The sequence below is a fragment of the Ambystoma mexicanum genome, chromosome 3q, assembly GCF_040938575.1.
Source record: "Ambystoma mexicanum isolate Mex_15411 chromosome 3q, UKY_AmexF1_1, whole genome shotgun sequence".
In the NCBI taxonomy this organism is placed as follows: Eukaryota; Metazoa; Chordata; class Amphibia; order Caudata; family Ambystomatidae; genus Ambystoma; species Ambystoma mexicanum.
In genome coordinates this window covers 1,114,628,194-1,114,700,282 of record NC_090926.1, presented here as the reverse complement: position 1 = coordinate 1,114,700,282, position 72,089 = coordinate 1,114,628,194, and positions in this window count along the sequence as shown.

Sequence of the window (72,089 nt, the reverse complement as noted above, 5' to 3'; positions counted from 1 at the left end):
CAAAAATAAACAAACAATAATAGAAATTAAAAAAAAAAAAAACAGCAGGTCCGTGAAATAATGCAAAACCACAAATCATAATGCAAAGGAAAGGTGTCCAAAGTCACAGTCCACAAAAGTAAATCCAATGGAAAATTAAAATCGAAAACCATTGCTCCATGGCGAAATCATAATAAAAATTGAAAATCCAAAAGTCAACTATGTACAGATAAACAATCCAGGGTCCATGATCCCAACCGAAGAAATGAAACCTATTTAATAACACTACCTAAAAAAATAACTATATACAAACATGTGGCCCATTGTCCAAAAGGTCCAAAAAAAATGCTAAACCAAAGGAAACCTAACACTAACTATAGAACTATTTACAAGGGCAGCGGGCTAGTCCGACGGCTCACTTCGGGATGTTCCGTGCCAGGGCATCATCGAACTCCTGCTCAATGTCCCGGAGGCGCTCCTCCTCCATGGCCAAGAGGGTCCGCAGGGCCGTCCACATGTTCCCCCCGAACTCCCTGCGGATTGCCGTGAGGCACTCGGCACGCCTTAGGGCCCTCCGCATGGAGTTCTCCGCCCTGACCATCGTGAGCCATGCCTCTTCCGCCCGCTGCCGCTCCGCATCTATGGCGTGGCCCAACCGCTGCCACACGGAAGACACTTGCCGTCCTGGGTCCTCCTGCCCTCCGGCCGATGCCTGCCCCTCCGATGTAGAAGGCCCCGAGCCATCATGGCTCCCACCACGTTGCTGCTGCTGCTGCTGCGCCTCTGCCCGTGCACTGCCTCCTGCTGCCTGCACATCCTCCGCTGGCTGCTGTGCTGTCGTTGATGTGGCCACCCCTGCTGGACGTCCGACTCCCGACTGTGGCAGGGATGCCTCCTCCACCAGCCTGGCCGCACCGTCAGAGGCAGCTCCACAGGGCACCCAGATGGGTGGGAAGATGGCACGGAGGACGACTGGCGCATAGGGGGATAAGTTGAGGAGGGGGTCGTAGCAAGCCCCATCAAACAGAGGAATCCGGCCTGGGTGACCTGTCCCAGTAGGCCGACGCGGTCAACGAGCCATTCGAGATGACGTGCAGTCTCCTCATAAAAAGACTGCAGGTCACCTCGCATGGCCCGTTGACGCAACGCCACACCAGTCAGGACAGGCTCAACCCCGACCCGGATAGCCACGTCCGCAGGCAGAGGAAGGCCAGTTGTCGTGAGCTCATCCCCTGCTGGTGCAAGATGATGCAGTGACAGGATCAGGGACAGGATTGCACACAGGCACCTCCGCGGTGACCTGTGCTGCCTCCTGTCCCTGGTCCTGCACTGCACACTAGCACCAGTGGAATCCCCACCTCCAGACCCCGTCTCTGTTGCTTGCATGGGTTCCTCCTCCACCAAACCCCCCACCAACCTGGATGACTCCATGCCATCTTCCCCCGTTGGGCCCTGTGGGGTCCCAGCTGCCCCTTCTGCTGCAGAGGAGTCCAACTCCGACCTCCGCCTCTTGGACCTCCCCCCGGCAGCTGCGGCCTGGGACACGGCACCGGACTCCTCACTCCCTGACGAGATCACAACCTGGGAGGGGAGCCGGGCCTTGCGTCTCTGGCTGGCGGTGCGATCCCCGCGGCTGTGCTCCACAGCACCTTCTCCGCCCTCTTCATCAGTTGACGCTGCAGACAGGGAGAAATAAAACACAGGCATCAGTTGCACATGAGTTGCATTGGCAAACCTCAGACATGGCATCACACATGTCATTTCAACTTGCACACATGAGCCATACCACAGCCACATCGCAACTGCCAGCACCATCCATACACATACAACAGCATGAGCAGGCAAAGGTGAGCCAGACATCACACGGGGTGCACTACACATGCATGCACACCACCACACTTGCATGCATGTGTACACCTCAGCCAACTGTCACAGTGTTCCGATGGGCACCCATGTCACATCTGCCAATCAGGCTTCCACATCCCGCTGTCACATGCATCTATGTTGCATCACTGTTGCACCCTTGTCAAATACACACACATGCACATGTACACAGTGCTGATACATGCAGCAGAAAACAACATACATGCGTGACATCACTAACATGCCCACTTACATACACATTCATCCAAACATGTGTGCCCACACAACTGCATTTGGCATGCAAGCCTACACACACAAGCACCATCCATGTATCACACATGACAGCCCTCGCATGTGTTAGCCTCATGGTCCTGTACACCCCCACCCATACTCGGCCCCATACAAACAGATGTGCATCCAGCACACTACTGGCACATCACCACACGCACAGCTTACAATCATGATGCATGTACACTTACCGCTCGACTCCAGACGGGTCTGCCTCTCAAGGACCTGGACGTGGAGCGCTGGGGATATGCGTTCCAGGACCCTCATCTGATCTTCCGACAAGTGGCCCCGGCGCCCCTTAGCATCCGCTGCCTTCAAGAGGTGCCGGGCCTTGTTCAGGGTCCTGGACCTGAAGTCCTCCCAGCGCTTCTTGACATGTTGGAAGTCGCGGACTGCCACCCCCTCTGCGTTGATGGCAGTCATGATGTCCGTCCAGATCCGAGTCCGTCCTTCCTTGTCGGCGCGCACACTTCCGTAGAGGGCATCATACTGCCCCAGGACTTGCTACACCAGGACACCAACTTCCCTGGCACTGAAGCTGGTGCCCCTCTGCCTCTCTGGCCGGGGGTTGTCAGTGGTGCCAGATGTTGCAGTGCCCGACATGACAACCCCAGAGGCAGGAGTGGGTGGGCAACTGGGTCGTGGGGCTGGGCTGTGTAGCGATGGAACCCCAGTCGGGAGTCTTCAGTTCCAGCAGGGGTGGTCACAGCAACAGCACCCCTGACTGATGTGCAGGCAGCAAATGGCAGGGCACGTGGGCAGCAGGCAGTCAGGCAGCAGCAGATTGCAGGTGGGAGCGTGCCCGGTGATCTGGGGGGCAGTAATTCGGCCTTGTGGGCAGGAGCGTGGTCTTCCGTGTGCTTACGCATGGCCGGCTTGATACGGAGACATTTGGCACGTGAAAATCCTGCACTTCTGCGTGTAAATCGAGGAAAGGCCATTAGCGCGTATGCACGTTAGCACGCATATGCGATTTCATTGGACCAAAGGCCCTTAGCGCGTAAGCGCGTCTGTGTCGTGACGCGCGCGGGTGTTTCTCTCATTACACGTGATGACAGAGCACATGTGGATTTCCACCAATCGCGTGTGAAACTTCCTGCGCTCCCCAGAAATACACGTACCCAGGCCAATCGCGTGTACGCTCACTTCCCTCCGATTACACGCGATGACACTCGGACGTGCAGTTTTACCACGTGTGCTCGCATATGCGATTTCATTGGCCCAAAGGCCACCATGCGCAGCTGTGACGTCACGCGCATGGCCGTAGAGAATGGCGCATGTAAAAAAAAAGAGATACACGTCCAAGTGTCAAAGCGCGTAATTGGTGGAAATGTCCTCATCGCGTATGCGCGTCTGTGACGTGTCTATAAAAGGTACGTGTAGAACGCCATTTTCTTGTACGTGCTTTTCGTGGAGAGCGAGTGGGTGAAATCTGTACTTCTTGTCGGCTCACACGCGATTTACTTCACAGCGTTTCCAGTTCGTACTCCCTGTTACCTCTGACAGCTTTTTCTCTTTTCCTCTTTTTCCTGGGCCTGTTTCCTCAAACAGCGTTCCCTTCTACTGTTGTCCTGTCTCCTCAGACAGCGTACAATTCTTCTTTTGGCGGGGGTGTTGCCAACGCGCACACGCGCATATTTTTCACGCCTTTTGTTCCTGGCAGACGGTGAGTCGCGCACGTATTCAACATCTGTGCTTGCCCCGTGTGTCGCGTACCCCTTCAGAGGTCATTCTAGGCTGCGTGTCACACACATACGTTCATTCTTGTGTTTCTGGGTGCCACAGTGTAGTGCAGGTTTATTTTTGCACGCACGTGGTCTAGGAGGGGTTGCGTGCACCTTACTTCCCTTTTTTGGGGTGCCTGTGCGTTGCGTGACCCGTCATCTTTCCCCAGGGGTGACATACAGCCTTGCTAGAGCACTAGGGTACGATTACCATCTGGTACCCAACCCCTTTGACCCCCAATTGCCCAGGACAATAGTTCACATCGACTCCCATACGCACAATAACATCACTGCCATGGCTGGGAGGCGACCAAGCCGTAAGGGTGGCAAAGGTGGCCGAGCCCCAAGTGGTGGCCGTGGTGGATCCGATAGGGGATGTGGCCGTGACTTGCAGTGCGCCCCTAGCCCCCCATGTGTGGAGGAGCAGTCAGGGACACCCATGCCCCCCCCCCTGGTTGAGGTTAACGTGGCTGACACCATCCATGCTCAGCCCTTGTTGGACCAGCCCACTGTGGAACCAGACCTGGCACAGGGTGACTCCATGGCTGACTTCCAGGTCAGCAGGTCTAGGCCACGTGCGCCGGTGAACGTTGGTGTCATCAGGCCACGTGGATCAGGGGCAGCTAGGCCATGTGTTGCCCCGCATAGGCAGGCTGGGGAGGCTGCAGGGGCAGCTGTGGCTCCATCCACCCCACCTCTCACACACCCAGCCAAGACAGTGTCGGTCCAAGTCCATCATGCTGACATTCCCCCTGACACCATCACACTTGAGCTAATGCCTGCACCAACTCCCATGCTGAGTGTGCAATCCCACGCTCCTGCCCCTAGTGTCCAGAGCGGCGTAGGACACTCAGGATCCCCACCACCTTCCAAGCGGAAGAGGAAGAGTGCTCGTCCAGTAGAGGCTGATGCCCCAGACACGGCTGCACAGTCCGGCCCGTCAAGGAAGCCCAGCTTCAATGAGGCCGAACTGAATGCACTTGTAGAGTATGTGTCCGCACATGACCGCAAAATGGTGATTGTTGCAGGATCCAAGACCACACCTGCACAACCTCAGGCACACTGGCAGACCATTGCGGACATCATAAGTGCCCTTGGAATCGTGAGGCGCACAGCTAATGAATGCTACAAGCGCTGGAATGACCTAAAGAGCAGGGCAAAGAATAAGCTGGCCTCAAGTCATGCCGCAACTCTAGTGACTGGAGGTGGGTCTCCAGCAGACAACATAGAACTCACTCCACATGAGCAAGTTGCTGGGACCTACGTCACGGAGGAACAGATCCAAGGCGTGGGAGAACTGGCAGATTACGAGGCATTGTCCGGTGAGTGCACATGCATGTGTGTGTCATCCATGTGCATGGTGTGTGTGTGGGAGGGCTTCTGTTTGGGTGCCAGGTGAGGGTGTGTGTGCCTGAGTGGTTTGGGTCACCCATGTGCCTCTTCCTATACATTCTTGGCACCAGCATTTGGGTATAGCAGCATCCCTTCTGCCAACATTAGACATCCAGCCCAACACCACGCCAGTTGCCCTTGGAGTGTCATCTTGCCACAACATTGTTGCTTATTTACCTCTGTTTATTCAGGCAGATTGTTTGCATACCACCACTTTTACTCTGGATTTGTCAGTCCTATTGTCACATGTCTGACCTGGCTATGGTACAGTGGACTGGCTTAGTTTCCTGAACATGATTAGTTTAGAATGTCCCTGTGCTATAGGACCATTTTGGACTGGCAGCTGCAGGTTAAACATTTGAACCATTTCAATTAAAAAATCAATTACATGAGCAAACTGGACTGAATGAACAATTGGTGACCTCCTCTCCCTCTTCACTTCATGGCTAGGGTACATGCCATCTGTTTGATGGGATGTGTATTTGACCTGCCAATCACTGGCCAATGTGTGATGCCACTGCTAGGCAGCATGCAGCAAATGTGTTCATCTTCCATCTTGGTGTCATCAATGTGTGCCATCTGCCTCCCCTTCACACGCAGTGATGGTGCATGCATGGGAGGGTTTTAGTCATGTGGGACATGTGTCAATCAAGTACTGTTTCTGTAGCCTCTCAGTCCTAATTTTGTGACATAGTGCTAATGCCTGTTTCCATTTGTTTCCTTGTATGTCTTTGCAGGGGATGACGCACTTGATACTGCTGGGGTTGTGGAGATGGTGCAGACCCAGGAGGGGTCTGAGGGCCGACCGACCACCAGTGAGGGACGTGGTGGGTGAGAACCCACAACTGCTGCAGGTCGTGCTCTCAAGGGGTGTCTCTGGCTGCACCTCCCCCGAGCTGTATTCAGGTTTCGATTCGGATGATGAGACCTATGTGCCGTCGCAGGTGAGTGTTCCTGGGAGGGATTCTGTTCTGTCCGACCCACCTGCACCAGGGTTAGAAACCTCAATGGGGATGTCAGTGTTGGCAGGTACGCCTTTGGTGGTTACGGATGCAGGGTCACACTCCGCGACATCTGATCCTGTTCCTGGGCCAGCAGATCAGAGGGGGACTGCAGTCCTGCAGCCTCAGGCAGTGCCGGCACAGCAAGGTGCAGTTCGCCTTGCCCCAGACGGGTGTGGTGCCCGCCGACGTGGTGGCCGTATGCCACCTGGCAATACCGCATGGGAGCAATCCATATACGGTATGGCAACCCAACAGGCAGCATCATCAGAGATGATGGCTCAGGCCATGGATAGGGTGGCCACTTCCATTGTCCCCCCCGAAAGGCTGATGGAGCGACTACAGCAGGCAACCGACTCCATCTGCCAGTCACACAGGGAGGACATGTTGGCATCCGACAGGGACAGGCGGGCGGCACTGGCGACTCTGCAGGAAGCCATTTCCATAGAGTCCCAGTGCCACAGGGAAGCCCTGAGGGTGGAACTCCTTCACCTCAGGACGACTCTTGTTGAGCTTGAGGCTTCAACAAACAGAAGGACAGAACAGCAGCTGGAGCGTCTCACACGTACGCTCTCAGCTGAGATGCAGGCCACTAGGGCGGAGGTCCGGGCATCCTGTGAGTTGTTGCATGGGGACCTCTGCACACTTATCCTCCAGAACGAGACCTACCACACCCGCATGCTTGCAGCCATGGAGGAACAGACTAGGGCTTTGCGTGGGCTGCCTCCCATAGTGCCACCACCTCCTGATGCAGCTGCAGAGGGTGAGGAGAGCGACAGCAGTGATACTCCCACAATAGGGTAGCCGTGTAGGCCATGAGCCCATGGAGGTGTTTTTTTTCTGCAAGATCCACACAGGTGGGTTTTGGTGTGCACCTTGTCCTCGGACCTCCTGGTTGGCCTCCCCCACCCCCCGGGCCCATTGATGGCCATTTTTGTATTTTTTTTGTTTTTATTTTTATTTTTATTTTTTTTATTTTTTTTGGGACAGTTTGTTGCCTTGTGTGGCTCCCGTGGGCATACGCTGCATTGTGGCTGGGCACATGCAGGCTTGTCATGAATTTGGTTCAGATGCTTGGGTTTTTGTGTCACACACCCCTCCTGCTTCCTGTTTCCATGGGCTTGCAAAGGGTGTGCCCAAGTGACATTGACGTACATGGTGACATTGGACTCCCATGAGTTGTGTGGGCAGCCTGTAGTCAATACTGTCAATACATACATAGTGCATATTGTTTTTGTATTGTACACTGCATGGTGTATTGATATGTGCCTCTGCATCCATCTCATCCTCCTAATTTGCAGGTCCATTCCTCATGTCTTCAGAATGCGGTCCACCTTGGAACTGGAGTCAATGTTGTAAGCAGTGCACCTACACTCTTGCGTGGCGCTAACACTGTATACTTGGAAGTGTTCGGAGGGCTGGCATCATCAGGTAGTGAGGCTAGCAAATTTTTAAGTCTGTAATGTCATGTTTAAGGTAGGTTGGAGGTTGTGTAGGTGATTGGTATTCTTGGTAAGTATTTGGTAATGTGTGTTGTAGGTCCTGCATTACTGTGAGCATTTCATGTGTGGACATGTTTCCATTAGGGACACTGTAGCTGGTGACACTTGGGGCATGTTGTGGGGATTAATTTCTTTCCTCTCACATTGCATGACATGCCATGGTGTGTTGTGTGGCCGTGCCGGGGAGGGGTTGGGTGACATGGCACTGTTTTCATGTAGTATTTTGCGAGTGGGTATTCATTTCTGCAGCATGGAAGTGTCTTTTGATGACACTGCATTGGTGGTGTTTGTGTAGGTAGGGATGCACACATTGTGACACTTCCACATGAACAATCTCAGGCTGCTATGGTTCTGACAGTTGACTGTCCCTTTGTTCGTCTTAATCGTCAGGTTGAGTCATCATTGCTTATCAGATGGTATGTGCCAGGGCTGTGTGCACTCCACTGGGGTGTGATTTCTATGTGAAGTAATTAGCCACCAGCTGCGTACGGGCTGCCTCACCCCGTGCCCTCTCCCCTCCCATGCGCAGCGGGCGTGCATGTGGTTGGGGATGTGGGGGCACCACCATGTCCACAGCCAGGCCCCGGCGTGTTGCAACATTGTGCAGGACACATGCTGCCACTATGATCCTGCACACTACTGGGGGCGCATATAACAGCTGCCTGCCAGAACGGTCAAGGGAGCGAAAGCGTGACTTGAGCACTCCGAATGTGCGCTCCACTATGCCCCGGGTTGCAATATGGGCTGTGTTATATCTTACCTCTGGAGGCGTAATGGGGTTCCGAATTGGCGTCATCATGTGGGTGCTCAGAGGGTAGGCACTGTCCCCTGGTGAGGAGGTGATGGGTATCATTAGTGGGGTAGTGACATAACTCTGCATCTGACATGCATGCATGTGCAGTGGCATTCATACTCACCAAGCAGCCATGTATCGCCATGCCGCCCACCTTCTAGGTCCCGGCTTAGGGTAGACATTCGGTAAATGAAGCTGTCGTGGGTGGACCCTGGATAGTTGGCATATAATGAGATGATGATTCCCTTAGCATTACATACTACCTGCACGTTGATGGAATGCCAGTGCTTGCGGTTCCTATAGATGTGCTCAGATGCCCTGGGGGGACGTAGTGCCACATGGGTGCAGTCAATGGCACCTAGCACTTTTGGGAATTGTGCCACACCGTAGAAATCGAGGGTGGCAGCCTGCCTTTCTGCAGGTGTCCTGGGCAGGTATATGTGCCTACGGACTGATGGGCGTGCAGTGATGATGTTCAAGACCTGGTGTAGGCAGCGTGACTGCGTGGCCTGTGACACCCCACCCACTATGGCACTTGTCCGCTGAAATGATCCTGTGGCCAAGAAGTGCAGTACATTGAGGACCTTCTCCAGGGGGCTGAGTGCTTGGGAGCACAGGGTGGGTGATGTGAGGTCATCCTCCTACTCACTGACCAGGTCCAGTATTATGTGTGGTGGAAACCTGTACCTCCCATACACCTGGTCATCAGGCATCCCAAAAAGGCTGGTTCTGGGAGTGAAAAATCTGGCCCTCACTATCCCCCTCCTCCTCCTTTGGTAACCCACGGCCACTGCTGCTAGGAACGCTATATTCATCCTGGCGTATGAGCTTGTTTGTTGTTTGAGCGCACTTTTATGCTGCGCGGGTCGACGTACGCCTGCTTCATGCTGGCGTACGTGTTTCAGGATTGGACCATTTATTTTTCGGCACGTCGTAGGCGAACGTGTGAATCTTCCCGCCCACCCCTGGAATACTCGTACCCCACTCTCACAGGCCCAGTCGCGTGTGGAAGTTCACATGCACCCCGAAGTACACGTACCCAGGCCAATCGCGTGTGGAACCTCCTGCGCACCCCGTAGTACACATACCCAGGCCAATCGCGTGTGGAACTTCCCGTGTACCCTGAGGTACACGTACCCAGGCCAATCGCGTGTGGAACCTCCCGTGCACCCCGTAGTACACGTACCCAGGCCAATCGCGTGTGGGACTTCCCGCGCACCCCGAAGTACACGTACCCAGGCCAAACGCGTGTGGAACCTCCCGCGCACCCCGTAGTACATGTACCCAGGCCAATCGCGTGTGGAACTTCCCGCGCTCCCCAAAGTACCCGTACCCAGGCAAATTGCACGGCTGGGGGGTGGGGGTGATGGGAGACATGAGTGGGGGCCTGGTGGAGGCTGCCCCTGCACTGCTGGGGGGTGGGGGTGATGGGAGACATGAGTGGGGGCCTGATGGAGGCTGCCCCTGCCCTGCTGGGGGGTGGGGCTAATGGGAGACATGAGTGGGGGCCTGGTGGAGGCTGCCCCTGGAGGCTGGGGGGTGGGGGTGCAGGGGGACATGTGTGGGAGCCTGGTGGAGGCTGCCCCTGGTGGCTGGGGGGTGGGGGTGATGGGAGACATGAGTGGGGGCCTGGAGGAGGCTGCCCCTGGTGGCTGGGAGGTGGGGGTGCAGGGGGACATGTGTGTGAGCCTGGTGGAGGCTGCCCCTGCACTGCTGGGGGGTGGGGGTGCAGGGAGACATGAGTTGGACATGAGTGGGGGCCTGGTGGAGGCTGCCCCTGCACTGCTGGGGGTGGGGTGATGGGAGACATGAGTGGGGGCCTGGTGGAGGCTGCCCCTGGTGGCTGGGGGGTGGGGGTGCAGGGGGACATGTGTGGGAGCCTGGTGGAGGCTGCCTCTGGTGGCTGGGGGGTGGGGTGATGGGAGACATGAGTGGGGGCCTGGTGGAGGCTGCCCCTGGTCGCTGGGGGGTGGGGGTGCAGGGGGACGTGTGTGAGCCTGGTGGAGGCTACCCCTGCACTGCTGGGGGTGCAGGGAGACATGAGTTGGACATGAGTGGGGGCCTGGTGGAGGCTGCCCCTGCACTGATGGGGGGTGGGGGTGATGGAAGACATGAGTGGGGGCCTGGTGGAGGCTGCCCCTGGTGGCTGGGGCGGGGGGGTGCAGGGGGACATGAGTTGGACATGAGTGGGGGCCTGGCGGAGGCTGCCCCTGCACTGCTGGTGGGTGGGGGTGATGGGAGACATAAGTGGGGGCCTGGTGGAGGCTGCCCCTGCACTGCTGGGGGGTGGGGGTGATGGGAGACATGAGTGGGGGCCTGGTGGAGGCTGCCCCTGGTGGCTGGAGGGTGGGGGTGCAGGGGGACATGTGTGGGAGCCTGGTGGAGGCTGCCCCTGCACTGCTGGGGGGTGGGGGTGATGGGAGACATGAGTGGGGGCCTGGTGGAGGCTGCCCCTGGTGGCTGGGGGGTGTGGGTGCAGGGGGACATGTGTGGGAGCCTGGTGGAGGCTGCCCCTGCACTGCTGGGGGGTGGGGGTGATGGGAGACATGAGTGGGGGCCTGGTGGAGGCTGCCCCTGGTGGCTGGGGGGGTGGGGGTGGTGGTAGACATGGGTGGGGGCCTGGTGGAGGCTGCCCCTGGTGGCTGGGGGGTGGGGTGGTGGTAGACATGGGTTGGGGGCCTGGTGGAGGCTGCCCCTGGTGGCTGGGGGGGTGGGGGTGGTGGTAGACATCAGGGACGTCAGTTCACCAAAAGGCCAGGGGTAGCGGAAGTGACATCACACGACCATTGACCCCTGATAACATCACAGGAAGTGATGTCATTAGACCCCACCCCGAAGAGATATCGCGGGAAGCGATGGAACACGACCTTTCACCCGTTGACAAAACAGGAAGTGACATCACAGCATTGTACACTACGAAAAATATGGTTACGTTATCACTATAATGTGATGTACATTTCATGCAAGAATGGATCGCCATATGTAGCGTTAAGATCAGTGTGTATAGGCCCATATTACCAAATTACTGTGAATGCAAGCAGACGTCCATGACCAAATGATAATGATGTGTTATTATATAGCACTTACGCTTCAGCGCTTCATATAGAAAAAATATACACCCAATATCACCCAACCTGTCTTGGTACTCATTTATCGACCTCAGAAGGATGAAAGGCTGAGTTGAGGCGTTTAAGAACAGACTAAATCAGTGACTCACCCCCTGAAGTGTGCCTGAAATAAACCTTTAATGAGTCTAGCAATTATTGTACAGAATTCCAGAAAGACACATTATTTGGTTTCCTATTCTTTCTTATTTAGGGTCAGTGCTGAAAGTGTTAAACTTGTGGCACTTCTGTTCTTATTTTTCTTATTTTTTTTTTTTTAAAGGGCCTGTACATGGGAGCCAGCCACTCCAGGACCTTGCATTACAAAAAACAGAAGAAAAAAAAACGAAATACGATTTTTTTTTTTTTTTTACAGAGGTCGCAAGTGAGACCACAGAGGTCGCAAGGGAGACCTCAGAGGTCGCAGTTGCGACCTCTGGCGACCCCCAAATGACGTCCCTGGTAGACATGGGGGGCCTGGTGGATGCTGCCCCTGCACTGCTGGGGGGTGGGGGTGATGGGAGACATGAGTGGGGGCCTGGTGGAGGCTGCCCCTGGTGGCTGGGGGGTGGGGGTGATGGGAGACATGAGTGGGGGCCTGGTGGAGGCTGCCCCTGGTGGCTGGGGGGTGGGGGTGCAGGGGGACATGAGTTGGACATGAGTGGGGGCCTGGTGGAGGCTGCCCCTGCACTGCTGGGTGTTGGGGGTGATGGGAGACATGAGTGGGGGCCTGGTGGAGGCTGCCCCTGCACTGCTGGGGGGTGGGGGTGCAGAGGGACATGTGTGGGAGCCTGGTGGAGGCTGCCCCTGCACTGCTGGGGGTGGGGGTGCAGGGAGACATGAGTTGGACATGAGTGGGGGCCTGGTGGAGGCTACCCCTGTACTGCTGGGGGGTGGGGGTGATGGGAGACATGAGTGGGGGCCTGGTGGAGGCTGCCCCTGCACTGCTGGGGGTGGGGTGATGGGAGACATGAGTGGGGGCCTGGTGGAGGCTGCCCCTGCACTGCTGGGGGGTGGGGGTGATGGGAGACATGAGAGGGGGCCTGGTGGAGGGTGCCCCTGCACTGCCGGGGTTTGGGGTGATGGGAGACATGAGTGGGGGCCTGGTGGAGGCTGCCCCTGCACTGCTGGGGGGTGGGGGTGATGGGAGACATGAGTGGCGCCTGGTGGAGGCTGCCCCTGGTGGCTGGGCGGTGGGGGTGCAAGGGGACATGTGTGGGAGCCTGGTGGAGGCTGCCCCTGGTGGCTGGGGGGTGGGGGTGCAGGGGGACATGAGTTGGACATGAGTGGGGCCCTGGTGGAGGCTGCCCCTGCACTGCTGGGGGGTGGGGGTGATGGGAGACATGAGTGGGGGCCTGGTGGAGGCTGCCCCTGCACTGCTGGGGGGTGGGGGTGATGGGAGACATGAGTGGGGGCCTGGTGGAGGCTGCCCCTGGTGGCTGGGGGTGCAGGGGGACATGTGTGGGAGCCTTGTGGAGGCTGCCCCTGCACTGCTGGGGGGTGGGGGTGATGGGAGACATGAGTAGGGGCCTGGTGGAGGCTGCCCCTGCACTGCTGGGGGGGGGGGTGATGGGAGACATGAGTGGGGGCCTGGTGGAGGATGCCTCTGCACTGCTGGGGTGTGGGGGTGATGGGAGACATGTGTTGGTGATCAGTAGTGCAAGGTGACATGTGCGTTGGCTGGTGGGCATGGCCATGGTGGATGGGTTGCCTGTGGGACATGAGCAGGGGTGCAGGGTAGTACCCTGTGGTGTGGGCTGGCTGCAGGGGCCGTGGAGGGTGTAGAGGGAACACCTGGGAGGACCCACATGGCCAAATTACGTGTAGCATTCCCCGGCACCACCGAAATACACGTACCCTGCTGAAATCATGTGTGAATCTTCCCGCGCACCTCGGAATACACGTACCCAGGCCAATCGTGTGTGGAACTTCCCGCGCACCCCGAAGTACACATACCCAGGCCAATCGTGTGTGGAACTTCCTGCGCCCCCCGAAGTACACCTACCCAGGCCAATCGTGTGTGGAACTTCCCGCGCACTCCGTAGTACACGTACCCAGGCTAATCGCGTGTGGAACTTCCCGCACACCCCGAAGTACACGTACCCAGGCCAATCGCGTGTGGAACTTCCCGCGCACCCAGGAACACGCGCACACGCTATTTTTCACACAGCGGGTGTCCGTGTTTGTTGGTGCCCCTTTGCACCTCATTTGTCCTAGAGGGCCACTGTATGGCCAATTCATCATGGCTGTATATGGGTGCTTTTTGTTAGCGCACATTTTGGCGCACATTTTTTTCAGTCGCAGAGGCACTATCGCCTGCATTCTTGTGGCGTACTTGTTTGGCCCTGTGCGCGTCTTTGACCGTGCGCTGGTTTGCCCTATTCGATTCCATGAATACGGGTTGCAGGCGAGCGTGTGGGCGTTCCGCGCACTTGCCTCCTGTACTTCCCCCGTGACGCCCATATTTTCACACGTTGTTCCCCATTCCGAGTGTTACGCCCCGTGTTCCGCCTACTTTTGTGATGTGCGCTGCGCTATGTGCGATTTCGCTGTGGCCGTGGCGCACGCTGTTGGATGACCTGTGCGTCGGCATGCGCGGTGCACATTTTTAGCGCACATCCAATGTTTTTCTCGCGCACAGACTTCCATGAATCGATGTGCGCTGGTTTCCCTGCATTTTTTGCACTTGCACTGCTATTTTCGCACTTTTACTGCGATTCTCACGTTTTGGCACCTCTGCGTGGGAATTTTTAGCGCACATTATTTCCATGAATCGACCCCAGAGTTTGTTTAATTATGTGCGATAATAACGCGTGTAATTTTCAATTTCATGAGATATTGAGGAGTTGGCAAGCATTACATGCCAATCTGTTAAATATAGACTTAAGGCAAGTGCAATGATGATGACATTACTTATTTTATATGCAATATACAAAGATTAGAGTATTATGTACTGGATTTTATAAATGGATGTTATTTAGTGAATTGATGTGAACATTTCGATTTGAACTAAGACACATTATATATAAATGAAATACATAAAAATATGCACAAAGAGACTGCTACTAACCCCACATTTGTGCAAATGGTTAGATCTATGTTCATTTATTCACAATTTTGCGGTTCTTATGCAACAGGCCAATAGAGGCTTCAGGGCGCTGTATATGCACTAGAGCCATATCAATGAGCTCTTACAAACTTAACTGAAGAGGGCAGGTGGATGGTGGGCCATCTAAATGAGGGTCAATTAGCGCTCATGAGACTGATTTGGAGAGTCATGTGTCCTGAAATTACTAAACTCAGTACAACAAAGTAAAAAAGATGCAGAACAATGGCATGAAATGTGTTATGGAAATATGTTGAGGCTGCATACATCCACGTGGACTTTCAAAGGTAAAGGCGCATTCACAAGGCATAAAGAAATCACAGTAAAGACAAACAGTAGTAGACATATACATTTTGCGCCTTGAAACACTTGTGTGTGGGGAGGCCCCAACTCCTCCAGCGTCCCAACAGAGTATGAGACACACACAAGAGCAAGAAGTTACTGCTGTTTAGTACATAAAAACATGCAGGGACGGGCTCACAGGTCATAGGCATCCGAGAGACCTCTCGGTCTTGGTGGGCTCGCAGGCCCTTTTTCTAGCTGTATGATGCGGTTACGTGCATCACCTGGGAGAACTAGCCCCCAAACCTAACGCCACCTCGGATTGGCTCCCCGAGTGGTGGGGTCAGTTTAGACACATATAGGAAAGGTAGTTAGTGGTGGAGAAAGGGTCAGGTGGTACGCTTGGGCCATCCCTAATAATCGCTACAAGTGAATTGTTACAAGGGGACGATTAGTGATTGGCTAAACTATAATTGCGTCAATGGTGTGCCCCTCGTATTCTGATTGGTTCACTCGCGAGCCCCCAAGCCTGGGACCATCGTTGTTCCCAGCTTGCGGTGTACCTGGTGCTGGCAACAAAGTATGACTATGTGTCAGTGGCAGACAATGGACAGGTCTGACTATTGGCTGGTGTGCATGTCTTTCCCATCGCTGTCGGTGTCCAATTTGTCACTTCATTGTTGCGGTCTTTGTCCCAGACGTTAAACCCCAGCGATTCTCTGGTCCCTGGAGCTTGGCACCGTATCAGGTTGGCCTGGTCACGTGTTGCGGGACCGTGGCTGGAGCAGAATTATGAGCATTTGATTTGTATTTCGGCTCGGGGAGCGTTTAGCAATGGCAGGTGTAACCTTGGTGCGGGGAGCGCGGCATGTAGATTGCAACATTGTGGCCTTGGCTGGGGGCTATTGTCGGGTCTCGTTCTGCGCAATCAGCACCTTGCAGATTTGTCTGAGCTGCTCCGGCCTGGACACTCTGGTTTTACGGCCTACCCCGGCCTGGCTTATGGGTGGCGGTACATCGTCCATAATATGGGGTCATGAGGGGCGACAGACATTCATATGCATTAGTCCATATATGGGGTTACATCTTCATGGTTTTAGTGGCGAGGAAGTGTCTGCAAGCATGTACACAAGCTCTTCTGGCGTCTTGCGTTTCTGCGATGCTGTAGCTGGCCTATGTGAAAAATAACAACGATGCATGTCTGAGTGTAAGTGGTCCTCTATGTCACAGCACTGAGCATGTTCTTCGTGTGGATTGGTGTGTGTATGACCATGTGCTTGGTGGCACATGTGTTCTTGTCCGCTGGCTATGTTGTCATGGCATCTCTAACAATGGCGGTATTTGTTATTGCTGTCTAATCGAGTTGATTCATACGATCGATGGCGGCTCCATCTGAGGTTCCAGCACGTGGTTTGATTGACGGGCAGCTTCCCTGGTTGTGTGGGGCATGACCACAGTGGATCTTGACGTCTGGGGTGGCCGTGAGTGGGTCAAATTCCTCTTGCGGTGGATGCTTGGGTCGTGACGTCCTAGGCCATGGTCTGGATGAGAATCGGGGGAAGTGATTGTCCCATTTTCCCTCTTCAGTCACCCCTCTGGTCGACTTGTCGACCACAAAATTATCCACTCTCTTATCTCCTCGTACTCGCCATACTTTTGTTATTCTGGCCAAGTGTCCCTACCGGTCCAAATGATCTTCAAATGACCAATACATATAAACACATCCGCCACCGGGTTTGCAATAAACCCATTTCCCAATGTAGCTTTTTGGGTTTCTTGGGTTCTCAACCTTTATAGATGGTGGGTACAGGCCTGCTTCTCCTATCTGCTGGTGCAGTCATTCACGTTCCTTAATAATGACATCTGTGTGCTGGTCATCTTCAGCTGGCATTAGGACGTGCATGCCAATCATTTCTTCACCAGTACGTTTTGTCCTTTCCTTCCATACCTTTATCCCCATCACAAAAGCCATTCCTAAAATCATGCATCCTGCCATAACCTTAAGACCATCTGAGAGCCAAGATGGCATCTATGACCATATGTAAGAGAACCAGCTACCGTCCTTCTTCACTCCCTTTGCTTCTTCTTCATCTTGGCATGCATCTTGGCCAGCTGTGACACTGCCTCAGGTAGCGTGCCGTTGTCCTCATCGTTGGCAGGAATAAACGTGCAACACAAGCTTCCAATTTTTGCACAAACACCTCCTTCCATTGCTGTTAGGATGTCCAGAACATATCTGTTCTGTAGGGCCACCATCCTGATTGCCCTTAGCTCTTCCTTTATTGCGTTGAATCCATTAACCATGGAATTCATTGTCATCATTAGCTCCAATCTCGTGATCTGAAGCCACTTCGCATTTGCATATGCCTGTACTCCTGGATGTATGATGGAGGAAAAGAACATAGCCACTCTGCTAAATAGTCTGTGTGCTGGTGGCATGTCGCTTAGGGCAGTTTCTGACTTTCCCCACAGGTAGTTCCCCGTCAGTGGTTCTCCTTGTCTTTTTACTCTTGATAGATGGCAGTGTCGTTCCGTTGTTTTCCTGCTCCCATCTTCATTGACCTTTTCTTCCTTTTATTTCCTTCATCCATGTTAGGGAAGCTCTCCGTGTTAATATGTTTCTGTGGTACTACCAGTGATGGTACGTTGATGTGTACCATGGTGCACACACCATTCCACAACTGTGGCAAACTGTTGTATGCCTTCGATCCATCAGAACTGCTGTTCCTGCATCCCCCTCAGGAATCTTTATTGTTCTCTTGCAACCTTCATTTACTCCAACGTCAACTTCTCCATCATGCTGGTAACACAGTGTGGGTGCAGTAAGTGGAAGTATTGTTATAGGTTCCTCCTCTTTATCTAAACATGTCACCAGTGCTGCACTCTTTGTCCATTCCTTGTAGCATTTGTCGTTTTCCACTTGCACCGTCATCACCGGAAACTTTGCCAAAGTCAATATTTTGCTTCCCACAACTCCGTCCACCGATCCATCTTTAGTGTATACCTTGCCATATATTAATATCAGTGGCCTTTCCCAGCATCCTGGTTCTCCAGCAACGTCTTTTGCTGACCACTCGCCTGGTAGGTAATTCAGTGTACCTTCTTCTGTCTCTCCTTTGTTGGGTCACTCTGTTATGTAACTGAGCCCTTTGGTCAGTTGCCACAATTCGTCATATATTGGTAGTGTTTTAATGAAGTTATCTTCATAGGGGTACGTTGACCTTGATTTCCATCTTAGTGTTGCTCTTTTCCATTGGAATCGCCCACATGTTTGGAACAATGCTAGATACAACAAGCATTCAGCAGTTGTTGCAGGTACTTCAGTTGCCACAAATATTCTGAGGCGCTCATGGCGTATGGGATCAACAAGCACACATAGCAGTTGTCCTTAGTCGTATCCTTACCAATTGTGGACATGTGCTTGTACCACATGTTGTTAGAGACGTGTGTAGATTCTGTAAGATATGTGTCCACCCCATGTACATCAATAGAGACACTACATTTATCCCTCTTTATTTTGGGCCCCATACTACTTGTACCACCTGACACCGTGCTCGTTGCAGCCATGGCAGGGGAGATGTTAGTAGAGGGAGATGCCATCACATAGAAAGCATAGTATGCCTGCCAGACAGCGGCAGTAATCAGACTGGTGGTAAAGAATTTCCCTAACATTTTTATTATAGTTGCTAATACCACCGGCATATCTCTCTTACATTTGCTGCAGTCCTGCAGTTCCTTTACTTTAGATGATATAGATGCCCACCTGAAAATCTCTCAAAATATGCGTTATTATTGTTAGTATTTTTATTCAAGCCCTGCTTATCAAATAATCGTTCAATGCCCAGGCGAAAAGCTGCTCCCACGCTTTGTTTACCGTCCTATCTCTTAGGGCGGGTAGTGCTGCGTGGAGATGTGGAAATGATTGAGCTATTATCATAAGGAACATGTTATGATATACAAGTATTCTTCTTCTTCTTAAGTATTTTGGCCTTCTTATAATATATACAAACTGGTGTGACAGTTCTTCTGGGGTGTTATCGCCCGCGGGTAGCATTTACTCCTGGGCAGTGACGTATATTTCATATCTTTATTATATACACAGTAGCAATACACAATACCTGCATGTGCGAGACAAAAAGATAAGAAACCATACACATGTTTACACAGTGTGGTGTATGTTGCAGATTGTTTGACAATGTTCTTCATTAGTTGGTGGTGGTGGGAGTTAATTTTAGCTAGCTCATATGTTTTGTCTGGGATCTCGTGATCATAAGGTGGGCTATGGGTGATTGGTCGGTTATGTCCCTTGGGGTATCTAATGTCTGCACTTTTTCATTGTTGTTGTCAGTTGTCATTGCTGAAGCTTTGGCCCCTTCGCTGAGGTGAGGGAGAGTCTGTTCTTTGTAGGCCTTGATGTCGTGGATGTGTGTCCACACATCTTTACCCCTGAGCTTCACTGCTCTAGGGGCTATTTTGTCCACCAAGTACGGACCTGTAAATCTAGGATTGTTCCAACTTCTACGAAAATTTCTTAGGAGAACCTGGTCTCCCTCTTTCACTGTCCACTTTGCTGGTTGTTCCTGTTTGTCGTTGGTTGGTTCTCCTTGCTGATGGTTTTTCGACCTGCCCTGTGTCCGTTTGATCTGTTGAGAGATAAAAGTGACACTAGTAACCAAGGGAGAGACATATTCATGCATTTCTTCACCAAAAACTGTGCTCATTGCTTGGCAGTCAGTTGGGGCCCTTGATGCTGGTGTTAGTGGGAGGTGCATTTGACGTCCGGTCACCACCTCATGGGGTGTGAGGTGGTGGTCTGATCCTGGTCTGTTCCTTAATTCAAACAAAGCCAAGGGGAGGCAGTACAGCCAACTCTTCTTGGTTGTTTGTTGGATTTTTGCTATCTCTTCCTTTAGGAAGCCATTGGGTGATATGCGCATGCAAACTTATGTTTTATTCCCAAGAGGGCAGTTACATGCTGGAACAGTTCATTGGCAAAGTGTGGGCCATTGTCTGACCGCAGCACTTTGCATACTCCCTACCTTGGGAACATCTCCCTCACCAGGAATTTTGCTGCCCTGAATGCGTCTGCATGACAGCAAGAACCAGCCTCGATCCAACTTGAAAATGGGCACACTATTACAATCATGTATCTGTAGCCTTGACATATATGGATCATGTCAATGCAGTGAATGTGTAGGTGAAGGAAGGGTCCTTCAGGCCGGGGTATGATACCTTTGATCACTTGCAGCGTGTGACCGGCCGTAAATTGCTGACATGTGGAGCAGTTGCTGATGAAATTTGCAACATGTGAGTTTAGTTCGGGGTAGAACCATGATTCTTTTATCCGTGCAGCAATTATTTCTTTCCCTGTTTGTGTGGGACAGTGCAACTGGGTCAGAGCTATTTTCAATAGGGCCAGGGGCATTACAACTTTCCCTGTATTAGTGTGCCGCCATAATGTATCTGTGGGGGACATGGTGCATCCTCTTTTGACCCATAGTTCTTTTTCTGCCATTGGTGCTGCTGCCTGTAATTCCATGATCTGTGTCTCTGGGATGTGTGTGCACCCATCCTTCATCAGCATCTGTTTTACCCGCCTTATCTTTTTGTTTTTCTGGGAGGGTCCATGCCTCACCAAAGTATGCAGCATGTTTTGCATGGGCGCCTGCTGTCTCGTTGCCTCTTGATATTTGGTCATCCCCATTGGTGTGGGCCTGACACTTTACCAATGCTACTTCTTCTGGGTAGTTAATTACTTCTATTAGTTCAGCCAGTAAGAGAGCATGTTGTACCGGGGTACCGTCTGCTCTTATTAATCCTCTTCTTTGCCATTTTATCAATCCTGAGTGTACTGTTGATGTAACATATGCACTGTTAGAGTATATTGTTACATTTTTCTCATTGCTTTCTTCTAAGGCCAAAATTAGTGCTACTGGCTCTGTTGCTTGTGCTGAATAGTGTTGTGGTAATTGTACACACTTTACTGGAACGTAGGACCGGTCTTCCCTCAAAAGTACTACTGCTGCTCCTGTTCTTCTTATCCCATCGCTTTGGTCAATTGTTGATGACCCATCTATGTACATGCCCCCCCACCATCTAGGCCATTTCCTTCCACCTTCCTGGTGCTTGAGTACATTTCAATAGCCTGGGTGCAGTCATGTGCATACTTTCTATCTTCTACCACTTCTGCTATGAATCGTGCTGGGTTAACATTACTGCACATTACTATTTTGAGCTCCGGTCTGGACAGTATAATCCTGTAACCTGTAGCTCTGTGTGTGGTCAGTGTGGATTTTGACTTGTTTAGTATTGCAAAGAGAGCGTGCTCCACATACAGTGTGGTTGGGCAGAAGATTTTTCTACTGCAAATGCTGCAGCAGCTAGGCTCTGTTCATGTCATATCCCACAGAAGGAGATGGTCATTGTGGCGCCGTTGGTCCCAATCACGGGTGGCGGCCATTGTTTCTCCCAAGATGGCGGCGTCATCCGATTGCAGTATTCCAGCTTTGCAAGGGATGCTTGCAACTACGGCTCCACCCCCTCAGCAAGGATCCGGTTATCTTGCGGCAGGCACAACGCTCGAGTGCGTTGCTACTCTCCCCAGTCAGCGCTTCGTAAGTTCGCCCCTAGGCTTATACTCTTACTAAATTTCTCATTGCACCTTGCTAATACCTTCCACTGTTTCTGTCTTTTAGAAGCTTTCTTGTCGTACTCCAAGTGCAGAGATTCCGCCTCCTAACCTCTGTTTTCGAGTGCCAGAACGGCTCGAAACAGATCCTTTTCATTTCACCTGTAACCGCTTCCAATCGCACCGGTCTGAACACTTCGCATACATTGACTCGATTCAGCCTCTTCACTCATTTCCCGACAGTGTAATTCAGAAGGCTTTTTCTTTGAATCACAATCCGAATCTGCTGTCAGGTACACTTCTCTCCTTCTCATTTGTTCCTATGGCATTTCAGAAAGGTCATCCTGTTCTAAATTCAGGTCTTTCATGTTTCCCTTACATATCATATTAGATTCCCGAAGTTACATCACGATATCCACGAGTTCTCACTCTCTGTGTCTCACAGAAGGAATTCGTACACATGCAATCCTGAGACATTATAGGGCACAATCTCCTTTATAAAGGGTAACTATTGTCATGACCACTGCTTCCAAGGAGTCAGGAGAAGCCCAACGCCCTTGGAAGCAGGCTCATAACATTCATTGCAGACGGCAGCAAGTCTGCAATGGGCCTTGTCCTGGCACCGGTGGTGCCAGGCTCATTGTGGAGACTGGTCCCGGCACAAGAAGCGCCGGGCTCATAGCAAATTCAGAAGTGCTTGGGTGGACCTACCTGCAGCAGACCATGCTGCTTCCTTACCAACAGGATGAAGTCTTCATCCTCCTCTGGCAGGAACTACTTTTCTTCTGGGTGGGGCTGGAACCACTCCCTAGGACTGGAACTCTTCTGGAAACTGGAACTCTTTTTCTTACCTGGGCGAGGCTGTGGAAGAAGACGCCTAAGCACTCCTGTGCACTATTTAAACCACACCCGATTGGTGCCACGTGCTTCGTGCTATTCTGCATCAGCAGCAGGACGCTCACCGTGTCAGCTCCAGGGAATCTTCCATTCCAGCTCCTGTAAACGCGAAATCTTCGGATTTACCTGATGAGGATCCATTCTTCAGTCTTCAGCAGCATCTGCATAACAACAAAAACACAGATTAGAAGAGTCAAGGTCAGCGCTTCAACTTACCCGATCCACCGGAGCGTTTAAGGTATTCGCCGCACCCTTTCTCCGCCATCGAGCCCTGCAAAGACAAAAGAACATTGGTTAGTAACGTTTTGTTTCTGAACGGCTTACCTTTGCGACGTACGCTCCAAAGTCAGCTCGCACCGCACTCCGCTACCTGCAAGGTAAAGAGAGACATTAAGGTGCGTTTAAAGGCCTTGAACAGACTTTCTACTTACGTGCCTTCATATTCTCCATCATCTTGTTCGCACCTCGGTAGGAACCTGGGCATCATCACCGGCACCTTCATCATTCTCCATCTGAAAGCAAGAGAGAGACATTAAGGGGCGTTGAAAGGCCCTGCACAGACTTTCTACTTACGTGCCTCCACGAACTTTGGCATTCTTTCGCCATCATTTCTTCTCAGCCAACCCTGCAAGAAAGGGACGTTAAAAGAGGACATTAAGGACTTGATATATGCAAAATCCGCTCGTGCAATTAACGGCGGCATCGCTCTCTACTTACCTTCTGCAATCAAGAGGCTGATCCCAAAACCAGTGAAGTAACTGGACCCAGAGCCCCTGCACAAGACGCAGGATGGAGAGCCCGGCATTCACCTATTTAAGGTGAGCACAGTTAGCAACCGAGTACCACGGGAGTAGAGAGTGTGGGGGTAGAGACTTCATCTAACCTTCCAGCTACTATCACCCCCTGATCTTTTTCCACTTGTAGACATCTCACCCTCCAAGTCAAGCTTTCGGTGAGAAGGGGACCAAACCAGGGAGCCAAACGGACCCTACGCCTAACTTTGAAGACGGTTTTACCGCCCAGCCAAGACCCGCACCTCCGAGGGAACCAGGTGAGTGTTACAGAACGCGAAGCCCTACCGCATATTTCCCGCCCAGGCGCAATGGAAACCTCAGCCACAGACCAATTGGCCCAATTGCTTGGGGAGTTGAGGGCAGAAGTACACGCAGCACGCCAGAAAACGAATGCCTTAAGGAGAGAGTTAGTTGTTTCTAAGGAGCGAACTGATGATCTTGCCAGACAGTTGTTACAAGCCCAAGCGGGACAAACTCCTCTGCCCGCCTCGGGAGGGAGCCATGCCCCAACGACTTCCACTAATCCGGTGCAGATTAATCTACCAGAAATGTACCTTTGGCCCCACCCGAGCGTTTTTCTGGTGATCCAAGGAGATTCGCTGTCTTCTTCAATCAATGCCGCTTGCACTTTTTGTGTAGCCCTGCCGCATTTCCAACGGACCAGGCCAAGGTGGACTTCGTGCTCTCATATCTTAGTGGCAGTGCCGCAGATTGGTCTATACCTTTAATGACTCAGAATGACCCTGTTCTTCATAACTTCCAAGACTTTCAAGCTAGTATGGAGAGATTGTTTGCACGACACTCCCAGGGTCAGGCCTTGGATAATGAACTTCTTTCACTACGACAGGGTAATCAAGACCTCTTGACTTATATTGCGTCATTTAACAGACTAGTGGTGGAAACCGGATGGCCGGAAGACAAGAGAATCACGCTTTTCTACAGAGGCCTGCGAGGGGAACTTAAAGACGTTCTGGCCCAGGTGGTAAATCCGCCACAAGACTGTTCTGAATATATCGATCTGGTGGTTCAATTAGATCACAGGCTGCAGAATCGGAAGGCCGATCGTTCCAGATTTGAATCCCGTGTTTTTTCAAGACCACAGAGCTCTGCAAAAGGAAATGATTCCGTGGAACCCATGCAAATTGGGGTCGTGAAAGGACCCCTAACCCAAAAGGAACGAGAAAGGAGAAGACAATTGCAATTATGCCTCTATTGCAGAAATTCTGCACACTTTCTTCGAGATTGCCCTGTGAAACCAAAGAAAAAGATGGTAGGAGCATCCGATAAAGGTGCCGAAGGTTCTGAGTCGGAAAACGACCTCGCCCGACAAGTGTAGAGGTCTGCATGCCGAGCGTTAAAACCAGTTCTTTGACCTCGCATTTCGTCATGCCTATGGTCCTCGTGAGTCCAGAGCAGCCCAATCGTATGCATGCCATAAAAGCATACATTGATAGTGGCGCGATCGGCAATTACGTGGACTGTGAAATGGCCGCCAGGATGAATCTATCTCTTTGTCCTAAGGCGGTGAGAGACGTCATTACCACAGTGGACGGTACGGAAATAGCTTCCGGACCAGTAATTCACACCACCTTGGAAGTGACGTTGGTAGGCCAAGATGGACATCAAGAGAAGATCGTGTTTGACGTGATCAAGGCTCCGCGATTTCAAGTTATTCTGGGAATCCCTTGGTTGGAGAAGCACAATCCTCAAATCGACTGGCGAGCAAAGACAATTCGGTTTCCAGAATGCGCTCCCACCTGTTATCCTCAGCCTCCCACCAAGCTGGCAGCAATCTCCTCTGAGACTCCACAACTGCCTTCTGAATACCGGGATTATCATGATTTCTTTCGGAAAGATCAAGCTAACACCCTGCCTCCTCACAGGTCATACGACTGTCAGATAGACCTGATTCCGGGATCCATTCCTCCGTGCAGTCGAATTTATGCCCTTACCGAACCAGAAAATCTTCACCTAAGACAATATTTGGACCAATATCTGGCTAATGGATTTATCCGTCCTTCAAAGTCCCCAGCCTCCTCAGCTCTGTTCTTCGTTCCAAAAAAAGAGGGAGACCTGAGAACATGTATAGATTACCGTGCCCTGAATCAGATAACAATCAAGAACAGATATCCGTTACCATTGATCCCAGAACTACTTGACCAAGTTAAAAGTGCCTGTATTTATACTAAGTTGGACCTCAGAGGAGCTTACCATTTGGTACGAATAAAAGAGGGCGATGAATGGAAAAACGGCCTTTCGTACTAAGTATGGATTATTCGAGTATCAAGTAATGCCCTTTGGATTATGCAATGCACCGGCCGCTTTTCAGTACTTTATGAATGACGTCCTCAGAGAACTCATTGATGTGTGTGTAGTTGTCTATATTGACGATATTCTGGTTTACTCGGCCTCAGAGGCTGATCATCGAAAACACGTCACAGCGGTACTGGAGAGGCTCCGTCAACACCGACTTTTTGCTAAGCTGGAGAAATGCGTTTTTCACGTTACTGAGGTCGAATTTTTGGGATTCATTTTGTCACCTAACGGAGTTCACATGGACTCAAGAAAAGTGGACGCTATTCTTAAGTGGCCCTCACCAACCTCAGTAAAAGGAGTCCAAAGCATGTTGGGCTTCGCCAACTTTTATCGTAGGTTTATTCCAGACTTTTCTCGAATAGTTCAACCTATTACAGCCCTTCTCAGAAAAAACAAACGTTTCAAATGGTCTACAGAAGCCGAACAAGCCTTTCAAGAACTGAAAACTAAATTCATCTCAGCTCCGGTTTTAAAACATCCCCGCCCGGAACTTCCCTATATTGTTGAGACCGATGCCTCCAGTCTCGCGATGGGAGCAGTGCTTTCGCAGAGGGACCCAGAAACAAACCAGTTGCACCCTGTGGCCTTTTGGTCCCGCAAATTTTTGGCTCCCGAAATCAAATATACCATTACCGATAAAGAACTTTTAGCTATTAAGTCTGCCTTTAAGGCCTGGCGGCACTATCTCCTGGGAGCCCGACACACAGTCACCGTCATTACGGATCATCGCAATTTACAATACTTAAAATCAGCCAAAGCTCAATCCTCTAGACAACTCCGTTGGGCACTATTTTTCGCCGAGTTCGACTTTGTAATTACTTACCGACCAGGCAACAAGAATGGAAAAGCGGATGCCCTCTCCCGAGTGGGAGTAGATGAACTCACGACTAGTCCTGAACCCGTACCAATAATTCCGGAACAAAGAATCCTGGGTTTAATTAACACACAATCCCTTGAAGATATTGAAGCGAAAGTTAAAAAAACGTATGACTCCAGCAGAAATAAAAGACTGGAAACTCAAGGGGAAAGACTTTACAATGGAAAAAGACTTGCCATACTTTCAAGGTAGATTATATCTGCCATGTACGGATTTACAATCACAGGTCATTTCATGTTACCATGACTCCTTAATGGAAGGGCACCCCGGCATTGCTAAAACGTCTGAAAAAGTAAAAAGACATTTCTGGTGGCCCTCTTGGAGGAAGGACATTAAAGATTTTGTAATCTCCTGTGGGGTGTGCGCTCAGGACAAAAGCCAGAAGGAGAAACCATCAGGCCTCTTACATCCAATAGACATTCCTCCTCACCCGTGGCATACTCTCTCCATGGATTTCATCACGGATTTACCACCATGCTCCGGATATAATATGATCTTAGTAGTTGTGGACCTATTTTCTAAAATGGCTCATTTTATTCCATTAAAGGGGTTACCCACAGCTTCAATTCTAGCCCGGGAATTCCTCGAGAACATTGTTCGGTTGCACGGATTTCCTTCAGTTCTAATCTCAGATAGAGGAAGTCAGTTTATTTCCCACTTCTGGCAGAGTTGCTGTCGTTTAGCCCAAATTGACGTAAGGCTTTCAACCAGCCATCATCCCCAGACTGACGGGCAGACCGAGAGGACCAACCAAACTCTGGAACAATATCTACGCTGCATGTTGCAGCAAGCAGAAGGCACTTGGAAAGAAATCCTCTGGATTGCGGAGTACGCTTATAATAATTCAGTCCATTCTGGAACTGGAAAAACCCCTTTTTTCCTCTTGTATGGAATCCATCCCCGCACCTCAAATCTTGATCCACCTCAGACTCTTGGAACACCTGCTGTAGATCACCTGCACTCTACAATCACTCAAGCCTTTAAGGAAGCCACTTCTCACCTTCAGCAAGCCAAGGAACATTACAAGAAGGGTGCAGACCAACATCGAAAGGAAGCTCCCCAATATCAAGTGGGAGATCAAGTCTGGCTGTCCACCAAACATTTACCCTTAAAAGGACCACGTACTTTCAATCCACGATACCTGGGACCCTACCCGATCACCGCCATAATAAATCCAGTGGCAGTAAAATTGGGCTTACCTACTCATGTGAAAGTTCATCCCGTAAACCACGTCTCCTTGCTAACACCCATGCAACCTGGAACCCGTTTGACAAAATCTCCAGACCCTATCCTAGTGGATGGAGAACTTGAGTTCGAAATTCAGAACATCCTAGACTCCAAGATTTCCAAATCAAAACTATATTATCTGATTGACTGGAAAGGTTATGGACCCCAGGAACGATCTTGGGAACCATCGGAACATGTGCATGCACCCCGTCTGGTCAAGAAGTTTCACCGAACTTTTCCGACAAACCAAGACCCCCGGAGAAGACGAACTTGGGAGGGGCCTTGAGGGGGGGTGCTGTCATGACCACTGCTTCCAAGGAGTCAGGAGAAGCCCAACGCCCTTGGAAGCAGGCTCATAACATTCATTGCAGACGCCAGCAAGTCCCTTTAGGGACCTTTTGGGCCTTGTCCTGGCACCGGTGGTGCCAGGCTCATTGTGGGGACTGGTCCCGGCACAAGAAGCGCCGGGCTCATAGCAAATTCAGAAGTGCTTGGGTGGACCTACCTGCAGCAGACCATGCTGCTTCCTTACCAACAGGATGAAGTCTTCATCCTCCTCTGGCAGGAACTACTTTTCTTCTGGGTGGGGCTGGAACCACTCCCCAGGACTGGAACTCTTCTGGAAACTGGAACTCTTTTTCTTACCTGGGCGAGGCTGTGGAAGAAGACACCTAAGCACTCCTGTGCACTATTTAAACCACACCCGATTGGTGCCACGTGCTTTGCGTTATTCTGCATCAGCAGCAGGACGCTCACCGTGTCAGCTCCAGGGAATCTTCCATTCCAGCTCCTGTGAACGCGAAATCTCCGGATCTACCTGATGAGGATCCATTCTTCAGTCTTCAGCAGCATCTGCATAACAACAAAAACACAGATTAGAAGAGTCAAGGTCAGCGCTTCAACTTACCCGATCCACCAGAGCGCTTAAGGTATTCGCCGCACCCTTTCTCCGCCATCGAGCCCTGCAAAGACAAAAGAACATTGGTTAGCAACGTTTTGTTTCTGAACGGCTTACCTTTGCGACGTACGCTCCAAAGTCAGCTCGCACCGCACTCCGCTACCTGCAAGGCAAAGAGAGACATTAAGGTGCGTTTAAAGGCCTTGAATAGACGTTCTACTTACGTGCCTTCATATTCTCCATCATCTTGTTCGCGCCTTGGTACGAACCTGGGCATCATCACCGGCGCCTTCATCATTCTCCATCTGAAAGCAAGAGAGAGACATTAAGGTGCGTTGAAAGGCCCTGCACAGACTTTCTACTTACGTGCCTCCACGAACTTTGGCATTCTTTCGCCATCATTTCTTCTCAGCCAACCCTGCAAGAAAGGGACGTTAAAAGAGGACATTAAGGACTTGATATATGCAAAATCCGTTCGTGCAATTAACGGCGGCATCGCTCTCTACTTACCCTCTGCAATCAAGAGGCTGATCCCAAAACCAGTGAAGTAACTGGACCCAGAGCCTCTGCACAAGACGCAGGATGGAGAGCCCGGCATTCACCTATTTAAGGTGAGCACAGTTAGCAACCGAGTACCACGGGAGGAGAGAGTGTGGGGGTAGAGACTTCATCTAACCTTCCAGCTACTAACACCCCCTGATCTTTTTCCACTTGTAGACATCTCACCCTCCAAGTCAAGCTTTCCGTGAGAAGGGGACCAAACCAGGGAGCCAAACGGACCCTACGCCTAACTTTGAAGACGGTTTTACCGCCCAGCCAAGACCCGCACCTCCGAGGGAACCAGGTGAGCGTTACACTATTTGGCAACTGATATTCTGCTTCCACTCTGTCCTTCAGTGCAAACTTACCATTCTCTAATCTTTACTTTCGTTATTTTCTTTGTGGTATTTGCATTCAGTCACCTGGAACTGTGCCAGAGACTCGACCCAACCTGCTTAACAGAGAAGACGTCCAACAGCTGAGGCGGTCAGGGTTTTCTTCCCCAGGGGGTTTCCCTGGGGAGTTCCTTCCTTCCTGGTGCAATTTATCACGGGATAGGAAGAGATTCCCCCGGGGGGGCTTCTCATATTCAACACATTTGAGCTACTGGATCAGGTCAGTGGGTGCATGTTTACAGGGAACCATTATTATTCCTGGAAATTTTAAATGCAAGAACAATAGATAACAGTTCGCACAGGAAGTGGCCCATCATTATGGGATACAAATGGCCGCTGTAAAATGCCACTGGTTTATGCCCCATGCTTGTATTTTGTGTCAATACAGCTTTCATTAATGCAGTATCACAATGTGAAAGTATGTAAAATCGTTCTTCATAGTTGGGGTAGTTAGTACTGGTGCAGTTGAGATGGCTTGTTTTAATTCATTGAATGCCTCTGTCATTTCTCTTGTCCACCCCAACTTCCTTCCCCCCTCTGTGCTTGTGCTTCTCTAAGGGCCTCGATCAGGGGTCCTATGTATGAGCTGTAGTCAAAGACCCATGCCCTGCAGTAGTTGCATAGGCCCAAAAATTGCTGCAATTCTATCACTGTCTGGGGCTGTGGTGTATTTGTTATGGCTTGTGCCCTTTGTGGTGCAGTGTTCCTTCCTTTTTGTGAAATGATCTGCCCGATATAGAGCACTTGTTCCTGACAGTACTGCAGCTTCCCCTTGTCAACCTTGTACCCTTTCTCAGCCAGCACTATGAGCATTTTACAGAGTCCCTCCTGCACTTTTCTTCAGTGGTGCTGCAGATGATGATGTCATTTATATATTGTAGCACTGTGCTTTCCATTTCAATGTTTACCATGTCCATTTCTATTACTCTGTTAAACATGGACGGTGACTCGCAGTACCCTTGGGGTAGTCTAGTGTGTTTCCACTTTGTGTTGCGGTATGTGAAACTTGTTAAGTCTTGTGAATCAGGGTGTAGAGGTATTGAGAAGAAGGCGTTCTTGAGGTCAATGACAGTGAAATGTGACACCTCTGCTGGTATCCCGCACAGTATAGTGGCTGGGTTAGCTGCTATGCGGTATTCTGTCTCTACAATATGGCTGAGGGGCCTCAATTCTTGTATAAAACGCCATGACCCTCTTTTTGCTTTGCTCACCCGATACACTGCAGTGTTGCACGGTGATTCTGATGGTACCAATATTCCTATATCCACTAGGGCAGTTATTATTTCATAGATCCCTTCATCAGCCTCTTTTGATAGTGGGTACTGCTTCACCCTGGGCAACACTGCAACCTTCTTCAGCTTTATTTGTACTCCTCCAATGCTTTTTATGCAGCCTACTTCATATGGACTAGTAGTCCATAGAGAGGCTGGTACAGTTGCTAAGTCTTCCACATAGAAGGGTACTTGGGTGGGGGTGGGGGCTTCTAGTGCCATTGCCATTTTCTGTGCCACCTCCTTGTATGTCACTCTTAACCAAATATAGACGTTCATCTGGAAAACCATTTCCCCATTCCTGTTTCATCTGAGAACAGTTCCACATCTGATACCTGCGTTAGCCTGCATCCTTCTGCTAGTGCTATTACAGCTCCCCAGGCTTTCTCCTCCCCATCCTGGGCGTGGACTGCAATGTAATCTTGGGTTGCCACAATACTCTCTATGTCCACTGATATTATAGCCCCCTCCTCTTCACTGGTGGGTGTTTCTGGTCTGAAAAGGTAAACTGCTGGTCTCCTCCACACCTTGCCCTCAATTCCTGGTAGCCATGCCATTGCCATGTCTGTTCCATATTGGAAGATGTCCCCATCCACTGGTTCTGCCCTTGCCACTTTTTTGCCACAGTAAGCCTGGAGTATGTGTTGTGCTGTGAGCATGTGTATGCCTGGTGTGGAGCACACTATTCCTTTGTCAGTAAAGGATATTGTCATGATGAGTCTGCTCATGATATCTCTTCCTAGTATGTCTACTGGCGATTGTTTTGAGTATAGCAGTGGTAGGGACAGGTTGTGATCTCCAACAGATAAGGAGATGTTATCAGTGAAAGGAACCAACCCTCGAGCCCCAGAGAATCCTTGAGTGTGTATAGCTTCGCCTGACGAGTTAAACTTCCCATCCCTTATACAGGACCTGGTGGCCCCTGTGTCAACTAAGAAGGAAAATATTTTGTCACCTATCGCCACCTTTATGCGTGGTTGCTCCGCAGGGTTAGATGTTACCGATATGGTGGGACACATCAAGGATGTCTGTGGGCTGTCCTATTGGGGGTACAGTGACTGTCCGCTGCCTGTGTATGGGTTGTGACCCAATATTGTCACCCTCCCCAGTTGTGTCTGTTGTATTGGCGTCTCTGCGGGTAGTAATTTGTTGTCTTGTATTTGTGTGAGCTGTTGTACTGTCTGGACCTGTTGTTGTTGTGCTGTTGCTGCCTGTTGTTGTGCCTGTTGTTGTGCCTGCTGCGGTGGTGTGTATGTTTGTAGTTTTTGCTGAGGTCGTTGTGGTGCTTGTTGTTGTATGGGTATTTCTGTCCCCTGCTGCGGCTGTTGTTGTTGGTAGAACTGTTGTCCCCCATTGTAACCCTGTTGTCCTTGCTCTCCCCAACCTGCTTGTGTTAGTCTTACTCTGCACGTGAGTGGCATGTGTCCTATTAGGCCACATGTCCAGCACGTTGGCGGCTCCCGCGCTTGCCATGGGTATCCTCCAGTGCTTTCCGAGTACCCCTGTTGTCCATATTGGTTGTGTACCCGGAGTCCCCCCTTGTTGTGGTGCTGCGGGTCCAAATCCCCTCCCTCTCATTTGTCCACCTCTCCCCCGGTAGTTATTAGTGTACCCGTTTCCCATCTGGGCGTATCCACCTCCCATCTGTGCGGTGTATGGTGGGGGTGGTGGCATTTGCTGTGTTGTCATTTGGGCAGGCTGCAATGATGCTATTTGTTGTTGTGTAGTGTCTGGTGTCGGGGTGACCTGAGAGGGGCCTGTTAGCAGCGCACCATCCATGGCATATTTGGACAATTTCTTTGGACCAATTTCGCCTCTTCAGCCTTTCTGTCTTCTTCTTTCTGTTTCATTTTTTCTTGCCATAGCCTACAATGGTGTACTATTGTCAGCTGTATCTCTGGTCATGCCTTTGCTTCTATTCCTACTAATTTCTTTAATTGCCTCTGCACTGGTTATGGGAGACCTTGGATCAATATGTGTTAATAAATTCCGAGTGTCTTGTCCCATGGTTCCTGCATTTCCAGGTGCCACTTCTCCTGAATTTCCTGGATATAATCAACAGGATCTTCATTCTCAGGCATCTTGCGTGACGTTATTGCTCCTATATCTGACGGGTCTGGGTATTGCACTCACACCGCTTGCCACAATTTGCAAATGGCACCCCATCATGCGATGTGTCACTTATGGTTAGCCCTGGGAATCCCACCCTCTTCCAAATGTCATCTGCTGCGTCACCCAGTATTGAAATTAATAATCCTTTTACATCACCCACTGCTAGTTTTTCCATTTCATGTATCCATTCCCCGGCCCCTCCACTCAACGATGGAAACCTGCATTTGATGTTTTCCTTGTCTGCATGTTTCCACGGGACATATTGTGGCCTTGTTCCCCCTCTCTCTAGTAATGACATTAGAGTGTACTTCTCCACTTCCTCTGGCGTTCGTCTGTGCGGGGATGTGTGTGTGCATTTGCTCTCCTCTTCCATATTAGAAAATTCTTCAATAAGGTCAGTAATGTGTTGTGTTATTCTATCTCCTCCTATACTTTTGTTCCTCCTCTGGTTACCCACCTGACTCTTCCTAGGTGCATCAGCTGATTCTTCAATTCTGCGTCCCGGGAGGTCTCTGAGTCTACTAACATATGGTGTGTGTTGTGCTGGCGGTGTCAGTGGCCATGGCGTTCCTTGTTTTATGTGTCTTTTACTTTCCCTCCATGTGTTTTCTTCTTCCCGTCTCTCACATTCCCACGATGAGCCACAGTCTGTGCGTGTTACGTATAATTTGCTTAGCCCTTCCCCACTTCAATCACTTTGTGCCCCGCAGGATCCCTCCTCCTCCTCACTGCAAAATCCATCTGAGAATGTCAACTGAGCGTTTTCCCTCCACTGTAACCGTCTTTAAGTCTATGGGCCTCATTACAAGGTTATTAGCACCATGGCTACCCCCTTACCGCATTCCGGGTCCGGGTTCTCGGAATAGGGATTTACTGGGTCATTCCAACCTTGGAGGACCCGGTAAATCCCCATTCTGAGAACTATTCCCCATTCCCATTCGAGCCACCATAGGGCTCAATGGGAATGGGGATGGAGCTAATAACGGGTCCGCTAATGGCGGGCCCGTTATTAGCTCCCTGGCCCCTTAGCGGCTCGCCAACCTCGTAATGAGGCCCTATGTCTGTGTACTCACCTATTTTCTCCGTGCCCCTCTGGGTCGGTGTTTTAGCTACCTCCTTAGTGCCACACGAGTATGTCTTAACCCCATGTTTTCTTGCTCGTCTCTCCCAGTGCTGAATCGCTTTGCTGGCTCGCATCACTACGTACCTCCGCTCTTGCTCTGCAAAGTTCATTCATTATTGCGGTGCTTACCTGTTCTAGTACTCTTTCCTCTTCCTCCTTGCTGTTCCATATTCCACCCTCCTTTGCCAGTATACTTTATATAATTCTCGCCTCCTCATATTTTCGTGCACTTTCCGATATAATCTTCTTCCTCCACAGTCCCATCTCCCTGTCATTTTCTTCTCGTTCCTCTTCTCTTCTCCTTACTTCCCGCTGCCCCATGCATGCCACCCTTTCTGCAATTCCCCTTATGTGTTCGTCTTCTCGTTTCCTTCGCTCCTCCTCTTGCTGTTTTAGCCCTGCCTTGTTTCCCCTTACTTCCTTTCTTCTTCTCCTTCCTTTCCTGCTCGAGCTGTCTGATCAGTGCGCCCCGTGCCTCCCTTAGTTCTGCCAATCTCTCCTCCAGCACCTCCTCTTCCTCCTTTGTAGTTACCCCACGTCCTCTTTGTGTGTATTCTGTTTCTTCTTTGCTTACCTTCTTTATTACCCCTTCGTCCTCCCCTGTTAATGTCCCTTGAGGTTTCAGTAGCACCTGGGCTGCTATCCATTTGTCTGGTCCAATATTTGCTAATTCTATTTATGCACCCTTTTCTCCCCCGGTTCTTACCTGTATTTGTTTCGCATTTATTGCACTCCTCGTATCTACCCCCTTTTGATAGCTGTCTGCTGGTGCGTATGGTGAAGGACTGTATGTAGGGTTAGAGTATCCTTCAGCTGCTGTTCGTTGTGATCGTGTGGCGTCCCTCAACTCTCTCATCGGATACAGACCCTCTGTTTCTTTCTTTATTTCTTTATTTATGGGTGTCTCTTCCTCACTTTCCTTCTTCACCTCTGTGACGGCGAACGATCCTTCTGGTTCTTCCTCACTCTCCTCAGCACTGGGAGTTTTCCGGGGCACACTGCACCCACCCTCTCCACTCCCCTTTTCCTCCTTTACTCCCTGCATTGTGAACATCCCTGGTACCCCTGGTGCACACCCCAGGAACATTTTCCAAAGGTCAAAAACTTCTAGGTGGCTCGTCAACTTCTTCTCCTTGTATTTGTTATGTAAATACGCTAGTAGTGAATGTTGGTTGGTCATGTCAAAACTGCCGTTGGGTGGCCATGGTATCCTTATTTTGTTATCTGACCCTTGTGTCCATTCGATGCTGTACTTGACTATTTTATCTCTGTGCAGTGTTAGTGTTGCGCAGATATGTTGGAATGGTGTTGTTAAAGTGCTGGCCCTATACCCTGCTCCTATCCCATAATACACAGACATCTTTAAAACTTTACTTTCTCAGCACCACCATTACCTGGCCCCGTAAACTGGGGTCTTCTTATTTTCCGCTGCAAGGAAAACAATTTCTATTACAATTCTTTTGTGCTCAGCGCCACTGCCCTCATTATTTCTACAGCACTGTCATCTTCCTTTATGCTTCTCCTTCTGGAGCTAGGGCCCGCTTCGACCCGTGGTGCACCAAGCCCCCTGTGGATGCGTTCCCCACGTGGCATGCTTCTGAGCTGCCCCGCCTTTCCTGTGCCGCCGCTACTTGGCGCACCTGCAATGTACTTTTAACTCCTCCTTCTCCTCTGTCCTCACTGTCTGCACAGTGTACGCTCTTCTGATCCCCCTCTCACCCCTGTTGTTGAGCGTGTGCTGGCGTTCCCCGTGCGCGGCCGCCCTCTCCCCCTTCACCCCTTCCTTACTGCGTGTCCCTGCCTCGATCCTCGATCACTCTTAGGGAAGAAGACCGCGGTATCCTATGCAAGCCCTATGGGTGGCGTCACCAACTACTTCAAGGAGTTACCGGTAGGTACAATTACAACAGAGGATGAATGTGCGCCATATTTGACAAACTTGTTCCCCGTTATTCCCACAGCTGTCTTCCCACCACACCTGCAGTGGAGTATCCGTCAATTACTTCGTTATTATAATCGGACTGCGCACATGCGTCACCTCGCGTGTGATACGCCCCCTCTCTAGGGGAGCTTAACCAGCCAATTATCTTCCGCACTGAGAAACTGTTACGCTCACCTGGCTCCCACAGGGACGTCGATCTGAACTGGACAGCTGCGGTCTCCACCAATGTGACGCGTAGTGCCGAGATGACAGACTGGACTGGCCCACCTAGCTTCGTTTGCTTGGCCTTTAGGAGTATCCTTCTGCAAATGGAGAAAGGTAATTAACCACCGTGGAGTTGAGTGTTAACCCCCACCCCCGCTGTTCTCCCCACTGATCACCTTTAATGTCCCCTCTTATAGTCTCACCTGATGGTTTGGAAAGATGAGCTCTCCATCCTGCATTGAGCGCAGGGGCGCGTAGATAACCAGTTGCTTCACTGGTTCGAAAGAATTGGTGAGTTCCAGAACAATATTGACTGTGAGATTTCCGGCGAGACGCCGTAAGTATATAGTTCGTAAGAGTTCAAATGTCTGACTTTCACTCTTGTCCGATTCCTTGCAGGTTGCAGCTTGACCCTAGCGAACAGTTCCTCGTGGTAATCGGTAACATTAAGGTAAGGATTTGTATTACCCAACACAGTTCGATAAAATAATGTCAGAATGTAACCTGTTGCTTTCTCCCTTATTCAGGTGCTGAGAGAAATTATGAAGTTTGGGGAATAATGCCTCCGGCGGTAAAATTAGGTAAGTCTGTTGTGGTGAGAAGGATTCCCCTTGTTTGTCCCTTTGTTTCACCTTGCTGTCCTTTTGTTCCCCTGGGCCTGGGGTGCGGCGAAGATGCGGTGGAGGCTGCGCCGACCTGTGAATAGGAATAGTACCCCGGCGGTAAAATCAGGTAAGTCTATGGGGGGTGACTAATATTGCCTCTGTTTATTCCCTTGGCTCACCTTGCTGTTCTTGTGTTCCCCTTAGGTGCCGGAGTGCGGCGGCAACATGCAGAAGGATGCGGTGGATAGTGAAGATGCTGCAAAGGCTGGTGAGTTCAGCGTGGCGTTGCAGCAGGCGAGGCGACGCGCATAAAATAACTTCTTTCTTCCAGCTTGAAGGCACGGTGGATCGGGAATTCAGGTAAGGATCAACGGTATTTCTCTTGTTCTAACCTTTTCTCCTTCTTTCTTCCTTTTTCTAGGAGCTCCAGACTCGAGGCGGGCGTGGCAGAAGACTGGATGCAGACTTGCAGGCACGGTGAGCATTACGCTGCTGGATGCAGAATAACGCGAAGCGTGTGATGCTCTTCGGGCGTGGTTTAAATAGCCTCCCAGGTAAGTATTCCTCCCCGACCCCACCCGAGTAAAAAATAGTCCCTAGATAAAGTAGTCCCTTCCAAGCCTCTTTTGGCTTAGAGCTCTACCAGCTTGGTCTGCATCAGGTAAGTTTTAATCTATGAGCCTGGCGCCTATGGCACCAGGACTGACTCTCCATATGAGCCTGGCACCATAGACGCCAGGACTGCACCCAAATAGCCCCTTGCAGGGGTTGTTGGGCTTGCTTGGAATAACTTGACGCCTGCTTCCGGGGTTGCTGGCTTGGTCTGGATCCCCGGAGGTAGGCATCATGACATCACTCCCCCCCAAGGCCCCTCCTAAAGTCGTTCTTCCCCATGGTTTCGGTTTGTCTGGGAAATTTCGGTGGAATTTTTTCACCAATCGGGGTGCATGAACGTAGTCACTAGGTTCCCATGACCTTTCCTGTGGTCCGTAACCTTTCCAGTCGATTAAATAAAAAAGCTTTGACTTCACCAGCTTGGAGTCCAGGATATTCTTAACCTCACATTCGGGTTCCCCGTCTATAAGGATGTGGTCTGGTGGCTTGGTTAGTCTTGTCCCTGGTTGCACTGGCTTCAAAAGTGACACATGAAAGATGGGGTGAATTTGCATATTAGCAGGTAAATCCAACTTGACGGCCACTGGGGTGATAATGGTCTTAATAGAGTAAGGTCCCAAATATCTGGGGTTAAAGGTCCGTGTTCCCTTTAGAGGTATGGGTTTTGTGGCAAACCATACTTGGTCCCCTATCTGGTATTGTATCACTTCTATGCCGATCAGCATTTTTCTTGTATTTTTCTTTCATGTGTTTTAAATGTGCAGTTGCTTCCTTAAAGGCTTGTGTAATCGTAGCGTGCAGCTGGTCCACTTCGGGCATTTGTTGGGGTGAGTCAAGGTCTGAGGTTCGAGGATGGTGCCCATATAAGGTATAAAAGGGGCTTTGTCCAGTTCCAGAATGTACTGAATTATTGTATGCATATTCGGTGATCCAAAGAATGTCTTTGAAATTACTCTCAGTCTGATGTAACATACAACGCAGGTATTGTTCAAGAGTCTGGTTGGTCCTCTCCGTTTGACCATCGGTTTGGGGGTGGTGACTGGTCGATAACCTCACATCGATTTGCGCCAATTGACAACATTTCTTCTAAAAATGTGAAATGAATTGACTGCCCCGATCAGAGACCAATACGGACGGATATCCGTGTATGTGAACAATGATTTCGAGGAACTCCTTGGCCAGGATTGAAGCTGAAGGTAATCCCTTTAAAGGAACAAAGTGGGCCATCTTGGAAAAAAGATCCACAATAACTAGAATGGTGTTAAATCCATTGCATGGAGGTAGATCAGTAATAAAGTCTAACGATAAGGTGTGCCATGGTGTAGGCGGAATGTCTAAAGGTTGTAAGAGTCCAGCTGGTTTTCTCTTTTGACTTTTGTTTTGGGTGCAAATGGCACAAGACATTACAAATGATTTAATATCCTTTCGCCAGGTGGGCCACCAGAATTGTCTCTTAATTTTAGCTTCAGTCTTTGCGATACCTGGGTGCCCCTCCGTTAGGGTGTCATGATAATGGGAAATGACTAGCTCTTGTAGTTCCTTGTGTGGCAGAAATAGCCGTCCTTGGTAATAAGGCAGGTCATTGGTGACAGAGTAGTCCGGGCCTTTCTTTACCCAGTCCTGCAGGGCTGTAGGATCAAAGAGTTGCTGGACCTTTACCTGAATGTCCTCTATTGTCTTTAGAGTAGTCATGCCAAGAATCCTTTGTTCGGAAATTATAGGTACTGGTTCTGGGTTCCCTTCTGCCTCTCCCATCCCTATTCGGGATAAGGCGTCTGATTTACCTTTCTTGCAACCTGGTCGATAGGTTATCACGAAATCGAACTCGGCAAAGAACAATGCCCATCGAGTTGGCGTGACGATTGGGCCTTGGCTGTCTTTAAATACTGCAAGTTCCAGTGATCGGTGATCACAGTAATGGTATGCCTGGCACCGAGAAGATAGTGCCGCCAAGCCTTAAAGGCGGATTTAATGGCTAATAACTCCTTGTCGGTAACCGCATAGTTTAACTCGGGTGCCGAGAACTTTCTGGACCAAAATGCTACTGGGTGAAGCTGGCCAGTTTCAGGGTCCTTTTGGGACAGGACAGCGCCCATGGCTAAACTGGATGCATCTGTTTCCACTGTGTATGGAAGTTCAGGTCGTGGGTGCTTTAGTACAGGTGCAGTCGTGAATTTCGCGTTCAGCTCTCGGAAGGCATTTTCAGCTTCTTCAGTCCACATAAAGCATTTGTCTTTTCGCAAGAGTGCTGTGATGGGATATACAACATGTGAGAAATCCGGGATGAATCTGCGGTAGAAATTGGCAAAGCCGAGCATGCTTTGTACTCCTTTAACTGAACTTGGTGATGGCCACTTAAGAATTTTATCCACCTTTCGTGAGTCCATTCAGACTCCTTTTGGACTCAGGATAAACCCAAAGAATTCAACTTCCGTGGCATGAAAAACGCATTTTTCCAGTTTTGCATATAGTTTGTGCTGGCGCAATTTCTCAAGGACTGCTCGGACGTGCTTCACATGGTCAGATTCTGAAGAGGAGTACACTAGAATATCATCGATATATACGACAACACAAACGTCAAGGAGTTCACGAAGGACATTGTTCATAAAGTATTGGAAGGCTGCTGGTGCATTGCACAACCCGAAGTCCATCACCTGGTATTCGAATAACCCGTACTTTGTGCGAAAGCAGTCTTCCATTCGTCACCCTCTTTCACACGTACCAGATGGTATGCCCCCCGGAGATCCAACTTAGTGTATATGCAAGCGTCCTTTACTTGTTCTAGTAGTTCGGGGATCAGAGGCAATGGGTATCGGATCTTAACAGTGATCTGGTTCAATGCGCGGTAGTCTATGCACGTTCTGAGGTCACCTTCCTTTTTGGGCACGAAGAACAAAGCTGAAGATGCAGGGGACTTGGATTAGCGAATGAAGCCATTAGCAAGGTACTGGTCTAGGTATTGCCGTAGGTGAAGGTTCTCAGGTTCCGTAAGGGCGTAGATCCAGCTACAAGGGGGTTGTGCACCGGGTATGAGATCGATTTGACAATCGTACGATCTGTGAGGTGGTAAGGTGTTTGCCTGTTCTTTTTGGAAGACATCCTGGAATTCTTGATATTCTGGAGGTAATTGCACCACTGATGTGGTGACTGTGGCCAGGCCTGCGTTCAAGTTTTTCTTTGGGTAACAGGTTTGTGCACAATCCGAGAAGGTTATTCTCTTCTCTCGCCAATCAATACAAGGATTATGTGTTTCCAACCAAGGTATCCCCAGTATTAATTGGAACTGTGGGGCTTTGATTAGATCAAACGCAATAGTCTCTCGATGCCCATCCTGACCCAATAGTGTCATCTCTGCGCTGGAATGAGTTACAGGCCCAGAGGCAATTTCAGTTCCATCGACTGTGGTGATGACATCTGAGGTGGTCTTTCGGCAGAGAGGTAGATTCATCCTGGAAGCCAATTCGTAGTTCACATAGTTTCCTATGGCCCCGCTATCAATGTATGCCCTTACTGCGTGCATACGTGATGGCTGCCTTGGATCTACAAGGACCATTGGTATGATGAAATGCGAGATCTGAGTATCGTTCTTCAAGCTCGGCAAGCGGATCTCTACGCTTGTCGGGCGTGGTCGTGTCCCGAGTCTGACTCCATATGGCTTTTATCTGCATCTCCTACCACTTTATTGGGTGGTTTTACAGGGCAATCCCGTAGAAAATGCCCAGAAGTTCCGCAATATAGACACAATTGCATCTGCCGTCTCCTTTCTCTTTCCTTCTGGGTTAAGGGTCCTTTAACCCCTCCGATTTGCATGGGTTCTGAAGCATCTGCTCCTTTGGGGTTAGCGTGGGTTTTAGCCAACACCCGATTCTCAAACTTGGCTCGATCAGCCTTTCTGTTCTGAAGTCTGTGATCTAACTGGACCGCTAAGTCTATATATTCAGCGCAGTCTTGAGGTGAGTTCACAACTTGAGCCAAGACATCCTTGAGTTCTCCTCGAAGCCCTCATTGAAATAACGTGATTCGTTTTACCTCGGGCCATCAAGTTTCCACTATCAACCTATTAAAGGTTGCGATGTAGGATAGAAGGTCCTGGTTACCCTGTCGTAGGGACAAAAGTTCGTTATCCAGGGCCTGTCCTTGGGAGTGCCGGGCAAATAGTCTTTCCATGCTCATTTGAAAGCCCTGAAAATCCCGAAGAATTGGGTCATCCTGATTAACTAGTGGAATTGACCAATCAGCTGCACTGCCGCTGAGATAAGACAATACAAAGGCTACCTTGGCTTGATTGTTTGGGAAGGCTCCAGGTCTGCATAAAAAGTGCAAGCGGCATTGGTTCATAAACACGGCGAACCTTTTGGGGTCCCCGGCAAAGCGTTCGGGCGGAGCTAATGGAATAGTTCCTGGTAGGTTTATTTGCACAGGGTTACTCGATGACACAGGAGCTGGATTTCCCCCGAATCCTGGTAGGGGTGTTTGTCCAGCCTGGCTTTGCAGTAGTTGCCTAGCAAGGTCAGCAGTTCGCTCCTTTGACAAAATCAGTTCTCTTCTTAGAGCATTGGTTTCTTGACGGGCGGAATGCACTTCAGCCCTCAGTTCCCCTAGTAATTGGGCCAATTGGTCAGTTTCTGAGGTATCCATAACGCCCAGGTGGGAATTCGTGGGTAGGCTTCGCATTCTGTTACGCTCACCTGGCTCCCACAGGGACGTCGATCTGAACTGGACAGCTGCGGTCTCCACCAATGTGACGCGTAGTGCCGAGATGACAGATTGGACTGGCCCACCTAGCTTCATGTGCTTGGCCCATAGGAGTATCCTTCTGCAAATGGAGAAAGGGAATTAACCATCCGCTGTTCTCCTCACTGATCACCTTTAATGTCCCCTCTTATAGTCTCACCTGATGGTTTGGAAAGATGAGCTCTCCATCCTGCATTGAGCGCAGGGGTGCATAGATAACCAGTTGCTTCACTGGTTCGAAGGAATTGGTGAGTTCCAGAACAATATTGACTCTGAGATTTCCGGCGAGACGCCGTAAGTATATAGTTCGTAAGAGTTCAAATGTCTGACTTTCATTCTTGTCCGATTCCTTGCAGGTTGCAGCTTGACCCTAGCGAAGAGTTCCTCGTGGGAATCGGTAACATTCAGGTAAGGATTTGTATTATCCAACACAGTTCGATTAAAGAATGTCAGCATGTAACCTGTTGCTTTCTCCCTTATTCAGGTGCTGAGAGAAATTATGAAGTTTCGGGGAATAATGCCTCTGACGGTAAAATTAGGTAAGTCTATTGTGGTGAGAAGGATTCCCCTTGTTTGTCCGTTTGTTTCACCTTGCTGTCCTTTTGTTCCCCTTAGGGGCCGGGGTGCGGCAAAGATGCGGTGGAGGCTGCGCTGACCCGTGAAGAGGAATAGTACCCCCGGTGGTAAAATCAGGTAAGTCTATGGGGGGTAACTAATATTGCCTCTGTTTATTCCCTTGGCTCACCTTGCTGTTCTTGTGTTCCCCTTAGGTGCCGGAGTGCGGCGGGAGCATGCAGAAGGATGCGGTGGATAGTGAAGATGCTGCGAAGGCCGGTGAGTTCAGCGCGGCGCTGCAGCAGGTGAGGCGACGCGCCTAAAATAACTTCTTTCTTTCAGCTTGAAGACGCGGTGGATCGGGAATTCGGGTAAGGATCAAAGGTATTGCTCTTGTTCTAACCTTTTCTCCTTCTTTCTCCCTTTTTCTAGGAGCTCCAGACTCGAGGCGGGCGTGGCAGAAGACGGGATGCAGACTTGTAGGCACGGTGAGCGTTACGCTGCTGGATGCAGAATAACGCGAAGCATGTGCTGCTCTTCGGGCGTGGTTTAAATAGCCTCCAAAGTAGTCCCAGCTAACTATTCCTCCCCGACGCCACCTGGGTAAAAAATATTCCCTAGATAAAGTGGTCCCTTCCAAGCCTCTTTTGGCTTGGAGCTCTTGCAGCATGGTCTGCATCAGGTAAGTTTGCAGCATGGTCTGCATCAGGTAAGTTTTAATCTATGAGCGTGGCGCCTATGGCGCCAGGAGCCTGACACCATAGACGCCAGGACTGCACCCAAATAGCCCCTAGCAGGGGTTGTTGGGCTTGCTTGGAATAACTTGACGTCTGCTTCCGGGGTTGCTGGACGTGGTCTGGATCCCCAGGGGTAGGCATCATGACAGAAAAAATCTAGCTACCTCCTGCGGGAATACATTGTCTATTAACAGAGTTAAAACACTCAATCAATAGGAATCTCCATCTATTCATTAATCTACAACGCCAACTCATAGGAATGCCACACCCCCTTATACAGGTGTCTGCGATCTCGAACAATCAAGGCGATCCATCAGTCACATGTGGGTGCTTGAAGCTCCACCCAGCCTGCTCTGTAACACTAGAGGGGACAGCCCTCGTGCCAGTCGCCACTAAACCTTACACACCGATCGTCACTTGATGGCCAAAATCTTTTCTTAACACCCTGTAAGAGCCACCCGCCACCCTGTTTACAGTTCCTCCCACCTCCCGCACAACATTGTATTGCTGGTTGTGTGTGCCATACTATAACGCTCACCTGATTCCCGCAGAGGCGCCGGTCTTGACTTGGTGAATGCCGTATCTTCAAAGGTGATGTGTAACACACGGTTGGCTCTTTGGGCTGGACCTCTGTGCACTGTATGTCTGACTCGAAGAGTAAGATGTCTGCAGATAGAAAATATGGGATTAATGAACTGGGGTTATTGGGTGCCTCTCTCCTCTTCCCTTTCTCTTCTCCTGTAGAACCCCAAAGGTGAACGCCCTCACCTTAGGTAAGTGAACTGCAGAGTTCCGGCGATGGCGGATGGCGGGCTGATGAGAGTTGAGGATCGAACCCGCGTGAGGAATAGAAGCGCCTGGAAGCACGTAGGTAAGCGCTTGTAGCCTGCTTCACGATGCGCACTAACTGTCCCTTTTATCTTGCAGGTACAAGTTCGGAGCTTTAGAGAAGCTGAAGGGTGCTGGAATACCCACTGGATTCGGCGTGGGAAGGAGTAATGGCACGTGAGTAATAAAGTTGCCCAAAGTCTTTAAACGCACCTTCTTTTGTCTTTCAGATGCGGGATGCAGCGCCGAAGGCCTCCGGAGCGTGCGAAGAGCTGGTAAGCTTTTGTCTTTCAGATGCCGGAATGCAGTGCGAAGACCTCCGGAACATGCGAAGAGTAGGTAAGCCTTTGTCTTTCAGATGCCGGAATGCAGCGCGAGGCGTTGGTGACAGCCGATGGACCAGGTAAGAGATGCGCTGCCACTGAAGACCGTAGTGCTAACCTGTTCTTTCTTTGTCTTTACAGGTGCTGCTGAAGACTGGATTCCAGGATGGTAAGCCTTTGTTTCCTTAGGCCTAGGATCAGAAGCAGAAGACACGATGAGCGTTCTGCTGCAGAGAATGCAGAATAATACAAAGCAAGATTCATCCATCGGGTGTGGTTTAAATAGCCTCCTGTAGTGCCTAGGTGTCTCCTTCCACAGCCACGCCTAGGTAAGAAAAGAGTTCCTGCTTTCCTGAAGAGTTCCAGTCTTCTGAACCTAGGGAGTGGCTCCTGCCCCACCCAACAGGAAAAGTAGTCCCAAACAGAAGAGGATCCAGGGTTCAACTGGCAGGTAAGTAAGCAGCATGGTCTGATGCAGGTAAGTCCACCCAAGCATTATGAGCCCGGCGCTTCCAGCGCTGGGACTGGGCATCTTTATGAGCCTGGTGCCACTGGCGCCAGGACAGGGTCCAAAAGGTCCCAATTGGGACTGGCTGGCACTCGGAACCGGGGTTATGGGTCTGCTTCCAAGGGAGTCGGGCAAGTCCTGATCTTTTGGAAGCAGAGATCATGACAGCACCCCCCCTCAAAGCCCCTCCCAAACCGGGCTTCTCTGGGGGTTTGGGCTTGTTAGGAAATGTTCGATGAAATCTTTTGATTAGACGAGGCGCGTGGACATATTCTGCAGGTTCCCAGGATCTTTCTTGGGGACCGTAGCCTTTCCAGTCAATCAGGTAAAATAGTTTAGATTTGGAGATCTTGGAATCCAGGATGCTTTTGACTTCAAACTCGAGTTCTCCATCAACTAGAATAGGTTTTGGAGATGTAGTTAGTCGGGTTTGAGGTTGCACGGGTTTTAATAGAAAGACGTGGAAGACCGGATGTATCTTCATGTGTTGGGGCAAGTCCAACTTGACCGCTACTGGATTTACTATGGTAGTGATGGAATAGGGACAAAGGTATCTTGGGCTGAATGTGCGTGGTCCTTTTAGAGGTAGATATTTGGTGGATAACCAGACTTGATCTCCTACTTGATATTGGGGGGCTTCCTTCCGATGTTGGTCTGCTCCTTTCTTGTATTGTTCTTTAGCCCTTTGAAGGTGAGAAACGGCTTCCTTAAAGGCTTGGGTGATTGCAGAATGCAGGTGGTCTACTGCTGGTGTTCCAAGATCTTGGAGTGGATCCAACTCCGAGGTTCGAGGGTGACTACCGTATAAAAGAAAAAACGGGGTCTTCCCAGTTCCCGAGTGGACAGAGTTATTGTAGGCATATTCAGCTATCCAAAGGATATCTTTCCAAGTTTTTTTCAGTTTGTTGTAGCATGCAGAGCAAATACTGTTCCAGAGTTTGATTGGTCCTCTCGGTTTGTCCGTCGGTTTGAGGGTGGTGGCTGGTCGAAAGTCTGACATCAATTTGAGCCGACTGACAGCAACTTCGCCAAAAATGAGAAATAAATTGACTACCTCGATCCGAAATTAGAACTGAAGGAAAACCGTGCAGTCGGACGATGTTTTCGAGAAATTCTCGGGCCAGAGTTGCTGCTGTTGGTAAGCCTTTGAGTGGAATGAAATGCACCATCTTGGAGAATAGGTCCACGATTACTAGGATCGTATTGTATCCGGAGCATGGAGGTAGATCGGTGATGAAGTCCATAGAAAGCGTATGCCAAGGGCGAGGCGGGATGTCAATAGGGCGTAAGAGGCCGGCTGTTTTTTCCTTTTGACTCTTGTTTTGGGCGCATACTCCACAGGACATTATAAAGTCTCTGATATCTTTTTTCCAAGACGGCCACCAGAAGTAGCGCTTGATCTTTTCCGAGGTCTTGGTCATACCGGGATGTCCTTCCATTAAAGAATCGTGATAACAAGAGATTACCTTTTTCTGTAAATCTGTGCTGGGCAGGTATAACCGTTCTCGGAAATATAATAGGTTGTCCTTCACCGTAAAGTCCTTTCCCTGCAGATGCCAATTCTGTATGTCTGCTGGAGTTACCAGTAGCCTGGCTTTATCCTTAACTTCCTCTATGGATTGTGTGGCGATTACACCTAGAATTCTTTGTTCGGGAATGATAGGTACAGGTTTAGGATTGATCAAATGTTCTTCCACTCCCATCCGAGAAAGGGCATCAGCTTTACCGTTTTTTGTACCAGGTCGATAGGTAATTATGAAGTCAAACTCAGCAAAGAATAGTGCCCAATGGAGTTGCCTAGAGGATTGAGCTTTTGCGGTTTTCAAATATTGCAGGTTTCGGTGATCTGTAATCACAGTAACGGTGTGTCGGACCCCCAGAAGATAATGCCGCCAAGCCTCCTTAAAGGCGGACTTGATAGCTAGAAGTTCCTTATCAGTAATAGTGTAATTGATTTCAGGAGGTGAGAATTTGCGGGACCAAAATGCCACGGGATGCAACTGATTGGTTACTGGGTCCTTTTGTGATAGAACTGCCCCCATGGCAAGGCTCGAAGCATCAGTTTCAACGATGTAGGGGAGTTCTGGGCGAGGATGTTTTAAGATCGGTGCAGAGATAAATCTAGTCTTCAAATTCTGGAAAGCTTGTTCCGCCTCGGTAGACCATTCAAAACGTTTGTTTTTCTTTAACAAGGCGGTGATGGGCTGGACTATTCGAGAGAATTCGGGGATAAACCTGCGGTAAAAGTTAGCGAAGCCTAACATGCTTTGAACACCTTTTACGGAGGATGGCGATGGCCATTTGAGAATTGCATCGACCTTCTTTGAATCCATACGCACTCCGCTAGGTGATAATATGAATCCCAAGAATTCAACTTCAGTCATGTTGAAAACACATTTTTCCAACTTAGCGAAAAGTTTGTGTTGACGCAATCTCTAGAGGACCATTTTCACGTGTTTCCGATGTTCAGTTTCCGATGAAGAATAAACGAGGATGTCGTCAATGTAAACAACAACACACACATCTATGAGTTCTCTGAGGACATCGTTCATAAAATATTGAAAGGCGGCCGGGGCATTGCAAAGTCCGAAGGGCATGACCTGATATTCAAATAGCCCATACTTGGTGCGGAAGGCCGTCTTCCATTCATCGCCCTCTTTTACTCGTACCAAGTGGTAGGCTCCTCTAAGATCCAGCTTTGTATATATGCATGCTTTTCTGACTTGGTCCAGGAGTTCAGAGATCAAAGGTAACGGATATCTATTCTTAACAGTGATCTGGTTCAGGGTGCGATAATCTATACAAGTTCTAAGGTCCCCTTCTTTTTTTGGAACGAAGAACAAAGCTGAGGAAGCAGGGGACTTGGAAGGACGAATAAACCCATTCGCTAGGTATTGATCCAGGTATTGTCGGAGGTGAAGATTCTGAGGCTCGGTGAGGGCATACATTCTACTACAAGGAGGAGTAGATCCAGGTATCAGGTCTATCTGGCAGTCATAAGACCTATGAGGAGGTAGAGAGTTAGCCTGATCCTTCCAGAAAACATCTTGGAATTCTAGGTATTCAGGAGGTAACTGGGGAGCCTCCGAGGAAATTGCTGCCAGTGCAACACCAGGTCGAGGGTGACAAGTAGAGACACATTCTGGAAACTGAACCGTTCTTGCTCGCCAATCGATCTGAGGATTGTGCTTCTCTAACCAAGGAATTCCTAGAATAACCTGGAACTGAGGGGCCTTGATCACATCGAACACGATCTTCTCATGGTGTCCATCTTGACTTACTAGCGTCACTTCTTGGGTGGTATGCGTTACTGGTCCGGAGGCTATCTCCGTACCATCCACCGTAGTAATGACGTCCTTTACAGCCTTTGGACAAAGAGTCAGATTCATCCTCAAAACCATTTCATGATCCACATAATTGCCAATGGAACCGCTGTCGACGTAAGCTTCAATCGCATGTAATCGATCCGGATGTTCAGGGCTAATGAGGACCATAGGTATCACGAAATGCGAGGTCACGGAACTGGTTTTAACGCTCGGCAAGAGGACCTCTATTCTTGTCGGGCGAGGTCGTTTCCCTGCTCAGAGTTTGTGACCCTGGTAACTGCAGCTCCTACTGCCTTCTTGGCTGGTTTCACCGGACAGTCTCGAAGAAAGTGCCCCGAGTTTCCGCAATAGAGGCATAATTGCAGCTGTTTTCTCCTTTCCCGCTCCTTTTGTGTTAGTGGTCCTTTCAGGCCCCCTATTTGCATGGGTTCCCCGGAGTCTACTCCTTTGGTAGCAGTTGGTGGTTTGTAAAATACTCGAGCATCAAACTTGGAACGATCGGCCTTCCTGTTCTGCAGTCTGTGGTCAATTTGAACGACTAAGTCAATATAGTCCGAACAGTCTTGCGGGGGATTCACTACTTGGGCTAACACATCTTTGAGCTCTCCACGTAGACCTCTATAAAACAGCGTAATCCTTTTGTCCTCAGGCCATCGAGTTTCCACTATCAGTCTGTTGAAAGACGCAATATAAGCCAAAAGGTCTTGATTACCCCGTCGCAATGAAAGGAGCTCATTGTCCAAGGCCTGTCCCTGTGAATGTCTTGCAAACAGTTTTTCCATACTGAGCTGAAAAGCTTGAAAATCATGGAGAACCGGATCATCTTGATTAACTAGAGGGATCGACCAGTCTGCCGCATTGCCACTAAGGTACGAAAGCATGAAAGCTACCTTAGCTTGATCAGTTGGAAAGGCTGCTGGCCGGCATAAGAAGTGCAACCGGCACTGATTAATGAATACTGCAAACCTCTTTGGGTCACCAGAAAATCGTTCGGGCGGAGCCAGAGGTACATTCCCAGGTAGGTTGATCTGCACTGGGTTCGTAGAGGATGTTGAAGGAAGCTTTGCCCCTGATGCGGGTAACGGAGTTTGTCCGTCTTGTGACTGTAGCAATTGTCTAGAGAGATCGTCTGTTCGCTCCTTGGAAATAATCAGTTCCCTTCTTAGAGCATTTGTTTCCTGACGGGCTGCATGCACTTCTGCTCTTAGTTCCCCAAGTAACTGGGCTAGTTGGTCGGTATCCGAGGTTTCCATAGCGCCTGGGTGGGAGTTTTGCGGTAGGCTTTGTGTTCTGTAACGCTCACCTGATTCCCGCAGAGGCGCCGGTCTTGACTTGGTGAATGCCGTATCTTCAAAGGTGATGTGTAACACACGGTTGGCTCTTTGGGCTGGACCTCTGTGCACTGTATGTTTGACTCGAAGAGTAAGATGTCTGCAGATAGAAAATATGGGATTAATGAACTGGGGTTATTGGGTGCCTCTCTCCTCTTCCCTTTCTCTTCTCCTGTAGAACCCCAAAGGTTAACGCCCTCACCTTAGGTAAGTGAACTGCAGAGTTCCGGCGATGGCGGATGGCGGGCTGATGAGAGTTGAGGATCGAACCCGCGTGAGGAATAGAAGCGCCTGGAAGCACGTAGGTAAGCGCTTGTAGCCTGCTTCACAATGCGCACTAACTGTCCCTTTTATCTTGCAGGTACAAGTTCGGAGCTTTAGAGAAGCTGAAGGGTGCTGGAATACCCACTGGATTCGGCGTGGGAAGGAGTAATGGCACGTGAGTAATAAAGTTGCCCAATGTCTTTAAACGCACCTTCTTTTGTCTTTCAGATGCGGGATGCAGCGCCGAAGGCCTCCGGAGCGTGCGAAGAGCTGGTAAGCTTTTGTCTTTCAGATGCCGGAATGCAGTGCGAAGACCTCCGGAACATGCGAAGAGTAGGTAAGCCTTTGTCTTTCAGATGCCGGAATGCAGCGCGAGGCGTTGGTGACAGCCGATGGACCAGGTAAGAGATGCGCTGCCACTGAAGACCGTAGTGCTAACCTGTTCTTTCTTTGTCTTTACAGGTGCTGCTGAAGACTGGATTCCAGGATGGTAAGCCTTTGTTTCCTTAGGCCCAGGATCAGAAGCAGAAGACACGATGAGCGTTCTGCTGCAGAGAATGCAGAATAACACAAAGCAAGATTCATCCATTGGGTGTGGTTTAAATAGCCTCCTGTAGTGCTTAGGTGTCTCCTTCCACAGCCACGCCTAGGTAAGAAAAGAGTTCCTGCTTTCCAGAAGAGTTCCAGTGTTCTGAACCTAGGGAGTGGCTCCTGCCCCACCCAACAGGAAAAGTAGTCCCAAACAGAAGAGGATCCGGGGTTCAACTGGCAGGTAAGTAAGCAGCATGGTCTGATGCAGGTAAGTCCACCCAAGCATTATGAGCCCGGCGCTTCCAGCGCTGGGACTGGGCATCTTTATGAGCCTGGTGCCACTGGCGCCAGGACAGGGTCCAAAAGGTCCCAATTGGGACTGGCTGGCACTCGGAACCGGGGTTATGGGTCTGCTTCCAAGGGAGTCGGGCAAGTCCTGATCTTTTGGAAGCAGAGATCATGACACATACTCACATCGAGTTCTTGCCTGCCGGTGCTGCTCGAACGCGGGCATACCTCCCAATTAGCTCGCCAGCTCCCCTCGTCAGGCAAAGTTCGAGCTAGTATGTTAGGGAAATGGGAGCCCAAACCAAGCTCCAACATTGTTCCCCCAGTTTTAAAGTCTCCCCCTGCTCCTGAGGAAGAGGTGGATAGACCAACTGGACCCTTCTATAGGCCTAAGAGAACTGGTAATTCTCATTACTGGTGGAACACCAGAAAAGAAAAGTCTAAGGCCAAAAACCTTCAGACTGTTGGACCTTCTACAGAAGACTCCAACCCAAATCCTAATGTTAGGAGAAAAACTCCTAAAGTAGGTAAAGTTAGATCTAAGAGGAAGGGGAAGCATGTACCTTGCTTATCCTCAGCCCCTCCAACCAAGATGCCTGAGACCCAACCTGCTCCCAAAAGAGAAGTGGTGAGGAACCCTGAAGGCCCCTCTAAATCTAAGGGAATCCTTTATAAGGACCCCTTGAAAAAGCCTATCACAGGTTCAGGAGTTGTACCAACTTCTGAGGGACTGGTCAACCAGATCCCCTATAGATTCAAAAAGAAAGATGTCTCTCAAAGGGTGTGTAGGTCATATAGCTTACAAAGGAAAAAACTTTGATTGTGACATTGAGCACAGAGTAGGAAGTCACCACCAAAATGCTGATGGTCTCTCTAGGATGTTTATAACCGACTAGAGGTATGAGAACCATCCAGGAGTGGAATAAATCCTCCTGTCCCTTAGTCTGGGTAGGGGAGTGTTAGGGAGAATTCTCATATTATGGATAATTTCCCTCACCTAGTGAGTCCCTCAGCAGCTTAGCTGGATTTCTGGTATTTTTTCACTTGGTAAGAGTGTGAGCTTTTCCCCCACTGTTACCCATGTTTTGCCATGTGTCTTTTACCTGTTTTTGTGATTGTAGACTCTGGAGTACACCACTTCAGTGGTCCCCTAATTTTGTGTTTTACACAGACACAGGGTTGCCTTTTAGACTTCCCACCGACTCCATTTCTGAGGCTGACTACAGTCCCCCAGAAAAGGGTAAAGTTGCCATTAACCTTACATAGTCATTTAACCACAGATCCAGTACACCCCATCTTCCATTGAGTACTGGAAAGGGTTACTTTGTATCCCTTTGTATCTGTACCTCCTAGTGCATTGTTTCGCTCTTTTAACATTTAGACTTGGCTGGTGGCAGTGGTGTCTACCCTAACTTTTCTACCGCGATTATATTATATAAACGTGGCATTGTTTTAAGCTATTATATTAGCCTCGAACTTAAACCCGCTTGACCAAATACTTTTTCTTTTGGCTCCAGTCGGGGTTATTCACCATTTCTTTTTGTTAAAGTCCTTCTTGTGTTCTACTTTGCACGGCAAACCAGGTTTGCCTTCTTTGTTCACCGTCTTTTGGCGACTTCTGCTAAGAAGCCCTCTTCCAGGAGCCTGGGTGTCTAGGTGGGCTGAATGTGAGGGAGGGGTGTAGTCACCCCCTGCACAGGGTATCCTAGGAAACCCAAGTCACACTTTGCCATGATTGGCTGAGGTGGTTGTCCGGGCTGGACAACCCCCCTGCTGCGTGATTGACAGCCAGGATGTGTGAATGGCGGATTTTCGCATAAAAGGCAGGTCTCTTGGGCTAGAAGCCAGAGTCGCCACTGGAACTACAAGGAACCAAAGAGAAGCAGAGAAGAAGACAGCTGCTGCAACTACCCAGTCCCGGTGAAGCCCTGCTGCAGTCCTGAGCTATCTACCCTTCGACATCCAGAGAAGATCCAGTCCGGAGTCTTCTTCCCCTGAGCCTGGTGGGGATAACCAGTTCATCTTCCACAGCCAGAGGATCCTCTTCGTGGTCGAAATCGCTGCACACTGCTGTAGTGGTCCGGATAGCCTTCTGAAGAGCCTCTCCTGTTTTTAAGGAGCGCACCTTTTATTCACCATCGCTGCTGCCGGCTTCATCCCTGTGTGGCGCAGACCCCTCCAGACGTCCTCCTTCGCACCGAAGCTCCAAGAACCGTGGGTCTGCAGGAAACCAACAGGAACAACTGCCGTGGCACCCCCTTCTTCTTTGAATAAGGTACTGTGTCAGCTTGAAGAATCAGAGTGAACCCCTTTTCTTCATCTCCAAGGCTTGTCCTTGTCTTCCCTCCTTCTTATAACTTTTGCTTCCTCTGTTGACAATATCTAAGTACTCCTGGCAACGTTGAATCTTGAACTGTCCGACTGTGTGATCCTCGACAACAGGAACCCGGTTCCACTTGACACTGGCTCCGGCCTATTGACTCTTGAATTTCCATCAAATAGTGTTCGCTGATTCTGTCTGCCTTGACAAAAGTATTGCCTACGATTTTTACCCCCAACTCTCGCTGGTTAACTCAGGTGCTAGGTGTGTTTTTGCCCCGGTAACATTTCTTTCCGCGGATGCGCATTTCTTTAGAAAGATTGAACTGTCATTACTGTCAAAAAATGATCGCAAGTGTATTCCCGGTAATGTCTTATGTTTCACAACACCGGTCCGTTAAAACATAGGGTACTTACCTTGAGTTAGAGTGTAACAAAGTGAATTTGTTGGTTGTAGTGTATTTTACGTGTGGTTTTGAATTAATAGAAGTGTTGTGTTTATAACAGATGGTTTAAAAAATAAATGTACTTATATTTTTTACCTGAAACCTTGAGTCAGTGTTTGCTTGAGTCACAGTAATTGAGGTCCCTTTGTGTAATCTCTGCTACTGCTCATATACTCTTGAGATAAGCCTGGCTGCTCTGCTACTGCTACCACTTTAACATAGTAGTACAGGCTTGTACCAAAGGTAAAACCTGTATTGCCACCTGTAGTCTTAATTGCGTGTAGTGGTCCCTAAGGGCACTGCACAGGATTCTGCCTAACAGCGCTGTCCGGTCGTCTCGCAGTTCCGTGAGGGTCCTGTAGTCCTCCAAAGGGGGCAACGGCAGAGGTGACCGCGTTGACGGGCCACCTTGACGCAAGCGACCCTGCTGTGATCACAGCGGTGCATCCAACTTGTCGGGGTATTTTCCCGGGGGCCGGCAGGGCCGTCCGCGGACCACATAGTTCTTAAATTATAATGGGAAAGGTAATACTACAAGTCTAAGATACAAAGAAAAAATGATGCCTGGATGGGCATCTTGTAACGTGGCGTATGTTGCCATCTATATTGAACAGATCATGGGCAGCAAGTGAATCGCAGGAATCACTGCCAGAAATGAGTAATGTAAAAGTCATTGACAGCGAACAGTGTGGATTTAAATCATAGAATGAACAACACAGTAAACAAATTTGGTGCTATTACATCCGTTGATATCATCAAGGTCAAAGTTCACACAACATCAATTCCTGTGACACACACACTGCCAAAGATCAATGGAAGCTATTTCCTGTGATGTCATCAGCTGTATGATGTAATTTCCATGAACAATGACAATATGGTGATTTGAAATTCCTGTGGTGGCTTATAATACATGATGGACTGGAAGTGTAATGGACTTGAACATTGTTCCTGGGAGACAGCTTTTCATGTCCCTGCTCCAGTATCCGTGCACAGATGTCATCAGCTTTAGGGGGTGTTCTCAGGTTCCCTTGACGTTTGCACTTATGCGTTATAAATAACCTATCATATCATATAATTGTATGACTCTGTATGGCATAAGTACTTCAGTTTATGGCACACCCGACCTGAAAATAAGGAGATAAAAACACAGAGCCCTTAAAAACACAAAGCCCTGTCACTCCTAGTCTGAATTACAATTCCCAACATCCTGGGACCTAATGCATGCTCATTCGAGATAGCAAAAAGAACGTGGAGCAAACAAAGATAGGCAACACCCGCGCTTGCAGAGAATACAGGTAATTGTATGTTTAGGGGCTGCAGGTGATTAGTAGATTGTGAGTTTATTGCCCTACACTCCAAAGTTCAAGTAAAATGTCACACAAGATTTGTACAATCACAATGCGCCAAACAATCAGTTTTTAAATGCACAGTTGTGCATATTTTAATTGTAGACCAAATCAGCCTGATACGTGTTTCAAGATTGTCTCTTCTTCTGAGGCTGATGTATGTAATCAAAATACAATAAAGCATTTATTGTAAACTATAAAAGTTAGTCAAAGTCACAGTTAACAAACCACCATAGGCAATACAATACAAAGCGCATCAATGGGTGGCATAGACCAAATAAATATTTTTGACTATAAGAACAACATATGGTATGCACCCATTATCATATTCCATTAGAAGCAAATTGTTTATAGCATCCAATTTGTCATTTTGCAAATATTCATTCAACACAATGTAAAACACCAATGCAATTACATACCCTTTGGGAAAAGCACAGGGAAAGAGAAAACAAAAGTAGGGAGGACCCGCTAGTCAATTTGAAAATTAATGTATGTCAATGATCATGAGTGCGGTGTGTCACACCACATCTGTGTCATAAGCCGAATATTAAAATGATATAGTTACCAGTTCCACTTGTCTGTTTTCCTGGGTCATTACCCCATAAAATAAAATAAAATTGAATAACGTGAATTAGATAAGATTCTAAACCATATACTCAATTACCAGACCTAGCTGGCCCTCACTCTATTAATTTAGTCATCGTTTAACATCAATTCAGGATTTTCCCCTGTTTGTTCTTTTTCTCCTTGGTTCTTTGTAAAAATTGGCCATATTGGATGCAATCGTGGGTTTCCGGATTCTGTACGGAACCGTACCTATGCTGTGATGATGCAAACTTCAGAAATTGTGACTAAGATTGGGTGCAAATGCGCGAGGCTCTAAGGTAATATTTGTATTGGTTTAGCTAAGTTATGGTGACATGTGTAATGTGTAATTATTGTAATATAAGAGTGATTTGGGGATATTTCTCTGATTGACAGATATTTTGTGGAATTTACTGTTTAGGAACAGCCAAGTTGGTAAGTAAGTAAGTTAAACAATGACTAAATTAATAGAGTGAGGGCCCGCTAGGTCTGGTAATTGAGTATATGGTTTAAAATCTTATCTAATTCACGTTATTCAATTTTCTTTTCTTTTATGGGGTAATGACCCAGGAAAACAGACAAGTGGAACTGGCAACTATATAATTTTAATATTCGGTTTATGAGACAGATGTGGTGTGACACACCGCACTCATGATCATTGACATAAATACATGTTCAAATTGACTAAAGGGTCCACCCTACTTTTGTTTTCTCTTTCCCTGTGCTTTTCCCAAAGGGTATGTAATTGCATTGGTGTTTTACATTGTGTTGAATGAATATTTGCAAAATGACAAATTGGATGCTATAAACAATTTGCTTCTAATGAAATATGATAATGGATGCATACCATATGTTGTTCTTATAGTCAAAAATATGTATTTGGTCTATGCCACCCTTTGATGCGCTTTGTTTTGTATTGCCTATGGTTGTTTGTTAACTGTGACTTTGACTAACTTTTATCGACTAAAATGAATGCTTCATTCGAGATAGCAGAACACGTTGCTTCTGGGTCTACTCGCCTCAAGGAGTCTGGCTCGGCAAGTAGCGTTTGTTGGGTTCCCACATTCTTCATGTACCTGCGTTAAGATTGATTTCCCAGATTGGCCCAGTCTTCTGCTTTCTCTCTGCCTGGCATAATCTCTTCTTTAGATGCTTATTTTTCCCGCCCATTAACTATCTCTGAGCTGACTTCCGGGTAGCACCTGGATGGCTACTCCATTTGCCTGCTCTTTCACATTAGTCGTTTTAGTGGCTCTGCTTTCTGCTGGTTACTGTTCATGGCCTATGACGCAGAATACCTTTGGACTGCCCTGCATCTTCTTTGCTTAACATCCTCCTCAATTGTTTCTACTCCTCTGCAGGACCCACAGGATCCTTGTGGTCGTCGTCTTGTGAACCTCATGTCCATCAATATCAAACCTGTCTGCAACCTTGTGCAACTCATAAAATAAGGAGCAACTTCTTCACATCCACTAAGATACACCATAGTGTCCACTCAACCCAGTATCCCTCCTGATGACCACAACGCAGATGCTGAGAAGTGTCAGTAGATAAGCTCAGCAAAGTCACATGCGTGCACCATGCTCTTCTAGCATGGAACATTATGAAAGGTCGGTGTAAATCTACATGCATCATTTCATTAATAAAAATCAAAAAAGCGTGGGCTATTCTGCCCTCACAGGTGCCATTCTATCACATGACCCCTAAAAGAGTTTGAACTCCACCCTTCTAAGGGTCTGGCTCATCAACTACTGAGGTCATCTGCTCTGAAGGCTGGGTTTGTGCTGGATGTCCATGTTCAAAGCAGATACCCTCAGGAGATACATTTGCTTTGATGGTGAGCCAGACCCCTAGAAGGGTGGTGCTCGACCACTTTCAGCTGGGGTTGGGCGTGTGGTAGAATGCCATCTGCGTGGGCAGAATAACCTGGACACAAGAACACACAATTCTATTGGCAGCCTTTGCAAGCTCTCTAAGGTATGTGCTAGTCTTGTCCACTAGTTGCTGGTGTAACTGTACCTCAACATTCTTTTAAAGATGCTTGCATGCAACCAAATGTGCCATCTTGGCTACCAGTCACATAGCCACTCAGACACTTCAAGGACAAATGTGTAAACTGCACAGGTTTGGTTGCCCAGTTTAGGGAGTTCTCTAAAACTCCTATGGTATTGTTCTGCTGTGTTGCATAGTTTCCTGAGGATGGTGGCCTTCATTTGGAAATTAATGGGCCTCTCCTCAGAAGCTAATTAAATAACATCAGTCCCATTTGTCATGGGAAACTCATTAAGGCTGCATCCCATAAACATGGTTCCTCCAGTGCTTCAAGCCAATCAAAGATGTCTTTCCCCACCTCATATGGCTGGACTATGTCTGTGGCCGTGTGGCACCTAGGCTTTCCTTGGGACCCAGCACTTGAAACACCCCCCCTGCCCCCTGAGATGATTAACTGCAGGTCTCCCTTTTCTCCTCAAGCTCTAGCCGGACCAGCCTAGCAATACCAGTTCTCTCTGCTTCTGTTCTTTGCAGGTGCCACCCTCCTGTCTTCTAGAAGGTGCTTTCGAGCAAACACTTACAGCCCAGTGAACCTACTCTGGGACCTACTTGAGGCTTGGGACCTAACTGAAGGGTATCCCGTGATTTTTCCGACAGTAATTTACTTTGAAATAATTACTTTGAAAACACTTCGAATTACATTGGGGGTTCTGGGGAGGGGCTTGGTTGGGGGTACTAGTGTAGGTGAAGAGGGGGTTGGGGTGGCCCGCACATTTGCTTTTTGTAAAATTCACAGTGATTTTTCATAGTAATTACCGTTGGAAAAATGACAGGGAACCAACTGAAGTTCAGGACTGAACTGAGACTCTGGATCCTTGGGATACCACACGACCCGTACTTTGGGAAGAATAACGGAAACAACCTTCTCTCTCACTGTGCCCACAACACACTGCCATCCCTCCATTAGAATGGGTACTTGGCTTGTTGGCCCAAGATCGCTATCCCCCCCGTTGGCTCTTCTCCGACACCCTTGATTCCTCTAAATCTTGCAGCATGTTCAGCATATCAGGCTCACTAACCTTACTGCCAGGGGGAGCCCCCTTTCCTGACTCGGATCACGAAGAGCGCAGGATTCAAGCCCTTCACTGAATCCATGACAGCATTTCTAAACGTTGCCTGTACAGTCTTACATTTTGGCTGACTACGCTGTAGGCAGAGTCGGATCCAACTGCTGGCCACCAGTGTGACGAAATTACTATTGCCCTGCAGGAGGACAGTGGCTTACTATCAGGGCATCCATATCTTCATTGTGTGCTGCTTTTTCCTGCCCTGGAACACCTTCTCCAACGCCTGGTGGGGGAGAAAGGCATGTGGGTGCAGTCCAGTGCTGCTATGACATTAGGTAACTGTGCCATGCAATAGAAGTGCCCCTTGGGAGCATTCACATCTGCTGGGTTGGGAGACAAGGAGATATGGTGGCGTGTGCGTGCCTCATTAGTTCACTGAGCACCTGTACCAGCACTACAAGAATGCTGTCTGTGAGATACCTGTGCCGAAAAGTGCCCCTGTGCACACAAATGCATGGCAAACTCTAGCTTCAGTCGGGGTGGGGGATTGCGGTTCGGATATTAATCCGACTGGTGAGGTGATCCTGTACCAGGGTGAGCAGGTCCACAGTAGTGCCGCTATTGAGGCAAAACAGGATAATCAACTGCTCATCTGTGGGTGCCCACGTGGAGGGTCTGGCAGGAGGAATGGACGGCGTCCTCGCCCAATGTCTTCTCCGCGTTTGACGTGGTGGTATCCTTGGTGCCTGCTGCCCCGCACGCCTCAGTAGGTGTATGTAGAGCAGATGTGTGTGGCCGTCATCATATGATTCCAGTAGGACTGCATATTGAGTTTGGTGAACGTTTTGCCGTTAAAAAAAAACGTTTTTAGTTAATTAGGTGCATCTGGGCCTTCATTTTCTGCACCTGGCTGCATTTACCTCCACCTAAAAGCACTATTCTTTTTTGGAGGAGTTAATCACAGTCTTTTGGTGTATTTCGGCGGTATTCTGACTTGCCATACAGTGGAATTACCATGCACTATTTCCTCAGTCGGAAATTCGGCTAGATAAATTAGCGCCATTTAGTTGGAAGTAATTCCTCCATGAGTAATTCCTCTTGTGGAATTTGCACTTGAGGAATTAGCGCCCATATTTTGTAAACTTTGGTGGAGCAGTAAAAGTGATGGTAATTCCATTATCGCAACGTTTTCCCGTTACCGCTGTACTCGCAATAAAGCCCCTCCTAAGCCCCGGTTATTGCATGGAGAGACTTCTGCTTCCGGGTCTCATCCCTTTCCGTGCAAATGCATCAGTTCGTCCCCAGAAACATTCGTGTCTTCTCTACTCCAATAAATCGAGTTGTAAATTATACGTGTGATCATGTGTTATATACAAAGCCTTAATTGTTAAATACAAAATAAATAAACAAATAACTCCCTTATGAGTTTGTGCGCCTCCATCATGTTTCCCTGCTCTTTGTTTCCTTCATTGTACACATGTTTACATTCTTGAGGGCCTCTTCATAGGAGTGGCGGTTTAAACCTTAACTGGAAGGAACACAGAAAAGGGGCGTGGGGTGGGTGCATTTCAGCAGACAGAGCTCCCGGAGTTGCACATCAGCAGGGCTGGTTAGTGGCCCAGGCAGCTAGGGGGCCCAAGGCAATAATACAGCTCTCCGCTGATGTACTGTCCTCCCGGGCAGGCGCAGTGAAGGAGCGCGGCTTCCATTCCTCGCACAGCTGTGCAAGCAGACCTGTGGGCAGCCCCAAAGCTCTCGGCGTTTCCTGACAGGTGCCAGACGAATGGGAGGAAGTGGAGGATTAGGAGGAGAGGGAGGCCCCTTCAAGCCTGCGAGCTGGCCTTTGTGTGCACATGTCGGCGGGTCTGCCAGGGACGGGCGAGGCTGTCGACAGAACAGTGCCTCTGAGAAAGCCTGGGGGAGAGGCAGAATCGAGACTCACGTGTGAACTGGATGCAAGAGACGTCTTTATGGGAGGGCAAAAGGGGCACTTGCCCGGGCCCCCACCGTGGAGAGGCCCCAAGAATGAGCCGTATTAAAAAGAAAAGTCAGTTTCCCTAAATCAACAAAATTCAGTATCACACATCAGGATGTTCTGTGGTGTGCTGCTAAAGCTAAACCTATTTTCTGTCTGTTGTTGACAAGTACACTTTGTTCTGATCTTTTCATCCTGTAACGCTACGTTCACTGTGGTGTACATAGCATGCGTGGCACAACACCTGCAGCATTCTCACCTTTCTGTGGGGATTATATTGATCATGTGCAATAGCCAAAGTTGAAAGACATATTGATGCATTTGAGTGTCCCGATGGTTCACAGGATAGCTCAGTGTGTTAAGCACTCATTGCAGAGATATGCGTTCACATGCAAGATTACAATACCAAATTCCAGCAACGCTAACTCAATGTATGAATTTGTTAAGCCTGCATGTATAGGCACTTTGTTCTTTAGCACTCCAGGTGTTATCATCACCAATGTACATTCAATAGATAGCGGGTGCTATAGAAACTAACATAGCGTCAGTATGGTGACGTCAGTATGGTGATGGTGTAGAAATTGGTTTGTTTAGATGGGGAGTTGTAAAACCTAGGCAGGCACCTCCAATGATGACAATAAAGTGTTAGAGGTGTTTAGGTATCCAAATTCCCGACTGTGGAACCAAAGCGTTAATGCTTGGATCCTGGCTCTGCCAGCAGACGATACAGTGATCCTGGACACATCTTATATCTCCGACAGTGCTGTACTGCCTTCGATGGACATGTTTTCTTCTCACATACTGGTGCCATTGTTTGGCCAATCACCTGATCTTTCCTACCATGTAGGCCATTTGAGTGGAAGGAGTTCTAGACAGAAGAGAGCAGACAGATATTGCAGGCTTCCTACCAACATATTTTAACGTCTGCTAATGTGACAGCACAACGGTTTGCTTTTTTGTACAATTCAAAGGTTATTCAGCAATGTTTAAATATAATTTCACAAGCCTGTGTTTGCGGTGTATTTAAAGCTTTACAATACAAAAGAGAAACCTATCTGAAAACTATTAAGATCACATCCATTAGTATGCTGGTATTTACATACTTTTCTTGAAGATGGAGACAATGAAGCTAGAATCATTCCCATTTTGAATAATATGTTTCTATAATGTTTTGTTTTTTAAAATGTTTATATTGGGTTATGTGATTTTCATATTTTCCAAGTCAGTTCTGTAAAATGGGATTATTTTAGTTCAAGGTAAAAACTAGAAAATACATTGGTAAAGAGCAGAAATTGTGGATACTAATCCCAGCTTCACCTCTTAATCAATGTGCGATCCTGGGTATCTCATTTAATCTTGTATGTTCTCACCTGTCAAAATTGCAAGTCCCTAAACCTTTCAAAATTGTCAGCCCTTCAGAGTGATTTCGTTCTCAGGGTATGCTCTTTAAAACAGTCTCATTCATGGTTTCACTGGCTATATATGGTGTTGCTTCCTCTATAATGATTTTGAGCATTGCTATATTACACACCACATCCACCTGTTTCTCTGCTTTTTAATGGCAACACTGCTTGAAAACCATGTCCCACTTCTAATCTCTGTCTGGATACAGACACCTTCCTGGTATCTTCAAATCACCATTCACTCTCTATGCTATGGTATGTGTAGTTTTATCCTTGCTTCAAATTTGGCATCTGTATCCATGCTTGAGCACTTTTGCTGACTCTGAGGCAGCTAATCTCAGACTATTCTGGATTATGTGTACCTTTGTCATAAAATACGTGCCCTGCATTTATGCTATGTCCAGTATACCTTCCACGTGGCTGCTATTGATGCAATGTTTGCTGTAACTATACTTGAACACAAGTACACTTGCGTAATCTGCTAATGTTGCCCTTGAAATGCTACTTGTTTATCACTCTGATTACACCATGAATGAAGAGGGTAAGGTATCTGAAAGGAACTTTACCAGGCTTATTTTGATCTCTGCGAGGCAGCATATGAAGCTATGGGCTGTTATCATGACACGGGGTGTGGCGCACTAGATATTCTATATCCCTTAATTCCTTTGATCTGTTGGAGAGGGGCCCCAGAGGTGTCCGTGCCCTGGCCCCCCAAAGTGCTTAAGATGGCCTATGCTTGCATTTCAGAGGCACCCACGGGTGGCTTGCTGCGTCCCAGCCCTAGCTAGAAGCCTTTCAAAGGCCTTGACATGTGACGCGTTCTGGTGCAGAACTCTGGCCTTTATTCTGAAGCCTTTATAAATAAATATGGCCCTGCTTAGCATTTCAGAGGCACCAACGCATTACTGACTCACTCCAGACTTACCTTCCGGAGACCTCAATAAGTGACGGACACTTCCCCATACCTACTTGACATTTTGAGCAACTACATGGGAATGATCCCATCACAACCCGACCTATCCTTTACAGTCGCCAGCACGTGACCAAAACTCTCCCACTGCAACCGCATTTCAAGGTCATCGAATGGTGATGCAATCCAGTCCTTCCAAATAATGGCGGCTGGTGAAGTTTTTAGTATGAGGAGAATAAATCTTTCTCATGAATGTGTGTGTGAGTGACTGTGTGAAGTGAGGGAGCCTTGACCAAACAAGGGAAGCGCTGGGGTTACTCCTCTGACAACTTTCTAAAAGAATGGGTTAAAATGCTGGATTTTACAGCATACTTTCTGTGGAAAAAAATTGCTAAAACGTCGCAGAGTTGGCAATCGATTTTGTAGTGTAACACATGAAAACCTCTGGTTGATGCCAAGTCACCAAGTGTATGGGAGCATTTTTCAAAATATTTTCATGATGCCTTTCCCCACAATATATACCAGCATAAAATAAAATGTTCATGCTACCTGTGCCTATAACGTCCTTGGTCACTGCACCAATATATGCCAGAATTCTCGTGTAAGAACATACTCATGTTTGCTATACCCATGGATGTAATGATCCTATAGGAAAACATGTCCTTGCTAGATCTGCCAATATTGGCCAGTATCACCACATAGGAACAAACTCCTCTTGGCTTAACCAGTAGTGAATGCCATTCCACAGTAAGAAAATATGTCCAGACTGGCTGCATTAATGTAGGCCAGTATGTCCATGTAAGAACACTCATCGTGTTTCCTTCACCCTTGATGCCAGTAAAAACATCATACCGAAGGAAAACAAATTTCAAACTTGCTGCACCATTTAGGCCAGTACAGCCACGCAAGAAGACTCATGATGTTAAGGGGAGAAAGGGGTTGGGGTCCTCTCAACTCCCCCACACAAACCCTGTACTCCTATGACACTGTCTTAGGGGTGCAGGGGTGTTGTACGGGAGTTGTCAGAGGGGTGCAGAGGTGGTGCAGGGAGTTGAGAGGGACCCCAGGCCCTATATCTTCAGAGTTTCTGAATAAATACAACGCTACTAGTACAACTGGCCCTTTCTCTGTGCCTAGAAACCTCTGTCCTGGCCAGGTCTCTCTTTCTGTCATTTAGGAACATTCCAAAAAGCCATCGAATGTCACAAGTGGCTGCCAGCAACTCGAGCATGACAGCCACAATGCAGAGAGAGAGGAATCAGCAGAGTCAAACCACAAACCCAGGAATGAGACTGCACACGGGCAGAGAGGAAAACCTTCACCAGGTCTTCAAATAGAACTGATAAATAGGGCAATGTGGCCTGAAATGGAATCTGCAGAAAGGGGCGGGGCTTAAGACCCTTTTGAAGAGTTTCCGGACAGAGATTATCCCAAAGAGTCAGCAGACCATAATTCCCAATTATAATTATGTGTTCTTTTATTACACGCTTAATACCAAAGAGTGGTTTCTAAGGGCGGGATCAAGATTCAAACCTGTGTTGGGCTGCGTTGTCTTGCTTCCATTACAAACACGTTGCCCCTGAGCAATGGAGACTAGAGGAGAGTTTGGTCAGGGAGAACCAGGCCATATCAACTATGCAGAGTTAGTGTGTGTTGAAAGGCATAGCAAAGGGGTTGGAGGAGGAGTTGGTGGACCGAGACATTGGGGAGGAGCACTGTGTGTGTTTTTTTAGGAGAACGTGGAGAGGGGGATTTGGCCTTTTGAGAGAAAGTGAAGTACGATGCTAGAGTGGTAACAATTAATATGTGTTTGAGAGAGAGCAAGAATTAAAAGTAGAAGGGAGACAACATCGTAAGAGGGAGAATAGACATGGGGGGTCATTACAAGGTGGGCGGTTAGGGATACCGGGCACCGGTAAGGAGACCGGTGCTGGTAATCCCTTACCGCCCTATTCCAAGGTCCCTTGGCAGGGACCGTCAGGAACGTGTGGTCTGACCACACGTCCCTTATGGGTCCCGCTAAGGGACCAGGGCGCTAATAACGGGATTGCAAGTCGTGAGCCCGTTATTAGCGCCCTCCCCATTCCCATTGGGCCCTATGGGGGCTCAAATGGGAATGGGGAATGGTTTGTGCAATGGGGACTTACCGGTCCCGCCAGAGTCGGACTACACTGGTAAGTCCCCATTGCACAACACCAGTGCCGGACCCGTTATTGGTGGCAGTCATGGCGTAAATAGCGCCATGACTACCACCAATGTCGGAATGAGGCCCATAGTAGGAGAGATATAGTGGTGTGAGATATAGAAAGGGAGGTTGAGAGTAGGTTTTGGGGAAGCTGTGGATGTGAGAGTATGTACGCAGGTAGGAGAGAGTGAAGTAAGATACAGGTAGGTAGCAGAGAGTAGAAACAGGTATATCAGTGGCAAAGAGGAGCATTGGAGAGAGGGAAGACCAGGGGGAGATGGTGGGCAGAGATAGGAGAGTGGATTAGTAAGATAGCGGCATTAGTGTGGAAAGAGACAGAGGGAGAGGTTTACCCTTGATCCCAATAGAAAATGCCATGTAACAGTGATAAAATATGTCCAGACAAGCTGCCAGTGCACCACTGCGTGGCTGCTCCAATCCCCCTCCCAAAGTAGAATTCTGCCCTCTATCTGGCACATACGCAAGCACACACATTGCATACACTTTATGGGCCTCATTACACGGTAGGTGGTGAACCATGGCGCTATTAGTGCCATGGTTCATGCCGGTAAAATACCGGCACCGCCTTGGTGGAAAGGGGAATTACCGCCCTATTCCAAGGTTGGCTGGGCGGTAATTCCCCCTTCCACCATTGCCCTTCCCCATTCCCATTTTTGCCCCATAGGGCATAATGGGAATGGGGAAGGTGCTAATTACGGTACCGCAAATTTGCGGTGCCGTAATTAGCACCGAGGTCCCTTTGCAGGTTGGTTTTTAACGCCTGCAAAAAGCAGGCGTTAAAGTACCTACCCGCAAAGGGACCTCGTAATAAGGCGGTAAGGGTTAACGGTCACCAGTATCATTACCGGTGACCGTTAACCCTTACCGCCTTCCGTGTAATGAGGCCCTATGAGTCTGTCGGCAGCCATACCGGTAAATACCGGCACGGCTCCCGCAAGATTCATTTTTTATTCCGCCGCCCGTTAATGGGGACTTACCAAGGCATTACAGCCCCGGAAGTCCCGGTAATTCCTCATGAATGGTGCCGGTACATCCGTCAAGGTCTGCGAGGGTGCCGTTCCGCCCGCCAGGTCAGACCTGGTACCACTGTTGCCGGTACCATTGTTTCCGGACTGGCAACCTTATGAGTCCCACTCTGTCGCAAGTGCACCCGTACAACATAAACTCTCACATGCATACCCAAACTGCATATACTCTCTAATTCACAAGTGCGCTTGCATGTATGCGTACACACATACATACATATATATTATCTTACCTGAAGCCCATGTCTGGGCTGCAGTCACTGCCTGCCTTGAATGCCCTCCCGCTCCCATGCACATTGCAACAGTAACAGGGAAGCTAAATGGTATCTGGGCATGCGCAGTGGAGCCGGAACACCTCCATCTCACCCCCGCCCCTGTTTCGCTGAATACATCTGTGGGTAGTCGCAGGAGCGACCCCTAAGCACATGCTGTCTGCAGTACCCCAACCTGCATCCCCAATAAGCCTTCCAAGGCCAAACCAAGAGGGCTACACTCAGCTGCTTCATGCAGCTGTGGGCGCGTGCAGTCTTTTCACCGGGCTGGTGAGGCTCCTCCATAGTGGGTGACGAGCTGGCACCCCCATGCCTATTATGGATGATCCACCCCTGCAGCCAAATGTTCTGCCGGTATTTTAGAACCATCAATACGTTAGTAACTCTGCCCAAGCCCTAATAGCATTCCAGAGGCATGGGCCTGGACTGGCTCTTCCTTGAACATGCCACCCTTTCTGGAGTTATGTGGTATTGGCATTTAAATGTCTCGTCCCCAAATGCACTTTCAAGCGACCTACTCTCCTCAGCCCTAGCGTCCTTTCAGAGTCACTGGCCTCATTACGAGGTATTTCGAGGTCCCTTAGCGGGAGCGTCTAAGGGACCAGGGAGCTAATAACGGGCCTGCTATTAGCTCCATCACCATTCCCATTGAGCCCTATGGGGGCTCGAATGGGAATGGGGAATGGTTCTAGGAATGGGGACTTCCCGGGTCCTCCAAGGTTGTAACGACCCGGTAAGCCCCTATTTCGAGAACCCGGACCCGGAATGCGGTAAGGGGGTAGCCATGGTGCTAATAGCACCATGGCTACCTCCAACCCCGTAATGAGGCCCACTGACTTTTAAAGGGATCTGCAGATGAGTGGCTGTATTTCAGCCCTACTGGCATGCCAGCACCTCCCCCTTTCAGGACATTTCCCAGTGCCCCTGTGATACGAGCCTGCCTCTGTGTTCAACTGCAGTGTGATCCTGGGGCTCCCCATGTGCACCTCACTTGAACATGTTACCTCCAATGCAAGCAAACAGGTCCCTAGGATTGACCTGTGCCACCAACGCATCAGTAGAACTCCGAGGTCATGATGGACTGGGCATTGCCTGCAAAGGCAACAAAAGAGGTGTATATGTACTGCCCCTGGCTACCTGGATGGAGAACTTGGGACTCAGAGCTCAGCTCACAGCATGTTATGCAGACGCTCCCCTCGCTGCTTACAAAGCCTTTCCATGGTAGCCTCCTTTCAACATGGAGCTTTGGCTGATAGGTTTTGGTCGGTGCACACAAGCTTCATTATTTTGTATTTTTTTAAAAACAACATTGTTTAAGTTGTTCTGCTTTTGTAAGGAGTCCAACGGCGAAGTGTCCACAGCGAAGATTCGCAGGTACCGTTTAATTATTAGTATGATAATGGTTTGCCATTTTTCACTTGTTGTAAGGAAAAAATGTTAATAAAAACAGTTAAAAAAAATATTAGTATGATATTAAGTTATAATTTTTTGATTCCACATTTTTGGTGATTGTTGTGGTATACAGTGATTAGTATGAAATGCGAATAACGAATAACTCTAATAACAAAAAATAAATAACAAACAAATGTCACATTTTGGGTTAAAAGGATATATGGGGTGGGGTAAGGGATTTAAAAAAGGGTGGGGGATTTTGGGGTAGGGTAATAAAGCTAGGGAAATGGAAGGGTCCGGGGGGGGATTAAAAATGGTAAAACAATTCGACATGTTTTCGTTATTTCAAATTTGTTTAAAAAGTTGTCGATATTATTGCATTCGTTATAATCACATGGAAACATTTTTGTTTTTGTAAACTTTTTTTGCATACTTTGTCAAGACAGGTGTGATTTATTGAATCACATTATATGAAGTGATTTTTGAATTCAGAATTTTGCATGTTCTGTTTAGTAAAAACAGTAGGGTTCACAAACCTTTGTTTGCATTATTATTTTCAGAGTTTGCACTGGTCAAGGACACAGAAGTCCGAAATGCATTGGCCCACTCTGTCTGCTCCTTTGCTTGAAGAAGATCTTATCCTATTAAAGGATATATCGAAAATTGATGAATAAGTTGTGCATTTGATTTTCATATAAATTATATTAAAATATTGTATCTCTTTCCAGTGCCGAGGATGTTTCCCTGCAGTTCTAGTTAAAGTCATTCATAAACCCATTGCAAACATGGAATTGTCACACATATCCAAGACATCTTGCCACGCCTTCACATTGTTGCCAGTTACTTCCCATTGTTCCACCTGGCTAGAGTTCCCAATGACCTGCCTGGGAGCAGGCCCAAGAGAGGGCCACTTAACTGCTAAGATATCTGCTCATAATGGCCATTCCCATGCACCCAGGACGAGCATACTCGTCCTTAGCACTTAAGGGGTTAAGTGAGGTGCCAGGGTGCCCCATTGAGCCCATTTCTGCAGGCTTTCTGCCCAGTGGCTGGCTGCAGGATGGTTCAGCAGAGTCACCCATGGCCACCTAACAACAGTTGGGCCCTTACGGGGTGGTGCAGCTCCGCATGTGACCTTCATTTGCTGAGGTTCAGAAAATAACATCTTTCTTGGGCAATCGTGAGCCAATCAAGGGACAGGAGACAAGAGGTCAGAGGGCTTATCATCCTACCCCAGACCTGCTAGCACGCCTAGAAAATTGCCACAGGTAGGGGGAGGGTCTGGGAACAGTGGAAATGGAATACCTTGATGTAATGCTCATGTAATTCTGATGTAACTTGTCCCTCTCCAAGATGTCCCTGCACAGCCCTTATTTGCCGGCTGAGGAATCTCACTGCTCGCATCTCTTACCTCAAACCATGCACTGCAGCTGCTCTCCGCTGTCTGTCAAATTCTGTTCGGCTGATTGCATCGGCGTGCTTCCGCCAAAGTTCCTGTAGCACTCAACATTGCTCATAACAAATATAGAAATGTCACAGATAAGCACAGGGCAAAAACAGACACATCACATATACACACACTGAAAACTCGGCAGTTCTGATATTGGTGCTGTTACTAGAGCCTGTCCCTTTAAGAGGGAGACAGGGACCACCACGTGGGAGTAACATGGGAGACGTCCTCATTTACTGGGCCATCCGGCCCAACAGGTGCCTGCCTCCTGAGGCCAAGTAGCAGTTTGGGCAATGCTCCATTCTTCAATGCTAGGGGCTAAGGATGCTCAAACAGTCCCCCAGAAGACATAGGGGATAGTGGAAGATAATGCTGTTTCTATCTGCGCTGACCCACATCCCGCATGCCACTCTATGTCCTGCATGACACAAAGGATCTGCAGTGACATTTGGGAAGCCCCATGAGATCTAGTCTTCCAGTCTGCAGTGACGGTAGAACTAAACCTTTCCGTCCTTTCCCGCAAAGTCTTTACTAGTTAGTAGCTAATCCAGTTCTATCCTGGTTTTTGTACGTTTTCCAGTTTTATCCTTTTTGCGACAGCAATGATAAGAGCACAGGAGAGGGAGTGTGATGGATTGCCATCTGTTAGGGTTTGAAGGTCCTAGCTTTTTTGACTTTTATTACATAAAACGATGTGGGTAATTCTGCTTCTGAAAGGGAGGTCTACAAATCAGACCCCACCCCTTTCCTAAATACTCGATGCAAAAATGATAATCTACCCATGCACCTGTTCCGGGACCGCCTCTTAATGCCATCAAAATCCTCCCTGCAGTGGCACAGGATAGGTTAAACGTTCACATGTGCATTCCTAACAGCTTCTGGAACACAAAGGTCCTACAGGCAGAATTGACATTTTAATCTTCTGCACCTATGTTTCTAAAGCGAATAATTGTATGCATTAGTCAGTCTGGTGACATGCAAATCTTTAAGTATGAGTCACGCCTCGTTGGGGCATGGTGACTACTAAGAACACCCAGTTATACTGTCATAGCAGTTCGATATCACACCAGTATCAACTCTGTGCGAAGGGCCCAGCTATGACAAGACTGATGTGTATTGGTGTCTGGTCTGTCTCCACAGCTTGGAACAGCGGCTAGGATGCTGTATTTTGACCCTCCTGCAGGAAGGGCAACACTCTCCTCTAAGGCAACAGGAACCCTCACCAGGACATCTCCTAGAAATAAGCCTGTGAAGGATACCCTTGACATAATAAAACCACACTTTTGACCACTGGTGTCCCTTTGAAGTCAGCAGGCAGGGGAAGGGGCAGAGTTAGAGTAGCAAGAAGGGAGAGGTGGCCTGAGAGAGAGGTTACATATTTTCTGTTTCGGTAAGGGTTCTCTACCACTTCCTGCCCCCCCATTTCCTTCTGGGCATGGCACTCTGGGTATGTTATGTTATGTTAAAGGTACTTGTATAGTGCACCGTCACCAACGGAATTGGTCCCCATGCGCTCAGGCGGATCTGTAAACAGGAAGGAGGGGTAGGGTTAGTCGGGAGGAGGGGAGAAGGAGAGTGGGAGAAGTGGTGTGCTGTTGGCAGCTTCAGCTCGGTATACACCGAGTGCTGGGCTTTGGTGCTAATATCGGATCGGGCGAGGCCTCGAGTGCTGTGGGTGATGTTTATGTGTTGTTGATGTGGTGTGGTAAAGTGCGTGTGGATTGCTGGGAGAGAGATTGTTGTGTGGCTTTGTGTGGTTAAGTATGCAGAGGATTGAGGGTTGGGTTAGTGGGGTCAGTATCCTGATTCTGGTACTTATGGTTCCGTTAGAGTTGTATACCTCTGAGTTGGGTTGTTGCTGGTTCCTCTTGGGCCGACTCGCTTTGGTGGTGCTGCGCTGATCCAGCTGTATCATACTGAGTATTGTTTGGATTGGTAGGTGCATCTGGACCTTCTCTTCGGGTGTAGGACTGGGTAGGTAATATCTATTCTTAGGTTATCTAGTGTGACACTGGTCGGTTGAGGCTTTGAATGGTTCAGGGTCGGAGTGGTGTTGATGTGGCGTCCTAGTGCATTCGTCTTGGTGAGCCTGTGTATTTAGTTGTTAGCTTCCTTCTTTCCTGACTGTCTTTCCATTGGTTATTTGGTTTCCATGGGGTGAACATCCTTGGGGCTGTTTAGTTGTAGTTTTGTTGCTGGGGCATTGTGCTTCCTGCTGTGTATTGGTGGACAGTGTGTAGTGAAGAAACATTCTGTTTCTCAACAACTGGATTGGGGTTCGTGGTGCAGTGCTTCCTTTCCCTCTCTATATTTTGTCCTTAGCGCTGTTGGGGATGGTTATAATTTAAGGTCATGGTCCCCTTGATGATTCGTTCTAGTGTTTCGGTCTTTGTCTTGCTATGTTTACGGTCTTTGGTCGTATTGCGGCTGTCTCCCGTTTGGTCGTTTAGTCTGTCGTGGGATATTTACCTTGGGTTTTTCCCCATTGATTGATCAGTGTGTATCAGAGTCTTTCTACTTTTCATTGACTTTTTAATTGTGTGTGTGCCCCTGTGGCCATTCTTTCTAGTTATGACATGAAGAGCCAGGTAATTTCCTGAATAATAGGTGGTTTCTTGTGTTACATATGTACTTTGGAAGGTCGTTCCAGGTTTTCGGGGCTTGGTGAGAGAAGGAGGATCCTCCAAGTTTTCTTTTGTTGTAGGGTTTTGGTTCCAGGCGGATGTCCATGCTTCATCTGAGTGTTCTTGTTGGTTGATGTAGGCGTAGTTTGTCTGTTAGGAACTCAGTGCCTTCAT